The 57675-nt window shown below is 53.7% G+C and overlaps 4 protein-coding genes across 5 annotated transcripts; 2 read left to right on the top strand and 2 right to left on the bottom strand.

Moving 5' to 3' along the window:
- Positions 1–23098: 23098 nt before the first annotated feature.
- On the bottom strand, positions 23099–25282 carry LOC138915535 (ral guanine nucleotide dissociation stimulator-like). Of its 2 annotated transcripts, XM_070222255.1 has the most exons (5): positions 25145–25282; positions 24548–24580; positions 24061–24182; positions 23751–23854; positions 23099–23425 (listed from the first exon to the last, which is right to left on the bottom strand). In XM_070222255.1, the coding sequence occupies exons 1-5, from the start codon at positions 25160–25162 to the stop codon at positions 23268–23270; spliced, it is 435 nt and encodes a 144-aa protein (XP_070078356.1). In that variant the 5' UTR covers positions 25163–25282; the 3' UTR covers positions 23099–23267. The 2 variants fall into 2 exon arrangements, with proteins under 2 accessions (XP_070078356.1, XP_070078355.1); XM_070222254.1 differs by lacking the exon at positions 23099–23425 and having other exon boundaries at positions 23461–23854.
- A 43-nt stretch (positions 25283–25325) lies between these two features.
- On the bottom strand, positions 25326–33091 carry LOC138915529 (ral guanine nucleotide dissociation stimulator-like). Its single transcript, XM_070222239.1, has 9 exons — positions 32894–33091; positions 32345–32455; positions 31285–31475; positions 29720–29832; positions 29240–29586; positions 28247–28462; positions 27784–27887; positions 27221–27287; positions 25326–25691 (listed from the first exon to the last, which is right to left on the bottom strand). The coding sequence occupies exons 1-9, from the start codon at positions 33026–33028 to the stop codon at positions 25326–25328; spliced, it is 1650 nt and encodes a 549-aa protein (XP_070078340.1). The 5' UTR covers positions 33029–33091.
- Positions 33092–47609: 14518 nt separating this feature from the next.
- On the top strand, positions 47610–54946 carry LOC138915500 (ral guanine nucleotide dissociation stimulator-like). Its single transcript, XM_070222029.1, has 9 exons — positions 47610–47616; positions 47671–47927; positions 48797–48987; positions 50440–50552; positions 50686–51032; positions 51810–52025; positions 52385–52488; positions 52985–53051; positions 54581–54946. Exons 1-9 carry the CDS (start codon positions 47610–47612, stop codon positions 54944–54946), a joined length of 1668 nt encoding a protein of 555 aa, XP_070078130.1.
- Positions 54581–57173, top strand: LOC138915536 (ral guanine nucleotide dissociation stimulator-like). The gene is made up of 5 exons (XM_070222256.1): positions 54581–55127; positions 55692–55724; positions 56090–56211; positions 56418–56521; positions 56846–57173. The coding sequence occupies exons 1-5, from the start codon at positions 55110–55112 to the stop codon at positions 57001–57003; spliced, it is 435 nt and encodes a 144-aa protein (XP_070078357.1). The 5' UTR covers positions 54581–55109; the 3' UTR covers positions 57004–57173.
- Positions 57174–57675: the final 502 nt, after the last annotated feature.

Raw genomic sequence — 57675 nt, 5'->3', positions numbered from 1 at the left:
CCCTAATTTGATAACCATGAAAGCATTCATTTGTATAAGGCCTAAAAGTGAAAACACCACTGCAGTATTTCACCACGTATTTCTCTCTTTCATCAAAATGAAACAATTAAAATTTCTTCTTGGCATCCACCAGCCTCTGAATCAGACTTAACATAGCTACAATAATTTCTTCTGATTTTAAATAAAATTGTGTTTACTACTTTGCTGTAGCAAAAGCCATATAAATGCTAATTTTACAGTTTCCTATTTAGTTCTCTATCAAGCCTATTTTGGAGCAATTCCTCATATTAACAAAAATTCCAAGAAACCCACCTACTACAGACTGAATTGTGCACCCCCCCCTACACACACACACACACACACACACACCCAATTTTGATGCCGAAGCCCTAATCACCAATGTGATGGTATTTGGAAATGAGGTCTTTGAGAGGTACTTAGGTTTAGATGAGGTCAGAACGGTAGGGTCTCCAAGACGGGATCAGCGTCTTTAGAAGAAGACGAAGAGAGACCAGAGTTCTCTCTCCATCTCTGCCATGTGAAGACACAGCAAGAAGGTGGCTGTCTGTAAGCAAGGAAGAGCCCTCACCAGGAATCAGCACCTTGATCTTGGACTTAACCTCCAGAACTGGGAGAAGTAAATGACTGTTGTTTCAGCCACCTGGGGTTATGGTGTTTTCCTAGAGCAGCCCACAACGACCAACACACTCACTCAAAATACCCCTCTGCTGTGGGCATAGTTCAGAAGAACTGTGCTCCAACCTCGCATAAAGAATGTGTGTGATCAGACCACTGAAGTACTCAGCAACTATGAAAGAGAAAGAATTTTAAAACGTACAGATCTAGATACTTCCATTACTAAGAAACACAGCTTAATTTCATCTCCTAGTCATGGATTTATAAACCGCGATTCTTCTCACAGCCTGTGGAAACTATGACAAAAACCTCTCAGGGGAGATGTGAGAAAGAGGGAGAGAGGAGAATCAAATAAGAAGAGTCCGTTTTATAAAGGTTAGAGAGTTCTCTTCGAACACAAACCTAGGTAGCATGAATGTGGGCAGAAATGTCCCACCAATCAAGTGAATACCCACTAATCCTTGAGACCTAACTCAAATGCTGTATCCTGCAAGCTCGCGCCACTCCTTCCCAGGCAGTCAGTCATAAATTACTCTGTGCTCCCCTTTCTCCATTTCAGCACTGAGCAAAAGGCACTATACTTGCTTATGGATCTGTCTCTTCCACCAGACCTTGAAATCATCTAGGGCAGCGTGTTACTCTCTCCAGCACCTAGAATGGTGACTGGCATGAAGCAGTTTGCTCAAGTGGAGCCACTCTGCTTTGCTGAATACAAGAGGAACTCTCTGTGCTATCTCACAGCTTTTCTGCAAATCTGAGATTATTCCAAAATAAACAGGTTTTTTAAAAAAGGCACCAGGAGCCACTGTATTATCAGTAATAATCACACCTGCCTTACATGTCACGCAAGAAGACAACAGCTACTAGAGAGCCTTGCCTCGGGGTTTTTCAGACGTGCCAGCAGAAGTCAGTAACCTTACATGTAGCAAACTTGAAAAACAATGAGTAACAAACACTTGAGACGCTAATCCTGACCTTAACTTTGGTCAAACTGTTTAACTTTAGTCTCAGTTTGTTAAAAGGGAATAGTAATTCCGACCCTACACGGCTGCCGTGCTACATGAAGTCTACAGAGTATACATCAAATGAGCTCTCCTAACGATGTTCTAATCAATACGTGTTAGTGACCTTCCCCAGGCAGTGCTGCATCTGGACTAACGCTTCACCGCAAACCAGGTGCGTACTGTAACTAGTTCCACCGGCACGGACTGTAAAGTCCCGACACAATCACCATTCGGGCTATGATTACCTAGAAAATAATCCTACATATGTGTCCACAGATGCCAACCCTGCCAAGATGTCCTAGTCCAGAACCCCCCAACCCAATAAACAGGCTATTCAAAACTCAACGCAACCGCAGGGGTCAGCAGCTCCTGGCACCCACCTCCCCCCGACTAAGCTCCAGAAAGCGGGCACGCACACTCAGGCCGTGCTCGCCCACTAGGAAGAGGTGGGTATCTCCAGGGACGATCCCGCTGCTGCCAACAGCGACGTGCGGCAGCCTGGGGTCTCCCGCTAGTTGCTGAGAGCAGCTGGACCCTGAGTGGCCAGGACCGTCCCCTTCCAGGCGTGGTGCTCTCGGGCACCAGCATCCTCAACCGAAGGAGGCGCGGGTGGCAGCAGCGCATCGGTGCGCTGGGGAAAACAGGGCGTGGGCGGGCAGCCACGGACACCACCGCCCGGACTAGAAACCCCCCCCCCACCGGGCAGCTCCCCGCCTGGGCGCCCGCGTTCCAGTCGGAGAAGCCAGGCGGTCGGAAGCGCCCCGACTGCGTGCAGGGCTGCGTGGGGCGCCCGGGGCGCCGCTTCCGCGCCGAGAGCCCGGGCCCGCGGGGAAACGGAGGCCCGCCGGGTCCCCGGGAGCCCGGCTCGCGGAGCGAGCAGGTGACGGCGGGGGCAGGGCGGCTGCGACGCCGCGCGGGCGGCGGGCGGGTGTCGGGCGAGTCTGGGCGGCGTCGGGAGGGACCGGCGAGCGGGGGAGGGGCTGAGGCGGGGGGAGGAGGGAGGAGGAAGAGCGAAGGGCCCTGGCGGGACTCCCGGCGCCCAGCTGCCCGGCCCGAGCCCTCAAGCCACCGCCCCCAGGCCCCGCGCAGACGCTGGACGGTCCCCGCCTCCAAACCTCCCCCCCCCGGCCCGGTCAGAGAATAACTTACCCGTTTGCCGACGCAATCGCTCCTGCTGGCCCCTCTGACGGACTCCTCCGGCTCGTCGTCTTCCGGTGATGAAACCGGAAGTCCCACCCCTCCCCAAGAGGAAAACGGAAAGCCGAAGGAGTCAATCTAAGGAAGGGGAGACGCGCGTCAGGCTGAGAGCCTGGCGGCGTCTGACCGGGAAGGCCACCTGGCACTTCCAGCGGCTCCCCGAGCGGGTAACCCCCGGGCGATCCCGCCTCCTCCCTCTCCATCCCTCCTCACTCCACCCCTTCGCTCGCCCGCCCGCGGTAAAGAACCCCGAGGGCGGTGCGGGAGAAACGGACGCGCCCGGGCCGGGCGGGAGCCGGAGGCCTGCGGGCCGGGCGGCCGGCCTCCGCCTCCACCGGCCCAAGCGATGCCCGGCGCCTCTGAGGCCTCCTCTAACGGAGCGAGGTTTTCCTGCTGTGCCAGGCGCGTGCGCACCTCCGGGTTAGGAGAACAGCCTCTGGATGCTCCTAGCAGGGGTCCTCAGAGTCGCAGACCCTAGGAAGCCACGAGCCGAATTCGGATTCTAACGGGTTCTAATGAAAAATGCAGGAGGATCGGGGTCCAGTTCTCAGAAGAGGGGGCTGGGCTGCGCTGGGCTGGGCTGGTGTCTGGCTAACACAGAGGCTGAGGGAGGGATGCGCTGGAATGAACATGTGGCGCGAGAAGAAGCCCAGACCAGGTTCTTTGTGTGTCTGTGGCCGACTGCCTTCCTCCAGCTGCAAGTGAAGAGAACGTGTGTCACCACAGGGCTCTTGCACTGTCCAGCACACACTCACGCAAGGTTTATTTTTATGAATACAACTTAAAACCAAGAACATTCCCAGTCCTCGTTATCTTCCATAAGAGCATCTACCAAATCTAACTGACAGTCCAAACCTGGACAGTCCCAAACCTGACATGTTGCCCTCCTTCAATACGATGACGTCCCCTCCTGATCATGTCACTATATACTCCCAATAAGTATACTGGGTGGTCATCTTTATCCATGTGCATATGCTTCTTTGGTAAAATTTTTTAAAGCAAATACTTAAATTTCTCTATCCCCAACCTCTTTGTCTTCTTGTTACTAGTTAATTGGTCTTCTGGCTAATCACTGGGCGGATTTCTGTCATCCCTCTGAATGTAATCTATCCGGAAAATACTTCCTATCTGGCTCCCAAACCACAGCAAGACCCAGGTAGCCACATGGCTTGGGTTTGGGTAGAAAACGTGGACCCATCAATGAGAGCTGGGGAGACCCATCATGACCCGGGGAGGCAGAAAACCACGGCTCTGGACTCAGGCATCCCAGGGTTGGAATCTCCTAGATTCAATGACCTCATTCGTCCTCCTCCTCTCCTCACCTGGTGGCAGCTGAATAATTGACCAAGACACTGCAGGTCTCAGAGATTCAGCAGGAATGCAGATCAGCAAATACATCTTCTTATTTAGTGACTTGGTAAAACTGATGTTCCCTTGCTCAGAAATGGTTATATTTTACAACCAACTTTTGTTAATTGACTACTATGAACACCCTTGTTAAAATATAAATTGGCGTCAGAAACCTCGTGTACAGTTAGTCCTTGGGACCTCTGCCAAATACATCAGGTAGGTCCACGGAATCCGAAAACCTCACAAGATTCAACCAAATCTGGCGAGCATGGACTGTGCTTAAATAGTGACGAGTACCAAACACCTGCGAATATTTAACCAAGAGGACTTGATGTTGTCCAGCACCAGAGAAGAAGTGGCTCCTTATGGATGCCTCAGCGAGGCTGATGCCACAGGTGGGTCCCGTTTCTGTGACAAGAGGCAGGGTAAGCTGGCCCCATGATCCAGCCGTTTTAGACATGACGCAGCAAGCTTTAAAACTGACATTTCAAGCACCCACAAAGAGATGGAATGTGTGGCACTTTGTTTTTATTTGGAATCATAAGAGAAACATTTTTAATAAACCCTTAACTTCTTCTCCATTAATGCTATTTAAATAGTGAATTCATAAAGACTGAAGTGATTTGTTTACTTATACTTAGCTGTAGAAAACTTACGTGCTTTTGTTTATTTGTTTACACCATCAAATCCAATCAAGCCAAACAAGATGGTCGACTGAAATGACTGATGAATGCAACCTGAGCTGACAGCTTTAAATTTGGGATGTGTTACTGATGTCAGGTTGATCAGTTCTCTGTCTAAAATTGATGCTATTTAAAGCTTTGAACAATTTAGATGTAGTCACTGAGTAAAATCCCAACGGGGTGAGAGAATTCCATCAGGGCTGATTCTGCTGTGGTGAATTTCCATGTGCGCAGGTGTCAGAGGGAGAGTGGCCTCTCCCGATGGGGTAGTGAGACAGAACAGGATGCAGGAGGGGCGGTGGGCTGGCGTCACTCACAGCAAAGGTAAAGAGGCTTAGAATAAAGATAGACGCATCTTCTCACAAGGAATCCCAAATGGCATAAGAGTGTGAATATTGGTCATTTCTGTTTCAAAACTTTTCAAGAAAGGAAAAAGTGAAGGGGAGGCAAGAAGTGAATATGTATCACGCTTCAATAACTCATCTGAAAATGAACCCCCAGGGAAATCATGGTAGTCGGTGGGGTAGACCAATGTTTTTATTAACAATATAAAAGGAATGTGTGGTGAAAGCAACGGTGACATAAGTACTGACAGTCAGTGGATGAATGATTATGTGTCCTGAGCACCTCAGGACACAGCAAACTAGAGCAATTCCACCAATCAAATGGCAAGAGAAGTCTAATCGAAGAACCATCCTTGTGCTGGAAGGGCAGAATGAGTCCAGTCCGGGGACTACTGGGGCCAGACTTGGGGAAATCAAGTTGTTGAAGGTAGCTGTGACTTTAGAGAGGTGTGCAACAGAGACATTAAGCCATTTCCAGTGTCTCTACCTTTAAAATAGTTTATTACTGGTCCAAATGTCCAAAGACGTATTAAAGAGGGAAAATATTGTTTACTGGACAGAAATTCTCTGGATATTTAGATTCTATTCCTGTCCAGGGATGTGAGAGAGGGGATATGTCAGCAGCTCAGATGTAAGCTGGAAGGTTCCCGTCGTTGTTAATGCAGCTTAGCCGTCTCTAGGAAAAAGGCAGCAAATAATTGGGATCCTTCTATGTAGTTCCACCTAACAAAAGAAGAAATAAAGAGAAACTGTTATTTCCATTCAAATAATGGAGGAAAAGTAGTCTACAATTTAAACAGGAAGATTTGATGACATAAATTCAATCTAAAATATGCAGCATGTCGGAAGGTTACTGATGTGGACACCCTGTGGTTTGCACACTGAGAGATCAGCCCCCTCAAGAACCTGCTCACTGTTGATTTTCTCCTTCTGCGCGTGCTCTCCATCGTCCACAGTGCCCAGCGGGAGCATCATCACACTCTTTTGGATAACATCCTGGAATATATTGGCAATTGGTGTGGTTGATCCATCCCGGATCATATCTGGTTCTGTTCCAAACACTGAAACACAGGAAAAGAAGGCATTGAATAAATTAATGAGAAGACTACCCCCAGTGATCTCCGCAAATGTCGTGTTCACTTTATCTTTCTTTCTTTTTTTTTTTTTTTCCCACCATGAAATTTGGTGGCTGGGATAAGTAAGCGTCCTGATATCATGCAATTTATATTCTAAAATAGTCAATAGAGTCAAGAAGAAAACTGTGGTTGCCTTATTTACTATTATCTACTTTTAAAAAATATTTTTAAATAATATTTTAAACTAACGTTAGACGTACAGAAAAGTTGCAAAAGTAGTACAGAGAGAGTTCTCATATATTCCTTACTCTGCTTTCCCTAATGTTAACATCTTACATAACTATTGTACAATTATCAAGAATAGGAAATTAACATTGGATAATATTATTAACTAGACTCAGCCTTTATTTGAATTTCACTCTTTCCCTTCTGCTGTACCAGGATCCAATGCAGAATCCCACACGGCATTTTGTCATTGCTCCTTAGTCTCCTCTTGTCTGTGACTGTTTCTCAGTCTTCCCTTGTCTTTCATGACCTTGACCCTGCTGAAGAGTACTGATCAGTTGTTTTGTAAAATGTCCCTCAGTTTGGGTTTATCTGACGTTTTTTCACGATTGGAAGAGGTCATGTGTTTTTGGCCAGAGTACCACAGAAGATGTACCTACCTACTTTTATGGTTGCTTCACGAATTAAGTATTAGAAACACTAATATTAAATATTAGGAACACATTTCTTTGGTGTTTTGTGTTTCTTTTGTAACCAACATATGAATAAATCGCTGTACTCAACTTTCACCTGAATGTTGCAGTGTTTGTACTCAACTTTCAAGGTATCCCAGGAAACAGTTTTAATGGATATCCTGGGGTCTAGAAAGAGATGAGTTGAAACCTTCTAGGCTATAGGGAAAGTTGCCAGAGATGGAGTGGGAATGAAAAATAAATGAAGACACAAAAGAGAACATGCCGTGTCTTCTGGATCCACAGAGCAAGGCGTGAATGTGAATAAAGATGATGTACACTCGTGCATTGCTTAACGACAGGATACATTCTGAGAAATGCATCGTTAGGTGATTTAATTGTTAGATGGTTTAATTGTTGTGTACTCACACAAACCTAGGTGGTATAGCCTACCACACGCCTAGGTGATATGGTGCTAATCTTATGGGACCACTGTCATACATGCAGTCCGTTGTTGACGAAAAACTCATTATGTGGCAGACGACTGTCCTTTGTTGGCAGGACTGGTTTAGCACACAGACAGACAAAAAGGTGCCTTATGCATTCCTGCATTTTCCTGTATTTCATGTCTTTACTGTTGAATTTGACATTTCAATCACACATCTCTCTTCAGCTGGCATTCCATTTAACTTCCTAACTCTTCTTCCTCTTTTCTTCACCCCCAAATTTTACTGGTAAAATACTGCTACAATTGAGGGCAGTGGGGATGATTGTGTAGAGAAGTATGGCTCTCGGTGTTGGACTTGTCCTCTAATTTTTGACGTCTGTGTCCCTTGTACTCATAGATGCAGAGAGTTAGTGCTCCAAGGAGGTCTGGAGGCCATTAAACCCAGAGCTCTGTGACCGGGAAGAGCAAGTCCCCACAGGGCAGCCCGGTGCCAGCTTGCTCGCTCCACTACAGTTTAGCTTCTTCATTTTTAACCCCAGAGGACTTCCTTTACTTTCGTGCAAGTTCAGCTGTGCTTTTAAAAGTTTTTATGTATCGGCCAATATTTCCATGAGTTTTGCAGAAGGAGGGTTGGGAGGTTTCCAAGTCCATCATTTTCCCCCAAATTCAGGTCTCCAGAACGTGAGTTTGAACCCTGGCTTCGCTACTTCTAGCTGAGTGCCCTCCAGCAAATTATTTAATCTCTTCTCGCCTTAATCTGCACCCCGGGGAGGGCTGTTGGGAGGATTCATGAGACAGTGTGTGTAAAGAGCCCTGAACCACACCGTTTACCGTCAGTAATGCAGCCCATATAAAAGGAGAGTCCACAGTGAAGTTTTAAAAGTGTCTGCTTTATCTACAGCCCCACCGGGTACCACCCCTTGTTCCCAGTGTAAACCAGCAATCAAAATAGCATAAGTCTAACCTGTTTTGATGGCTCTTTTTGCTGCAAGATACTGATTATCTTTAATATTTGCGATCCATGGGTGTAGTCCTAGTGCCATAGAAACAACCATCTGGTTGGAACGATTTCTTTGGGAAAATATATATTCAAGATGCTGCTTTACCTAAAGGTAACATTTTCAGTTGTAAGAGAAAATTTTGAGTAGCTCTCATAGCCTTGTATCAAGAAACTGATTGGAATCCCAAGCTGACGCATTCAAGCGTTCTGATTTTCCCTCAGCTCTTCCAGAGGGAGGACGCGGAGTGAGCCGGGTCTCCAGGACGGAGAGCTGCGCCCAGTGTGAGGAATGCTTGCTCTCACTCCCACCCCTCCCGAGACCCCCCAATCCCCCCTCCCGTCCCCACCCCTCCCCGACCACAGTGTCTCACTGTTAATGTCGGCTTATTATGAATTTGGGTAATTATGAAACCTTGAATGATATTGTGGGTAATACAAATATGATGAATGTTTGAGGTAATTATGAAACACAACACAAGTAGAACTTCTCAATTTGAATATCCCTCTTTTTGGACTTATCAGTATCTTAAGGAATATTTTGGGAACATTACACACTTGGAAATTTCCAAAAAGTGGGAGCAATTTCACGCTAAGCTGTGAAGGAGGCTCATTGACAGCATCTTTCTCTCTCCCCTGGGCTCCATTCCGGTTGCCATTATGGAAATCCACCAGAGAAAAACTCCATACTCTGAAATATTCATCCCTTCGACAAACATTTAAGGCACACCTGTCACGTGGCAGGAACTGTTCTAGGTGCTGGGACATAGCTGTGAGCAAGACGAAGACCGTCCTGCGCTCATGTAAAGTGTGTGCTGTGAGGAGGAGGAACAGTCCATCCAGAAAGGGAAGGAGGGAGGAAGATGGAAACAAAAAGACGGAGGGACGCAGAGGGGAAGGAGGATCTTTGAGAATGTAATTAGCGCTAAGACGACGATAAAAGCGGACAGTGGATGGAGAGAGGGCGCCGAGGTATTCCTTGAGCTCCCTTCTTCAGAGTCTACCTTCTGTGCAACTTGAGGTACACTGATGATAGGTCGATACTTCAGGCACGCACCTCCTTCCAGACACAAACATTTTCATTAAGGTGGCTGCTTTCAGGGGGTTCATTTCAGACATCATGGACGAACCAACGCTGGGGGTAAAGATTTTCCGGCTCAGTCCAGCCGTAGACAAGTAGCTTCTCCGTCTGTGTGTAAAACCCATCTTGCCTTTTTACGCACCATTTAGTTTTCAAAAATTTCCCATCACTCCAACTCCAAATGGTTATTTGTCTGATGACTGTAATTGCATATAATTGAGGGAAGAGATTTTTACTGAACAAAAATCCTGTTGGTTTCTTGACATTTGTTCCAGTCCCTTCTGTATTGGAAAAAAGTGATACTTCAATGCTAACAACTGAGTTGCTCACTACTGTGTGGCATGTGGCTCTCAGGAACGGCGCTGCTGGACAGAAGAACAATGCACGTTTGTTACCTGTGTTTCCACCACGGACATGTTCATGTGAGGGACTAGACGGATTGAAAATTTTCCTACAACTCGGCCAGGTATGACTGTTTTAGCTCCAGGCTCCTCAAAGGCGCCCTCAATCCCGTGAATAGAAAGAGATGGGTACCTCCCTAGGTGCATTAGAATTTCCTCCTAAATTGAAATAAAAGTATTTTATTATATGAAAGAATGTTTAATTAAAACTCAGTTGAATTGTATTGCTTGCATCACCAATTTCTGTACATCTGTGACACGGTTAATGGCAAGTTAATTATCGCCTCACTTAGATATGTCTGGACAAACAGTACAAGTGGACTTTCCCCTCAGGACACGAGATCTCTGCTGCCTTCGCCTGCCCAAGCCACTCCCATTGGCGAGGGCCCCTCGTCGCTGAAGTTTGCAGTTACTAGATGGCAAAGGGGCCCTTTCAGAAACTTGGGTTCATTTATAAATTTCTATCCCAGTCATTGCGATGATAATTTGTGTGCTAAATGTATTTTATTTTTCAGAAGGCTTCAAAGAACTCTGCAGATGTTTGAGCCAGTTTTCAATCTTGCTATGGCCGCTGTAGAGCTAGTCTGAGGAAGAGCTACACTTCATGATAAGAAACTCTATCGCTCTCTTCTGCATGCTTCTCCCTCTCTTGGCTGTTCCCCCAGGAACCAGCCATAGCTAGCAAACACCCTAGCAGGCAAGCGTTTTAGAAAGGAGGAGGAGGAGGAGGAGAAGGGAAAAGGAAAAAATCTAAATTTGCCAGTAACGCTTTCGGCTTTGGGTCTACTTATTACACCAAGGCAGCAGTGACGTGGCAGTCTACAGATTAGCCCCTAAGTCTCTTGGTTTTGTCTAGAAAAATGAACAATTAGGGTCATGGAGCTGGAATAACCTCAGACTATCCTCAATCTTTAAACAGTTAGGGAGCCCAGCTCACCGGCTGCAGGCCGGCTTGGGATTGAGTCCAGAAAACTGATTTGGAAAAACGCATCTGTGAAATGAGCAATTGCTCCACGGTTAGGTGCCTGAGTCCGGTGCCAGTGGGACCCCAGATAAAGGTCTGCTTGATCTAGACCACAGGGAAGTGGCCTTGAAAGTGAAAGTCCCCCTTGGAATTAACATCTGCTTTCAGTTCTAAGATGTGCAGATAAACAGGACACAGTAAATTAAGCCTTGGGAAAATATTTGTTACCATCATTCTTTGTTCAGATTATCCATCAACTTGTGATCATACCTTGGTGTCAAACAGAAATTTCTTAACCTGGCTGCTATTCCGGTATTCTTCTAGGTCCAGGTCAATGGCTTCGTACATTTTTTTTTTCCTCTTCAGTAAGAGGAGCCACGTGGTCATAGATTCCAGGGATCAGAATATGACCCGATGAGTCTACAAGGCTACCTACAAGATACACCCAGGAAACAAAGCCACACGGAGTCACCGGTATGCTGATGTTCTGGCCCTGGAGCAGGATCACTGGGGACTCTCCTGGGCTTGCAGCAGACCTTGTGACCGGCCCTGGTCCCCACAGCAGGGCCACTGACAGCAACTCACATCCCAGAGGTGATGGTCAGAAGAAAGAGCTGGTCACCAGGCAAACTCAGCCTGACTTGGACCCGCGTGAATGTCCACCTTGTCAATGGAGGGATGAAAACACACGGCTCTGCAGTAAATTCCATTGGGTATGACTTACCTGCATTATATCCCAGTTCTCAACTCCACCTTTATATCATAAACAAGCTTCTTTTTTTTAAATTTTATCTTATCCTGAGTTAAAAAGTAACACGTTCATTATTAAGAAACTTTTTTTTTTTTGAGGAAGATTAGCCCTGAGCTAACTACTGCCAATCGTCCTCTTTTTGCTGAGGAAGACTGGCTCTGAGCTAACATCCGTGCCTATCGTCCTCTACTTTATACGTGGGATGCCTACCACAGCATGGCTTTTGCCAAGCGGTACCATGTCCGCACCTGGGATCCAAACCAGCAAACCCCAGGCTGCCGAGAAGCAGAACGTGCAAACTTAACCACTGCGCCACTGGGCCGGCCCCCAAAATTTTCAATATATATGTTTATATATATATATATACACATACCTGAGAAACTGAAAACCATCACTCCTTCTCAATTTTTCTCCTCCTACATACACCATAATAATATAATAAATACTCATCTTTAATCAAAAGCATCATATCCCTGAGGTCTAGTCTATGAGATATACATCATGACCACAAAAGCCTCCACAGTGAATAAGAAGATACTCAAATCTGTTCTTTATGAAAGAGTTTTGGACCGATAGGAATGGGAGAAAATCATCAGTGACTATCTATAAAAGAAACAGAAGTCAAGATTTAGCAAACACTGCTCAATATCTTGAGAAAGTACTTATCAAAGATACAATGCAACTAGCAAGTAGACGAACAGAAATGACAGGAAAATGTCTCCAGGGCAGCCAACTTAATCCCCATTCAAGTAAAGACACTTCATAAAGATACGCTTCATATTCTTGATGGGACAGTCTTTCTTGACAATATCAGAAAATTACTGCGAAGCACTGTACTTTCAAATCTTTCTGTTAAAGTCGATAATTACAAAGCACAGAGTTGAAGGCTCTATGAGGATGGATGCCTTCCACCTAGTGATTGGACACCTGCTGTGTTCTAGGCCCCAGAGGAATGAATACACAGGACAGCGCTGTCTCTGACCACAAAAGGCTAAATATCAAGTGTGACCCGACATGAGCAGACCACCAGGTGGCTGGCTCTGTAGAGACGCAATTAAAGCCAAGGTAAACACTCTACCAAAATCTACAGTAGTGGGGACGGCAGTAGTGCGATACATACCGGGCTTCCCAGCACTCTGAGAATGATCATAGACAGCAAAGCCCTGAGGTCTGAGGGTGTCAAGGGAGCAAAATGTGAAGCGATGTCATCACTGTTCTGGTTTTCAACCACATCCTCCTTGGGCCCCCTCTCCTGGTCCTCCGAGGACTTTGCCCAGACTTGTGTAATCCCACTTTGGGGACAGTACTGCAGATTGCTGTGCATGCATCAGCCTCCCTGCAGGTCCTGAGTTATGGAATTCTCCTCATTTAGCCCAATCAAGCATGTTGTATACTGAGTAAATGACACAAACTCATTAGTAAAATTCAAGTCAAAATAATAAGCTGAGCACTGAGCGATTGGGACTGTCACTGATTGGCAGTCCACCCTCTAGCACCCTCACCAAAATCAAAACAAAACATCAAAGTACCGCCAATAATACAATCACTAAGTCTTCCCTTTAGGGTATGTCCCTCAACTTCTGCTGGCATTCTTGTGTGGAAGAACAGAGCTGCAAAGATGAATAAGAGACAGACCCTGCTCACAAACCAGCCAGAAAGATGCAGGGTAAAGAAATAACTCTGGGTCCACGTGCAAAGAGCTCTAAAGAGGGGCAAACCGTCAGGAGCACAGAGAGCACACGGTGAACCAGCCAAGGAGGAAGCGTCAGGGAAGACGACGGCATCACAGTGGGGCCTCAGAGGTTGAGTAGGAGGCGACAGGCACAGTCTCAGTGGTGAGAAGAGAGATGCATGTCTGAAACATCCAGATTGACAACAACGAAGACCCGAAATACTCTAGCAGCCAGGATGCTCAGTGTCCATCTTATGACACTGAGCTGTGACATTTTTCCTGTCAATTTAGCTGGTGTTACCAGACATTACCACAGTGCGTGTTTGTGTATTGGGGGATTCAGATGTCATTAGCAAATTAGGCTGTGATTTGAGCAGCGCGGGCTCTCCACATGTCACTGCACATCTCCCGTAGAACTGCCCGGCCCGGTCCTCGGTGTAGGTTTCCACCTCGGACCCTGTTTTCTCAGGACACAAAGCAGCCATCCCAGCTGCTGGCTCAGGCTGTGCCAGCAGACACGCATCCTGACAGGAGAGAAGCGACATGTCCTCCTTTTCCTTCCCTTTACATCCTACGGCGCCGTGATAGTTGGTGCGTCCTTCCGGGCTTCAGAAACAGTTCAGACCTTCACCGAGCCTTTCCAATCTAAAAACTTCTTGCCTTTCCCCTCACTTTCCACCAAGGGGGTCATCTCCTGCTATGTTGATGAGTTAGATCATTACAAGAAATACTTGAGCTCACTGCCGCAAAGTCTACAAATATCCCACCATTCTTAACCATCAATGACTCCTCTCCTGATTCCATTGAAAATTCATCTTGATCCTTGGTTTAGCCTAATTGTCTCCCTTCTTCCTCCTCTCTAGAGAAGTTTTATTATTGATTCCAAACGTCATGTTCTCTGCTAGCAATCTCCCCTCCCCTCCCCCATCGAATTCCTTTCACTCATTCAATCTCTTCATTGTTGAAACAACAGCCTCTCCTGAACCCATTTCTCTCTAGTTCTCGCCCCACGTCTTCCTTCCCCTTCACAATGAAGCTGAAAGATCAGTGTTCATGGAATTACCAGCTCCTCACTCCCCCACACTTCAGACAATGGTCTGTGTATTAATCAATCTTGATAATATCACAGCTATCTCCCCATAATTAAATCCAAAGAGTGTTTCTGCATCTTTCTATTACTTGGAACAAACGCAGAACCGGGCCACGATTTTCTTTTGGAATGATTCCCTGTCCTCCGTTTCTCGACATCTCAGGCTCCTGACTGCCTGTGAACCAGCTCACACTCCCTGGTGTCCTTCACAGGGTCCTTCTCACACAGCACTATTGCGAAAGCTCAGGACTCAATGTGAGCCCTATTCTCTCCATTGACCCTACGTTGTCTCAGTACTCTTGTGCATTTCTTCTATTGCTTCAATGCCTTCCACTGTTATCTCTATGATGACGATGTCTAAAAACCACGTCCAGATCTTATTTCTGAGCTATAATGCTCCAGGTGTATGTTATAGGCACCTTAAGCAAACATATTTCCAACGGAAGCTGTTAACTCCCCCTCGCCAACTAGACACCCCTTCACCTCTCAGTCTCCGATCTCGTCTGATGACTACAGTTGACATCCAGGGAGTGATGTTTAACGCAAACTCTCAGAACCACCTGACAGAACAAGCACTGCTGCTGCGAGCACACTGAGCAGTCACCCTTCATCTCCGCCCCAGGATCCACACTCGTATTCCTACTCTATACTCCGTTTCAGTTCAAAACGTCAGGTCCTCCGAGATCCCTTTGTTCAAACTGCTGCTGAAGTAAGCCTTCCCTCCCCGCCTGTTGTCTGGTGACTTTCCCTTCAGGCCACTGTGGAACAAATTAGGACATTCTTTTGATTGCATATTGTGTAACCTTTGAAATTGTCTCAAATAATTGTAAAATGATTATAATCACAGTGGATATTTGACAACCGAGATATGAAAGTAGAGAGCAGAATCCTGATTTTATAAAAACAAATGCATGTTGACCTCTGCAGGGAAAGTTCATCCTCTGTCGCACCAAACAGCATCATCCCAGGGGATGAGACAGTGAAGCACGAGGCCTGTGCTCATTAAAGAACAAGGTTCCTGCCAGGAGGCCAGTAAGTTTGTTTTTCCATTGTTTCACCTCACAGTTAGACGCTTTGCGTGCCCTACGTGAGCAATTCATTTGATTTTTTTTGTTTCTTTTCCAGATTGGCGCCTGAACCAACATCTGTTGCCAATCTTTTTCTTCTTCTTCCCCTTCTTCTTCTCCCCAACCTCCCCTCCCCAGTTCATAGTTGTGTATCCTAGTTGTAGGACCTTCTGGTTGTGCCATGTGGGATGCCCTCTCAGCATGGCCTGATGAGCCGTGCCATGTCCCTGCCCAGGATCCGAACCCTGGGCTGCTGAAGCGGGGCACGGGAACTCCACCACGTGGCCGTGGGGCTGGCCCCCCAACTCATTGAATTTAACATGTGCTCTCTCTCTCTCTCTCTCTGGGTTGTCTTGTTTCAGTTTCGATGGGCTGGGGAGTAAGGTGAACATCCCTGAGGACTCCCCTTGCTGAGTGGACATGTGTGGTCCTGGTGAAAGCCCTCACCCAGTGGGGCTCCTAGAGATGTGACTCAGGGCCACTAATTCCCTTTTGGTGCCTGGCAAACTGGGACTCATCTTCCTCTGTCTGCTATTTGCTCTGTATTATGTCTGCTCCTTTGGAAGACAAAAATTTGTGTCCAAAGGGAAAGTTCCAGAAATGCTTCCAGGGATGATGATGGGACTTTGATTTCCAAGTGAGTATTTCTGGCATCTGATTCAATTCCGTTGTCCTTAATCAAAAGCTGGCTCGTTCTGGATTGGTTCCATCCTTTCACAGCGATAGCACCATCTTCTACGGTCATTACCAAAAATGATCATTTCGTTTGAAAGCTCTTCCCTTAGAAGCCACTGCTGTGTTAGTACTTTATCAAGTTAAAACACTTAATTTTACATGCCTGGGTTTCTGTTTTGGTTTTTTGGTTTTTGAAAGCAGCTGAGCATGTTTGAACTGAAAATGAAAAGTATTTATTATGGAAGTACCCATGCTACCTCATTAGGATAGAATAGGACATATCATTTATTTGTTATAAGATGCGAAAATTCAGAAGTTTTCCCTTGATCGGTAAAATTGCCCCTCTCAAGAAAGGTTTTTTTCTTTATGTTCAGTAACTTATTTTGGAGACCCACGGGGTCATGTCCAGTGAGATAGTTCTGTTGGAGTGAGGATAGTGCTGCTACAACCTGTCCTTCGTGCCACCTGCGACATGCCCTACTCTGCACCAAAGACCAAGGACAGTCCTTCTGAAGACAGGGCTATGTTTGCATTATGAGTTGAGAGATGCTGAAAAGACCTCCTATGGTTTCCCTTATACCCTACACTACACAAATAGACACTTATGCTTTTAAGTCTTGACATTTCATCTCGAGTGTCTGTTAAAACGTGAGTATCTAGGATAGAAAGCGGCTGTCCTCCAGAATCTTACCAGGGTTTCCTGCTGGCCACTTTGGAGGACAGAGCAGAGTGACCCACTAGGGGAGGGGCGCATGACTGCCGGGCCTTGGGGAAGAGCTGACCGGAAGCTGACTCACCAAGGACTGTCCATGCTTGTCTTGGTTTGCAGTGACAGCAGCTGAACGCAACTTAAAGGATTTTAATTTGCATGCAGCTTTGCACAACAACTTTCCATCTTACTTCATCCTCCTTGCTTCCTGTGACATTTGGGGATGGGATAGTTTCAGGGATTCACTGAACTCGTTTACAGTGTTCAAATAGTCTTGTATGATGTGTGCGCTTGTTAATTGAGGTATAATTGACATATACTTTATATTAGTTTCATTTGTACAATATAATGATTTGCATGTATCGTGAAATAATCACCACGATAAGTCTAACTAACGTCTGTCCCCAGACGTAGTCAATATTCATTTTCTGGATGAGGACATGTTGTGTTTTAAGGTGCAGAAGAATCGGTAATGATGTCATACTTTTCCGTATGCAACTTGATGAATTTGAACATAAGTGTCCACCCATGAGACCATCACCACCATCGAGGCCATAAACATATCCATCATCTACCAAAGTTTTCTCCCACCCCCTTTACTATTATCATTATTTTGCTTTAAGAACACTTAACAGAATATATACTCTGTTAGAAATTCGAAGTACAAAACACAATACCGTGAGATTGCTACATTATACGCTAGGTTTAATTTTTAGAGGAACCTCCAGACTATTTTCCATCATTACAGTATTAGTTTACGTTCCCATCAACAGTTGCAAGGCTTCCTTTTCCTCCACAACCTCACCAACATTTGTCACCTCTACTTTTTTTGATAATAGCCGCCCTAACCGGTGTCAAGTGATATCTCCTTGTGGTTTTGATTTGCATTTCCCTAAAGATTAGTGATGCTGAGCACCTTTTCATGTGGCTGTTGGCCATTTGTGTGTCTTCTTTGGAAAAATGGCTATTGTACTCCTTTGCCCATTTGTTAACTGAGTGCCTTGGTGTTTTTGCTATTGACCCGAGAGATGAAAAAAGAAAAAAAATGTCCAGGCATTATGGATGCTTCCCAGTTGATGCAGATGATTTTGTCTTTATGGTGATGACAAAATATCGTGTTGTGTGCTTTTTCTTCAGCAGTTATCATAAGACTAGCAGTAGAATGGCAAAGCAGATAATCAGGATCTCCCGGGTTTCCAGTTTTACAACACAAATAAGACGAGTGGTAAGGAATTTTTGATTATTTCAAGGAAATTATTGAGATCACAGTCCGTGGAATGTAGGACTGACAGGTCCACGAGGAAATTAAAGTGAGGACATGGTGATCTGGCATCACTTCCGATCTGAAGGAACAGGTATCTTCTGTATGAATGTTTGAAGACATATTGGAAATCAGGAATTTGTGGTGGATGAATACATTTTCTGAAGGGTTTATTTCTTTATTTAGGAGGAAGATTACCCTGAGCTAACATCTGTGCCAGTCTTCCTCTCCTTTGTCCGTGGGATGCCTCCACAGCGTGGCCGATGAGTGGAGTAGGTCTGCACCTGGGATCTGAACCCGCAAACCTCAGGCCCCTGAAGCAGAACACACGCAACTTTAACCACTCAGCCATGGGGCTGGACTCTAACTTATTTAGTTGTGAACATGATCGTTTGGGTTATGTAAATGTCAGGACCTGGGAGTGAGTCGCTAAGAGTGGGGTAGTTGATAATGTCACAATTGATTTAGACCCTAAAGAGGCTAAGAGCAACAACTGGCCAATGGGTTAACCAAAGGAATAGTCAGAAAACACAGAAAGGATGGGAATTGGGATCTATAGTAAGCTGGGGGATCACGTGTCCTCAGAGAGAGTGCCAGGACTTGCACAGATGAGAATGGCAAGAGCAATAAAAGAGAATAAAATCACACTGAAACAAGGAGGGGGTGTTACGAGACGGGGGAGGAAAACTGATCTGGAGCAGTCCTGAGTTTTGACCTTGAGCTTTCTGTCCTTGACCCAAATCTGCTTGACGATGTCCTGGGACACAGGTCAGAAGAGCTCCAGAGGGAGAGAGGAAGGGTGGAAGTACAGGGAAACTGAGATAATTGTCCTAAGAAGCCATGCTTCATTTCTCATTTGGGTCCAGTTTCATGATTACTTTTACAGGATGAGAGGAAAAGAAGTGATGATGGTCAAGTCTTCGCAGAGGAAGCTGCGTGATCGTGGGAATCAACCCAAACCAAAGCCCGGATTAAGAATTCCCATCTCTTTGAGGATGCGCAGTTACATATTCAGAAGGCCAGTTACTAGAATGCCATCCCACCCAGCAGTGAGGGGTCACTGGGAGAGCACGTGGCACCAGCCCCAACAGGTCTGCTGGCAGGAGAGAAGTGGCAAGCCCTTTGGAACTTGCCGTAGCCTTGCAAAATTGCACCTTGCAGCAGAGGTGAATTCCTGCGGGGTGCGCTCGCAGGGGGTGCCCCGTCCAGTCCCATACACACCCCTGCCCTTCCTCAGATTTGGCAGAGATGATTCTGGGAACTGGTCTGGGCATCCCATAGCTCCACGGCCAACAATTGCTGGTGACTGTGGAAGATCTGAGCAAACAGGAGGGGACGGGGAAGAGGGCGGGAGAGAGCGATTGTGGACAGGCTCAGCAGCCAGGCAGAGAAAGTGAGCGCCCAAGAAGGATGTGCTGACAGCACCAGGAAAGAGAGGAGACGCTGGTGCCCCTGAGATGGAGCCCGGCACTTCACTGACGTCTCCTTGAAGGGTCCCACGTTTTCTTGCTTGAGCTCTTGCAACTTCAAGACATACCAATCCTTTTCTTTTATTAAACTCCTCTGTGGGACGTAGGAAGCATAGACAGGGATTTCTTGTGGAGGAGAGACTGGATTTCAGCTGAGTAGAGCAAGGAGGGCTTTCCGTTTCACGGTGCTCTCGCATTTTCCTTTCCGAAGTATATTATTTATCTGCGCTTGAAAGTCACAGAGAGTTACCGATTCGCGGGATGATTCCGTTGTCGCCCTCACAGCGACACAGTAAAACCTACCTAGTCGGAATGGATCATTCCTTCTGTGCAATACTCCGGTAGACTCCAAAGATCATTTCAAAAGCGCTGGTATATCTCTGTTCTCAAATAAGAGGTCTGCTTCCAGGTCTCCATTTTTCTGCTCTTTATTGCATGTTAATTCAGAGTTGCAAGGAGGAAAGACCACATTTGCCTCAATCTTTAGATCTCTATGTGCTGGAAATGGGATTCACAGAAATGGACAAGGCCTTTGAGGGATCGTGCTGTCAACAGAGACCTTTTCCGGCATCAGCAACGTGACAATAAACCGCTGCTTGTTAGGACTTGATTGTCTATTGGAGGGATGGAGCTTGCAGTATTATGGAAATCCTCTTTAGAATTGCTTACCTTCACGTGACAGATTTATCAGTTTCTGAGAGTGATGTGTTAAAATAACCTAGGGTGGCGCAGGGCTTAAACTGGCCCACTCCACTTTGGAGGCCCGGCATTGGCACGTTCGGGTCACGGTTGTGGACATTCACACCGCTTATCGGGCCATGCTGTGGCAGACATCCCACGTGTTAAATAGAGGAAGATGGGCACAGATCTTAGCCCAAGGCTAGTCTTCCTCAAGGGAAAAAAAAAAAAAAACCGAGGAAGATTGGCAATGGATGTTAGCTCAGGGTGAATCTTAGCCCTTGGGCATCTTCAGCTGTGGTCATTTGCAAAATATGTAGACCATGCATGTACTGGGCAAGCCCAGGCAGGACAGCGCAGCCGGCCTCCCGCCTGGGTGCTTGGGGCTGCTTGTTGTGGAGCCTCTGCTGGAACCGTCTGGGTGGATTCAGTGCAGAGAATGATGACAACGGACTGCCTTGCTTCACCCTCAGAGTTTCCCCTGAGTTTTCTCCATCTTGACATGCAAAGCAGACACTGTCTGGAGCCCTCGTGTTCCTCTGGGACTCGGGCTTCCCTCTGCTCCTCAGCCTGGAGAGGAGGAAGCCCACGTGTGGACTTCAGGAGATTCCTGACCGCGTTTTGTGGGCTAGCACGTCCTGGGCTTGAAGTCCCCAGGGAATGAGCAGAATCCAATCCAGGTAGGACTGCCATGACCCAGACCCTTCAGGAAGGCAGGTTATGGTCCCCTAACCAGGCAGAGCACCATGACCAGCCGCGGGGTTTGTGGAGGGCGAAGGGAAGATGAAATGGGTCCTGGAAGAAGGTGCTTATAAATACCAGCTACCGAGAGGGAACCAGCTGCAAAACCGTGCATTTGAGGAGTATGAGTATTATTTCTTGATTCTGTTTGGAATAAGTTAGAGTGCATGATATATTTGTGTGTGAGTGAACATATATATATAGCTCTCTCTCTAAAATTTATATCAAAGTAACATAAAGACTGATGAGATACAGGTGCTGCACATGTGGGCCTCTTTTTGCTGGCGATCAGTTCATTTTTGGCCATTGGAAGCCCAAAGAGGCAGCGAGTTATTGTCCTCTGCCGTCTGGTAGGCTCATGACAAACAAAGCGCTGCAACCAAAGGGTCGGCTCTCAGGAGCCTCACGGCCCTGTGAGGGAAACCCCTTGGACACGGTGTCTTCCTCCTGGGCCTGGACTAGCCTTGGGACTTGGCACTTCTCTTTCTCTGTGGCGGGAAGGTACAGCCGGCTCCGGCTTCCATTTAGAAAGTCACCTTCCTGGATGGCTGTGCCATACCAAGAAGGGCCTGGGCTGCTGGGAACCAGCATTTCTCCTCAGCTGCTGGCCGTACTGAGGAGGCCTCCCTGGCAGGGTTCACGCTGCTGTGTGTCTGGGTGACACTTGCAGCCATCAGAAAGGAGGGGAGAACTCAGAAGGGCCAAGCACTTCCTGTGGTCCTAGTCTTACAGGGTCTTTCCCGGGGTGGGGTGGGGGGGGGGCGTTCAAAATGCCAGGTGGTAACCCTCTAGCTCCTGGTCACCGGGTGGGTTCTTGGAGTGAGCTCGGAGCAGTGTCTGCTCACCACCAGACTGGAACCATTTAAGTGTTTTAATTTTGTCAGGCTGTGTTTACCCGTCATCCGTTTGCTTGCGTTCCCTGCTGGACCCCTCAACCACCCTCCTCTCACGACTCATCTCTGAAAGCTTCCAACGGGAAAGGTTCACACCCACACCATAAACGGAGCATAAGGCTGGGCAAGAGAACACAGCCCTCCGAGGGGCTGCATGGTTTATAGGCTCAGGTCCTCCTGCCCCGTTAGGATGAGTCAGAAACAACATGCCTGAGTGTGTGAACAGGTGATTGCCTGAGACCACACACCTCAGAACCACAGGGGCCCAGATGTCACCCTGGGCAGCGAGGGAGAGTATAGGTCATTCTTTGGCCAGGATTAGGGTATCTAATGTTTGCAAAGCAGACTCCACCCGTGATCCGTCAGACCCTGCCAGGGAGGAGTGGCCACGAGGTACGGGACAGAGAGGCCGAGGCATTCGAGGGAATTTCTGCCCTTCCAAGAATTGCAGAAGGAAGTGCACGGAGGCAGGAAATCCTGGTGGACAAGGAGCAGTGATGCGTCGGGAAGGATGCCCAGATGTAGCCTTCAAAGCTGCATCACAGATCTGTCCCCCTGGATACCAAACTTGCAGGGAAAGGAATTCAGAGCCGTGGACCAGGATCCCAGAGGATTCCAATCCAGGTGAAGGGTGAACATGGAGCCCCCAGAGGGGCCGGGGGAGGGAGGGTCCTGCCTGCCCTTAGTCCATCTGCACATGACCTTCTCCGGCCTTGACCCTCCACATGCACGTTTTGAGCTTTTACATCGTTCTCTGCACTTAGAGCTGCTGCTGTCCAGAGCCTCATTAGAAAACGACAAGTTCCTAACATCTGGTGAAGAGGAACCTCCACAAGAGAAGCCGAAAACGTGGCCTCTCCTCCAAAGGGGTGGAAAAGCAGCCACTGTCCTGGGGCAGGTCGTGGTGCTGGCCCGTGCCATTTTAAAGACACCCGCATTCCAGTGGTTGTTGCTCTGCCTGTGAAAGTACCTCCACCCTCTAAATGCCAGGAGCTCTGGGTGCTGTCTCTGCTCCTGGCCCACGTGAACCACACTGAAATGAAGCCGTCCTCTGAGTAAGGGGGGGCGCGGAGGTGTCCCTCAGTATCCAGGGAGGGGCCTGGCCCTTCTCCCTTCTCTCACATACAATAAGCCGAGACCCTGCAAGATTTCTTCATTCCAGGAGGAACGCGAGAGTCTGTGTCTCCTTGACACGAGCACAGGAGGGGAAAGAACCAGACCGTGACTCGCAGGCTGGAACAGAAACAGGATTTTAACATCAAATTCAAAACTAGCACTAACTACTAACACGAAAGAAATACGGCCCCTTCCCAAGTGGTAAACAGGCGCTGGGGTGGAGCTGCCAGGCCTGTGGGGTGGGGTCGTCCCCTCCCTCTTGGGCTCCAGGGCTCCCAGGAAAAGGCTTAGAATGTTCTTCTCCCCATCAGCATGGGAGGAGCCGGCCTGGGGCCCCGCGTGTTTCCCAGCCGCGTCCCCGCCGCTGAAGAGCAGGCTGCACTCGAGCTGTTGGAAGGACCGGGATCTGCCACTGTTGCTGGGTTCTGCGTCAGGGGTCTGGTGACTGAAGAGAAGACACTGATGATTGGGGGGGTCACACCAGTATCCCAGCCCAACACCTCAGCCCCACTGCATTCTGCTCCAAACCTTGTCCTGAGTGTTCAGTCAACACTACCCCATTGTCCCTGACATGGGAGCTGGCATTTCGCTTCACCCATTTCACAGAAGAGGAAGCTGAGTCCCACAAAGGTCAAGGGAATTGTCCCTCACAGGCCTGGTCAGCAGTGGAGCTGGGATCCCCGTGCCGGCTGTCCATCTCCCTAGGCCCGTGCTTAGCCCGAAGCTTTCCGGAGCCCCTGGCTTCAGTCCCTGCCTGTCTGGACACTCACCGAGCCCTGAGCTGAGAGACGCGCGGTTCTTCTTGGGCAGGAAAAACCGGCGCATCTTGCCGGCCCTCTCCTGTGGGGGCTCCAGGTGGCAGGACAGGCTGTAGCTAAAGGACAGAGGGGACTTTTCAGCTACCGGGAGCCACACCTCAGGTGACCCTCCCAGAGACGGCCAGCAGTTGGAGTCCCAGGGCCCCACGGGTGACCATGCGACAAGCCCCGGGACTGACCCGGAAGCCACGGGCACGGGCTCCCTGGAGCTGGCCATCAGAGAGAGTCCGCCTTGCCCTCACCAACTCCTGCCCCGCCTCACCTCTCATCCTCGCTGAGGGGCTCCATGGCCTCGAACCAGGCCCCAAATCGCTCCTCAGCCTCAATGTGGTAAAGATGGACTGCCTCCTGGAGCAGGAAGATCTGCTCAGTGACTTTGAATTCCTGGGAGAAAGGACATGATGCAGACGGGGCCTGGGTGGGGGACCGTGCTGGGGACTCAGACAGGTGAGAAGAGGGTCAAGGAGCTGGTCTGGGGTCTTGGCCCACATGGGAACCCTCCTTCCCTCCAATTCCGTGCAGGACTTGCTCGTTCTCACAGTTGGCTTGAAATAGCTCCTCCTGCAGGAAGGTGTCCTTGGTGCCAGCCCCTTCCCCCACGCACCAATGGGACGCCTTTCCCAGCTCTGGGTGCCGAACTCTCCCAAGAAAAGCAAGGCCCAAGGCATCGGGCCAGAGAAGGTCTTCCCCGGAGGAGTCTCTGATTGCCACAGCCCCACCCTCCGCACGGGGAGGCCACAGCTGCTCACCTCACTCCTTTTCTTGTAATTGATCTCATTTCCCTGGAAGGCAGAGAGCCAAAGTCCATGAGCAACAGCCCCCTTAGCCCATAGCTAGCTCCCGTCTCCACCCTGTCTCAGGTTGCACTACCAGCAGGGTTGACCAGGGAGCAGGCGCTACCAGAAACGGGAATGGGTCCCGGGCAAGACTCTGAGCTCCAGAGCAAGGAGGCCACGAGGCTATGGCTCAGGGACATTCTAAGACAGCCCTCTCTGACAGACAGACAGACTGAGGCCTCAGGCAGGAAGGGATGCTCAGCCACTCGTGTGCTTCCTGCCTTGGAGGGGCCTGGCTTCACTCCCTGCAGGGGCGGGGCCTGAGGGAGAGGCTGAGTCCAGCTCAGACACACCCTCCAGCAGCTCCGCAGTCAGGCAGCCTGGACTGGCGGCTCACCTGGATCCTATATTCACTCATCACTGAGATGGGCATGACACCCAGCTCCCGGGGTGGCTGTGAGGCCCTCACGAGAGGACTTTGCCAAGGGTTGCGAGCTCAGGCCTCAGTGCAAGTCTCTCCTCCCAAATCTCCGAATCCTGATCCCCAGCCCCACCTCCAGGCTCACTCACCTCCAGGTAATCCTCCATGTTGGTGTCCAGCAGCAGCAGGTAATTGAGGAATGTGCCAAGGAAGGGGACGAGCCCCTGTGCCAGCGGGGTGGAGATGGTGATGAGATCCCGCTCTCAGGAGCCGTCAAAGACCTCTCCTCCACTCCTCACCCCAGCCTCCTGCCCAGCCCAAGCTACCCACCTAGGCGGCCTCCCCCCAATTTCCTCCTCTTCTCTCCTCCAGGAACCCCAAACTCCTCCAGGCACCTCCCAGCAGCCGGCTCTGGCAAAACCCAGGGTCCGTGGTCCCCGCCCCTCCCTGTCCCAAATCCGTTGTGCGCCCATCCGTTCCAGGCCTCCTCCTGGTCACTTCCAATGCAGGCATTTCAGGTCTGTGGCACCAGGAGCAGGGCTGGAGGAGAAAGGCTCCCTCTCTGCTGGTAGAGACCTCCGGATAGGAAGGGGAGTCCCCTCTCCTGCGACTCCTGGGCCCCTCCTCCACAGGCACCCTTACCTTCTGGGCACCTATGGGGCCCGCCTCCAGGCTGGTCAACAGAGAGGTCGCCTCCTGCCAGGGTGTTGACAGGGCCAGTGAGCCGATGCTGCCCTCCAAGAGTCCTCCCAGACCCCTCCCAGATCGGGGACCCTGGACATGTGGCCCCAGTCACCTGGTGCCCCTGCGGCTCCCACCTCCAGGGTGCTCTGACTCCAGAGCCATCCCAGCTCCAACACTCACTCCTGTGTGACCTTGGGCCCGCCCAGGCCTCCCTGAACCTGTTACCTCGTCCGGAAAGTTTGAGGAACTCTGTCTGCCTCCCACAGTCTCCTGAGGCCCAAGCGTCATCTGACCGTCATCACTGCTCTCCGCTCAAGCCTGCCTTTGGAGCCAGGTCTAAGCTCCCCACATTCCTCCCCACCCTTGAGCCTCGTCACCCACTGTGAGGCCTGCGCCGCGGCTCATCTCCCTCTGGCTCCCAGATGAGGAGACCAAGGCCCACACAGGGGCAGGGACTTGCTCAGGGGGCCCCAGAGGAGAGGCTGCTCCCCCTCCCAGCCACAGGCCCCTGTCTCCTCTGCCTTCACACCACCCTCTGCCCAGCCGCTGACCACAGTGCTGTCCTCGGGACTCTCAGGCTGTGTTCGGGCCCCCAGCTGGGCCGAGCCATGGATGGAGGGAGATGAGGTGTCTCAGGAGGCCTGGTCTAGTGGCTTCTGCCAGCCCCAACCCCCAGGAGTCTCTGATCCCAGGCCGAGGCCAAGGCCTTGCTAAAGCCCTCAGCTCCCTAGGATCCCCTCAGGGAGTTCCCCTGCACAGAATTCTTTCTTCATCCGCTCAGGATGGGGACCCCGAATGCCACGTCTGACTAGCAGGGGAGGGGGCGGCCAGGGCACTGCGGGGTGGCATTTGCTTTCTGTTTTACGAGGAAACTTCTGACGTCTGGGCAGGAAGGATCCCTGAAGAAGCCATCAGTTCCCTGGGCACTTGCCCTTGCCCTCCGGGGCACATGTCATCGCCAACAAGGACCTGGGTGAGCATCCCACTGGGACTGTCTGCAGCGCCCACTTTAGGGGCCAGAGTGGGGAGTCACCGAGGGGACACAGATCTGTCCCGGGTCCAGTGTCCGTCCCAAGGCTGGGAAGCCCCTGAGTGCCCCCGGCCCGTGGGATCCGGCAGTGCCCATCCCTCAGGCAGGCAGGGTGCCCTCTTGCGAGGCACAGTGAAGACAGAAGGAGCAGTGGGCCCTGGCTTCCTGAGCACAGACTGGGCTGCCTTCGGAAGAGAGGAAGCCCGCCCACTCGCTCCAGCCAGTGGCCAGGAGGAAGATGCAGGGCAGCTGATGGAGCAGCATGGAAGCCAGACACCGGCACCTTCTGCCAGGTCCTCAGCCTCCTGGAACAGTCCAGCCCGCACCATTCTATCCCATGCCCCTGGCCTCCTGTCCCAAACTGCCCCCACCCGCCCATGGAGCTAGCACATCCCTCTTCCTGTCCATCTTTTCCTGACCAACTTCACGTGACAGGAGAACCAAAGCTCATCCTGCCGGGTCCCCTCCCCTCTCGCTCCCCCTCCTTCCAGATGCGCAGCCTCCGTCTTACCTTCACCAGCTGCCTCCTGCTCACCCACTGGTCTTTGATGAACCTCTTCAACTTTCGAGAGCTCTTCCTGAGGGGAGAGGAAAGGAGGAAAGAAAACCCGGGGCGGTTGAAGGCGAAATGCCTTTTGCTGAGAACCCGGAAGGTTCAAAGGGCCTGGGGCCTGGACGAGGGTTTTCCCTGGGTTCTTCGGAGCTCTGAGGTCACCGTGGGACTCGGGTGGAGGCTCTCCTGTGGTCACCTGGGGCCTCCATTCCCACTCCGACTGAGCACATTGTTTCTAACAGTGTTGGTTGCCGATGAGGGCTCCGTTGCTGCGAAGTACACCCTTGGAAATCTCCAGTGTGGCTCAGTCCAGGATGTGCCAAGGGGGGAACCTGACTCCTGAAGCAGAACCACTGCCTAGGGTCTCAGAGAGTCTCAGAGACCCGAGAAAGGAGGCCAGTCCCCATCCCTAGGGTCCGCTGCCTCCCAGATGGTCCTAGCTGAATGAGGGGTCCATGGCAGTCGTACGGGGGATGTCTGGTCCGCCCTGGTGGTGCTTGGATGGAGCACGGCCTACCCACCTGGCAACTCGTCCCCATGTCTTTTGCAGACGGCCGATGGAGGGGCTCTGCAGAGCAGACACGATGGCACGCAGGGACGCATAATTTCCAAGGACTCGGCACTCCTGAGGAAGGGAAGGGAATGAGCTGCGACGGCGGGCTGGAGCCCTGCTTCCTCTGGCTTGTGTCCCCTCATGGGCTTCTGCTGTCCTGGATGAGGCAGATGCCCAGGGAAGCGAGGGAGGGCACACCTGGGAGCTGATGAGTAACGCTCGCGGGCAGGAAGATTTTAGCTCAACCCAGGGCGGGAAGGGAGCTTCCCACCACTGGGACCAGCACTCAAGGTCAGCAGGCCCTTGGCAGCAAGGGGCCTAGGACTTTGCCGAGGCCCAGACCACCGACTTCAAGGCTGAAAGCTGCGAGAGGAGAAGGGGCAGTCCCCCTGACTCCAGGGAGGGGCTCCCTGGGCCCTGCCACTGCTTACCTTGGCCACCTGAATCCACAGCTCGACGACTCTGGCCCTGTCCTGGGCCGTCATGCTGAGGTCCCCAAGGCACGTCGTGATGACACACCCGGACACGTGAAGAAACTGGTTGATGGTGGCCCCAACGGTGGGAGCCAGGTACTCCTTGCTCCCATTGGGCCGCTGGCACCACACAAAACCCAGGCAGTGGCGGGGCTCCACCTTCTTGAACAGCTCCTGGGGAGGATGGGGACTGTCACCTGACCCTGCCACACCCGAGCTCAGAGTCTGCAGGCCCCCACAGCCCCAGGCAGGAGGCACTGGTCAGCTGCAGCTCAGGAACCTGAGGAGGTGGCCTGAAGCTTCTGGGAGTCTCTGGGTTTTGTGTGTGTCCACTGAGGCCGCCCAGCGCAGGATGACCGAGGACCCACTAGGGGCGGGGAAGAGAAGTCCCATTGGCTCGCAGCCCAGTCTTGCTTCCCCCAAGCACCAGAACACGGCTCACACCTGCCCATCTCAAGGGGCATCTTCCACCCGTTCCCATCACCCTCTGGTCCCACTCCCCTTTCAGATGCACGTTCCCCCGAGGCAGCAACAACCGTGGGCTTTGTTTGCCTGTCTTCCACGTAGGTAAGGACGCACTAGGTGTCTAACAAGTACGGAGGCTGTTGAGGCCTCCTGGGCCGATGGGTGAGTGACCCAGGACTTGGCAGCACTCCAGTGAGCTTCCCTCCCCCACCAGAGGGCTATTCTCTGCCCCGCTTCCTCTCTGTTCGACCTCCTCCATCTGCACAGCCACTCTGCCCAGCAGGTGCCCTTAGTGTGCTCTCTACTGTCCATGTGGGGACAGCAAGACTTGGGGGCCAGAAGGTGGCCCAGGTCACCCGGTGGGTAAGTGGGGGAGCTGTGACTTGCACCCACATCGTTGGATTGCGGCTGAGGGAACAGGAGGTCTGGGGCAGCTGATGGCCCACCAAGGCGGGCCCCACCTAGCCCAAGAGCCCCGCTGCTCACCGCATCCATCCGCGTCAGCTGCTCGGCCACCAGCTTCGGAGGGAAGTCCAGCAGCTTAGGCCTCTCCTCTCTCAGCTCGGCGCTCACTTCTGCGGTGACTTCGGCAGCTGGAGGCAGAGTTCGTCCAAAAGTCAATGGCGCATCTTGCTCCAGCTCAGAAGCTGGCACTGGGGCTGAAGCTGATGGCGCTCGCTCCGGCCCTGGAGAGGCCGATGGAGGTGAGGCTGCCGGTGGTGAGGCTGCCTCCAGCTCCGGCGCGGACGGTGGAACTACAGCTGGAGCTGCCTCTGGCCCCGGAGCTGGCCCTTGCTCTGGCTCTAGAGCCGGCAGGAGCTCTGGAACTGGCGCTGCAGCAGGAGAAAGAGAAAGTTTCAGCTACGTACCCGACTTTACAAGACAGGAGAGACTCCGCTGTCTTGAAGGGAACCCCAGCCCATGAACCCCACCGCAGACAGTCTTCCCAGACTGCAGTCCCCTCACCTTCCAGCTCTGCCCTCCTGGGCCCCAGATGTTGCAGCTGGACCTGGGGAAGGTAGGCAGGGCCTCCCAGGTGCGACCCAGGCCAGATGACACGCGGAGAGGCCAGCCGCATCCTGAAAGAGGGAAAGGGCGTGGGCTCCCAGAAATCCTGCATTGGGTCCAGCCAGGTTCCCACCATAGAAGACGTGGTACTGGGCGGAAGCAGTTGGGCCACAGAGCCAGAGGCCTGGCCGTCACTTGCACACTGTCCTCCCAAGGCACCCTGCTTTGGGTCTGGGCCCTATGCCTGCCCCTTTCCACCAGGGGGGAATCCCACCCCGGCGCTGACTCCTGTGTGGCCATCCTGGCAGTGGCAGGCCTGCTCATCCAGCAGGTGGAACACGGGGTTTGTGTGAGTCTCTTCTTCCCACTGCCACTCTTCTCGCAAAGAGCCCGGACACAGTCCAGCCCAGCCCTCCACGCCCTTGTGCAAGTGGACTGAGGACTGAGGCCGATGTGTGAGCAGCTCGCTAACACCCCTTCTCTTCTGGGCCTGCTGGTGGTGGTCAAAAGGGGTGGATATGGAGAAGGGGAAGCGGAGGGAGGCGGGACTGTGGTGGGGATGGGTCGCTAGGGAACAGCTCAAGCCAGCCTCCCCTCTGGTTCCCAGGGGCTCTGGGACCCCACCCACAGCTCTCTTTCACTCCTGTCCCCTTGGAGTAGAAGCCATCAGACCTCAGCCCTCCCAGAGGAATCAAAAGATGAGTGAGATCAGAGTTGTGCCGGGCCCGCCCCAGCCACAGTCCTCTGTCCTCTTGTTCTCCCCCAGCCCTGTTCTGTGGAGACAGGAGGCCCTCGTCTGGCACTCAAAGAACACTCAGGTCTTCAGTTGGCGCTGGGGTCCATCATGCATGAGACCGTGGGAAGAGGCCTCCAGTCGTAAAGGAGCATAGGAGGGCATCCCCTGGGACAGGCGGGGGACAGGATCTGTGGATGATATGGTGTGTGACTATCTGAGTCTCAGGCTGCTGGGGGGGTCCAGGGGCTGTGTCTGCTTCATTCACTGCGTTGTGCCAAGTGTCTCTAAAGCTCCTGCATGTCACAGGTGCTTAATATACAGTGTTCTCGAATGAACTCCAACCAGAAGCATCCCCGGTAGCTGAGTGGGCCTGGGGCCCCTCTGCGGCCCCGGAGACCCCTCCTTGGCTACTCCGAGGACCCTCCCCACGACCAGCTGGATGGAATCCCACACTCCCTGCCAGAGTGCTTTCTGTGTGCCTTTGCAAACTCAGAAAGGGCCCATCCCAGCGATGGGGGAGCAGACTGCTCTTCATCGGGGAGAGGGAAAGAATAACCAGGAACAACCACGGCACGTCTCTCAGCCCCTTCTGTAGAGCCAGGCCCCAGAGAAGCACCTGCCGTGGCTCATCCCATTCGTGCCCACCAGAACCCGATGAAGTTTATCCTTTCCCACTCCACTTTGCAGAGGAGCAATCGAAGCTCAGCGAGATGGAGGGCCGTTTCCAAGACACACAGCTGGCAGGGGGCAGAGTCACCACTGTGCTGAGGAGGGGCTGGGCACTCACGTAGCAAGTAGGTGGTCCAGGACCCCGTGGGAGGTGAGGACAGCCGCGCAGTTGAACATGATGGTGGTGACGTTGGCCATGTTTCGAGGCACCAAGGCTGGTCCTATGGACTGCGGCAGCCTCTCCAGCAGGCCTGCCTGGAGTGCCCGCATCCTGCAGGCCTCATTCCGCTGCCCGAGTGACTCTCCACGCTGGGTGAGATGAGGAAGGACACAGAGGCACCAGCACCAGCGTGAACCTCCAGGAAGTCAAGGTCTGGAGGTCCCCCAGGAACTGTGAGCCCCTCAGGGATGTGTGCAGAGGAGGGACAGGATTGCCCACAGCCAACCGGTTTCCAAGCTTGAAAAGTCCAATTTGAGTTTGGGCAGGGGAGGATTATACGATGAGTTCCTCAGGACACTTGGTTGGCTTGGCAAGGACAGACCGCCCCGCACCAAAGCGTGCATTAAGAGCACTAACCAGCGAATCCAACACAAACATCCCCATTCTAGAGATGAGAGGATGGAAGCTTCGGGCTGCCAAGTGGCTGCTCAGGGTGCTGTGGGTCGGAACTGAGAACCGCCCTAAGCCAGGGCTGCAGGACTCCCCCGCTCCCCCACCTGAGGCTTCATGTGCTCCTGACATGAAGGGAAATGTCTGGGGGGAACCTCAGCCCTCCCCAGTCGGGAGACAGTGCACAGGCAGACAGACGCTGTGAGGATCTGGCTGACTACAAGAAAGGACGCTGGTTTTTCTTTCTTTGACACGAAAGGGAGGTTTGAGACCCTCGTTACAGAGGTCTCAGATTCAGAAAATGGCAAATTTCAAAGATGCCCCTGGCCGAGTGTGAAGCGCAAACATCAGTGTTTTGTCTACTCCGCCTAGGGTTAGGAAAGAGCGACTTCCCACCCTCCTAGGTAGCTGGTGAGGAGGCGTGGAAGTCCAGATGCCTTTGGGACTGGGCCCTTGGGACACTCCAGTGGGAAAGCCCTGGGCGGGTCCAGGGGAGGGCTCTAGATTTGAATCTGGATTGTGGACACACCCCGGTGACCTCAGGGCCCCGGGTGTCACTCACTCTCACCTCAGTCCAGCCCCGGGCAAGGTCGGCGGTCTGCTGCACTTGCCCCCTGTCCAGGGAGATGGAGCCGTAGGACCCATGCGCCAGCTCCTGGACCATCTCCTGGGTGGAGCTCTGCAAAGACAGCGTCCGGTGGCCGCGGCGGCAGGTAGCAGGGGCCTGCCTGCACTTGCCCACAGGGGGAAAACTCTCCCGCACACCGAGCACAGACTGAGGGGCATCCGCATAGACCTCCAGAGAGGGAGCGAATGAGATGACACCTCATGGGCTTGGGATTCACCTACGGGTAGGGCAGCTTGGCCCCCAGCACTCACCTTCCATCCTGCCAGCCACCACCTGGGATATGAACACGACATACCGCCAGGCTTCCAAGCCCTAACCGTCTGCTCCCGTCCAGGGTAGCTCCACGCTCATCCCTGCCTTCCGTCACTCCATGCCCGCCAACACACACACACAATAAGGGTCAAGGGGTGTGGGGCTGCCCGCATGGGAGGGTGGGATCACACTTGTGGCCTGACCCGGAGTGGCCCGCCCTGGGCTGCCTTCTGTTACCTGAGGGTTCCTTCTTCCGAACGGCCCGAGGTCTTGGAGGTGCGGTCTCAGCCAATGTCGACAGCGACGGAAAAGATTGTCGTTCTTGGCTTTCCGTGCGCCAGAGCCTCGCAAAGAGGGGATACATGAACACATCCTCCTGTGTCGAGTGTCTCTGGTCAAATGGGCTATGTGTACAAAATGGCTGCCTGGTGACCAGAGTTCTAAGTTCTGTTGGGGTCGGTCGCCAAGGAAGTGAGGTCATGTCTCCAAGGTTCCAGGATGGGGGGCCCTTCCCTCCATCAGACCCACCCAAAGCCCCCTCGGGGCTGTTGACCGCTCACCCTCCTTGCCCGTGTCATCTCCCGAGCTGTACAGAAAGTTCCATCACAGCCCTCCCCACAGCTCCTTGGGATCGGAACCAGCGCCCCAGCTTTGAAGAGAGAGCGCCCAGTTCGGATCTCCTTTTTCCTAGCAGTTCTGTGTCCTGGAAAAGCCACTGTGCCTCTCAGGGCCTCCCCAGTCTCCCAACCTGCACGATGGGATGGCGCTAGAAACACATTCCTAGGGACGTCTTCGGGTGGACATGTGGTAACGCCTCCCGTATCTGGGAGGTGGTGCCACCTGGGTCTGGTCCCCGAACTTAGAGGTGGAAGAATTACAAGAAGGGGTGGATGCAGTCGGGAATACCTCTCCAAACAGGCCTGGATTCCAGCCGTGTGATTTGGGAAAAGTCACTGCCCCTTGGGGGCTCATTGTCAGGTCTGCACCTTCAAGGGTTGGAAGTTCGAGGAAATTCAGATATTGTCATTCACTAGCATTCAACCTTTCCCAGTCTCCTGTTGGCCTTAGAACCAGACCCAAGCGCCTCATTGTCGGCCTATGTGGTGGGCAGCCTCCACCAAGGCTCCCAGCGCTCCCTCCCTCCTGCTGTGCACATCCTTGTGGAACCACTACATCCTGAGTAACTGGTTTCTGAGCGATAGAATACAGCCCAGCTGATGGAATGTCACATCCCAGTTTTAATTACAAAAACTCTGTCACTTCCCTCTTGCTTGCTTTCCTGAGTTCCCTCCCTTTATCTCCCCCTCTGTTTCCATCTCTTGAGCGCTCTCTCTGTCACATTTCTGGAAATGAGATAGCAAGTGGCGATGATTTCAGTTGCCCTATGTAGAGGCCAAGGGAGGAGAGATCTGAGGGAGTGCCCAGCCAACAGTCACGTGGAAACTCAGACTCTCAGTCCCAATGACTCCTGACACCACCCGTGTGAGTGACTTGGGAGCAAATCCTCCCCTAGTCTAGCCTCAGTTGAGACTGAAGGTCCTGCTTCACGGAGACCTGGAGGCAGAGGCTCCCAGCTAAGCCGTGCCCAATGCCTGGACCACGGAAACCGGGAGAAGTTCAATATTCGTACTTCAGAGGTGCAACTTTTGGGAGCAATGTTGTGAGAGAGAAACCCAAATGAACGCAGACTACCGGGTTCCCTGATCTGGCCCTGTTAACCGCCCCCCCTGCCGCAGCTCCTGTTGCTTCTCAGGCTCCCTCCAGCCGCCTGGGCAGCTTTCTGACCTCCTCTGCTCACGCTCACTTCTGCCCCAGAGTCTCTGCACCAACAGCGCCTTCTCCCTGACTCCCTGTTCCCGGACCTACGCAGGCGTGGCTCAGTCTTGTCCTTCTGGTCACAGCCTAGGTCACTTCAGTGAGGCCTTTCAGAGTCTCGCAGGCACAGTCTCTGCCACCACACATCTCACACCTGGAAGCGTCTTCAACTGTTTCCTCCTTCTTGCTCCCATTTGGATAAAGTGAGCCCAGGACGAGGGGCTGTCTGCTTTGGCTGAAGGAGACGTAATTCCTTCTGGTTACCCCCGGCACACGGCTGTCTCCTCCAGGCTGAGTTTTTCCCACCACCAGTCCATCGGGAAGGCACACTAGCCTTCCCTCTCTCCCGTGGGGCTGGTGTCCCAGGAACACGGTGAGCCGTCCTCTCTCCCTGTCATGCAGCACCAGCCCCTCACCCCACGGCCAGAGAACTAGCACCCGGTCTGAGACTCCACCACATCCTGAATTCAGTTACTGCTGAGACCCTCCCATCCATTTGGGGATTCCCTGGTACCTCCTGAGGGCGTCTTTCCCTGAGACCCCACTCCCAGCCTGCCCTTGCTTATTCCAGTAACAATGGCCTTTCCTCAGAGCCCTCCCCGTCTGGAGAAGAAATGTGTTGAAAGGTTCTCTGTGTTAATTTTCAGGGCCAGGGGATATTGGTAGAAGGAATTTGGGTGTTTCTGTGCAATAGTTCCCAGGAAGAAGATTCAGCCCTAAAAAGAAATGAACTTCTGACACATGGTACAACATGGATGAGCCTTGCAAACCTTACGCTCAGTGAAATAAACGCAACCCAGAAAGACACCTGTGATACGGTTCCCCTTACATGACGTGCCGAGCACAGGCAAATTCATCGAGATGGAAGGAAGAATAGAAGTTCACAGGGGCTGGAGCTGAGGGTCGTGGGGAGGCAGTGTTTAATGGGGACCGAGTTTCTGTTTGAGATGATGAAAAGTCTTGGAAATGAACACGGTGATGGTTGCACAATATTGTGAGTGCATTTGATGCCACTGAATTGTCCGCGGAAAAATGGTTCAAATGGCCAAGTCTAGGTTATGCATACTTTGCCACAATCAAAAGGCACTTAAAAATGCAGCGGGGGGTCAAGATGCAGGTTCTGGGGCCCTCAAGTCAGCGTATGGGCCAGGTAGGTGTCCAGGGCCTGAGATCTTGGACCCTGGTGAGGCTCTGGAGCGGTCCTGATTGATGCTAGTTTACAAGTTCAAAGTAACAGGATCGGAGCAATTTCACCGATTGGGGGATAAGAAAGGAAACAACTGCGTTCAGTCCCATCCAACGTGGAAGAGACCTTTTTCTTAATGGGAAGCAAATGTCAGTCCTTCAAGGAAGTCACTTCTCAACGTCTCTACCCCTCCCCAACCCCACCCGCTACTCCCAGAAAGACGCCGCAGTGCAGAGCTCGGGTACCGTGGTTGTGGCCTCATCCGTGAGTCATGTTTGGGGTCAGATCCCCTGTTTTCCTTCCCCAGCCGTGTGACCCTGGGCATGTCACTCAACAAGACTGAACCTCCATTTCTTCAACCATAAAATGGGGAGAATCATCCTTGTAGGGAAATTATGAAGGTCACAAGACTTTCTCAGAGGAGGTAGCACATGGCAGAGGCATTACGCTGAGAGCCGCGCCCCACAGGTCACACGTTTTCTGATTCTGTTGATACGACCTTCTCAAAACAACAGCATTATAAAGATGGAGAACAGATGAGTGAAGGCCAGGGGCTGGCCGGGCAGATGTGACTATGAAAGAGCAGCACGAGGGTGGGCTTGTGGGGATGGGACAGTTCTGTGTGTGGATTGCAGTGGTGGTGGCGCAAATCTGCATGTGTCATAGAATGGCACAGAACCACGCGCGCGCGCATACACACACGCACACGCACACACACACACGCACCCCAGTGAGCTCATGTCAAACTAGCGACCTCAGAAGTCTGCGGTCTGTGGGTTTAACACTGTCAATTCATGTCCTGGTCGTGACACTGTACTAGAGTCCCGCAAGATGTTAACCCCCGGCAGAAGCTGGTGGAAGGGTCCAAGGCACTCTGTCCTATTTTTGTTGCAACTTCATGTGCTTTCATATTTATTCAAAGTGAAAAGTTAACAGTGAAAGACACAACAGGACACAGCCTGGCATGTAGTAAGTGGCAAACAACACGGTTCTCGGTGACAATTCTTTGCGATTGTAATTGCACGTTCATTTCCAGTCTCTCTCGATACACAGTGACCTTGGTGAGGGACGGACACACCTCACTAACGTCGTCTGCCCTCTGCCCAGCACAGAGCATGCGCCCACTCAATATTTGTCCACTAAATCCCCCGTGGTCCCTGCGCCAGGTGTTCTTACGTCCATGTTCACTGACCCTCCATGACAACCTTAGGCAGTGTTATTCTTCGTGCTTGGCAGGTGAGGAAACTGAGGCCCAGAGAGGGAAAGTAAATTGTTCCAGGTCAACACACTGGACCGATGAGGAGGCGCCATGCCCTGCTCTGGAGGAGAGCAGAGGCTGTCCATGGCAGCTCCAGGGTCCCTCACGGTGGCTCCTCTCTGCGACTGCCAGGTCCTAACTTTGAGGCCAAATAGCTTGACTTCCTAGAGGGAGCTGGAGAGAGAAGTCACCTACCTGTGGCGCTGGGGAGGTCGGTGGCACCAGTGGGTTCTGTGGGAGGAGCATGGAGTTCACAGCAGCTGAGGAGAAATGGTCTGGAGTGAGACCGGGGACTCCGAGGGGGGCATGGAGGCCACCGCGTGCATCTTTCCTATCCAGCCTGAGCCACTGATTGTGGGTCCTCTGGCTTCTTCTCCCGTGGGTGCCCTGGGATGAGGAGATCAGTTGCTCTCCCTAAGGGGCCTGCAGCACACGGTCATCAGAGCCCTGAGGACTCACCGCGGGGAGTGAGGGCTGAGGTCTGATGTGTGACCTGCTGTGAGAAAAGGAGACAGAATTGGCATGCAAGAGGGGCACGAATGTCCAAAATACAGCCCGAGGACCACCAGCCCCACCCACAACTGACACTTCCAGTCTACACGGTTCCACATTATGATTTAGGAGCAACTATCTCTTATTCCTAAAAGGCTGACAAATCAAAGATCCCGTCCCTGTTTTCATGAGTTTGCAATTTGTGTGTGAGATCAATGCACTAACCTTGCTCGAACATGGGTTTGCCAATTGTGCTCTTCAGGTTCCAGAGGTATTTAGAGGTGCTGGCAGGGAGAGAGAGGAATAGCCAGACTCTTGAATGCCCATTGGCTTCAGAGGGATACTCTCTTTCATCTGACTGGAGAAAGGCTTCTGTGCCTCAGGCAAGGGGACGAATCACAGCCCCAGAGTGCAGAGCTGCAAAGGGAAGAGGAGGATTCACAAAGTGCAGGGCCTTGGGGTCCCTGAGCCTTGAGGGAGGTTGCTCAGCTGGAAGACTAGACACACAGGATGGCTCCTGAGGAACACTGGAGAGTGCACATCCTCCTGGGGCCCGTCCTTAGCTTCAGTATGGGGTTACCAAATAGATGCTCCCCATCGACGTAGAGGCTGTCGCTGTCCAGGATGAAGGAGCCCAGCTGAGTGCCCCCACAGGTCTCGTGTCTCAGCTTCCATGACAGCCCCTCTTTTTCCAGCTTAAGGCCCACAGTGTCAGGATGGGGAGTGAGGACAGTATCATCTCCGCCGGCTGTTGCATTTTTCTCAGGCCTGGAGCTGGAGGGACACAGGCATGGGGAGGTGGGGACTCCAGGCAGGGGCGCTGAAACCCCTCCCTGAGGGAGGGGACAGAGACGGCAGGAAGACTGATGGGCAGCTTGGAACAGCCTTGGTGCTGGGGGAGGGTTGTAAGTGAATAGGACAGCCAAGGTCCCTGAACACAGAGGAGGTAGCACCTCCAAATGTTGATGTCGGTGCTCAACTCTGAAAGGACGTTCATGATACGGCAACGCACACCCTAACAACAAAGCGTGCGGCAGCGAGCGGAGGCAGGACTCCGGGCACAGGACCAGGTGAAGCAAGGCAACATCAAGTTGCTTAAATTGCAGCTCTGCCACTCGATTTCTGCATGCCTCTGGGTAAGTCTCCTAACCCCTCTGGCTCCTTTTCTTCATCTGTCCAGTGAGGTGAGAGTACAGACCTCACAGCACTTAGCACTAGTAACTGTTCGATAAAAAGCGGCCATTTTCCTTAGGTATTAATAGGGCCCGCATTCTTGGTGTCAATGGACCTGGCAGGGAGAGAGACTGAGCCTTTTGAAGGCAACACTTAGGGCAAGCAGCCGTCCTGGGATGGAGGCGGGGATTGGGCTGTGTGGGATCTCGGAGCCAGAAACATCTCAGGGCCAGTGGAAAGGGAAGACACGCTGCATCACGGCTGCAGGACAATGGCGAGGACCTTTGGAGCTGGGTCATTTCATCCTCAGACAAACGGGTTCATGATTGGGAGGTTCACGCGAGGGCTGAGGCCACCTAAGTGCTCATGCGGGGGTTCCCACGTGCTGGGGTCCTTCTCACAGTTGGGTGTAAGAAAGGGTGCGAGTCCTTTACTGCTTGTTGTCTACATGTCGGGACCTTTGCTAAGCACTTTTCATTTTCATCCTCACACAAATTCCTCTCCCCAGTGAGAAGCAGAGTCTACTTCCCCATCTCTTGAATCTGGGCTCGGCCACATGACAGGCCTTGGCTAATGGACGCTAGTGAATGTGACAGAAGCAGAGGCTTGGGAAGCACGTGTACACTAGGGCTTGCCATTTCTTGCTGCTCCTGGAACTCGGAGCAGCTCAATGAGCCCAAGGTGCCCACTGGGGGATGAGAGAATGTGCGGGAGACCCGAGGTCCGCCAGCCAGCGGCCGACCGCAGGCACATCAGTGAGCCTCAGCTGAGATCAGCTGAGCCAGCCCCGGCAGGAGAACTTCCCAGCAGCATTCAGAACAAATCACCATCCAGCAGAATGTGGGCTAAATTTCTTCTGCAGAAAAGCAAACTGAGCCCTTCCGATTGACCGATGAGGTGGCCGAGGCACAGAGAGGTTTAGCAACTGGTCAGGGACACACAGTCTTGAATCAGGGAACTAGGATCGGAACACAGGCCTGTCAGACCCCCCAAAAACCATGTGACCACTGTGCTCTACTGCTCGGGAATCCTTCTGGGGGCGCGCAGACATAACTTGGTCTGTAGCACATGTCACATATTTAACACTCTGCTGGAACTAGGCATGTTACACAAATGGTTGAGCTGGTCAGGACAGAGCAGTGAGGAAGTGGAGAGTGTGCATCATGTCTACAGCATGTAGAAAATGTGCAGGGTCTTGACTCACGAAACAAAGAATTCCTGAAGGCAGAATTCAAATTTCAGGACTCCAGTTTATATCCCATGACTCCAGACTCACATGGCAGGATTAAGGGATGGGGAGGCCCAGCCTGGGTCAGGACACAAGCATGAAAAAGACTCATAGACTTGACTTTTTTCTTCTTTTTTTTGAGGAAGATTAACCCTGAGCTAACGTCCACTGCCAATCCTCCTTGTGTGCTGAGGAAGATTTGCCCTGAGCTAACATCTGTGCTGATCTTCCTCTATTTTGTACGTGGGATGCCTGCCAAAGCGTGGCTTGAGAAGTGGTACATAGGTCCACGCCTGGGAGCTGAGTGGGCCAGTTCACCGGAACCACAGACCGCTGAAGCAGAGTGTGCACACTTAACTGCTACGCCACCGGGCCAGCCCCCATGGACTCAATTTTAAAAATGAATCTTCAGAGCTGGGGTACGACAGGTTCCACGGCATCAATCAAGCCTCTATATCAGGTTCCTGGAAACTCAGGGGCTCTCAGATCCACATTGGGGCCAGATGAGGAGACAGGGCTAGAATCAAAGTCATGACTAAGATCCAGAAAGATTTTCTGTCTGTTCCAATAGAACCCACAAATGTGGACATGTACAGACATTGCTACATTCATGCATTCATTCCTGCAAGAAGCATAAAGCGAGTGTCAACTAGGTACTCGGCGCCAAGGTGACAAATGCATAAAGACTGACTACAGCAAATGATAGTAAATTCCGTGAAAGAAATACTCAGGGTGATATGGGAAGAGAAAACCTGAGGGCCAGGTGTGTATTCAGAAGTGCTACTTCATAGAAGGTGGTCTGGGTAGGTCTTTCAGAGCAGCTGATGGTTGAGCTGAGATTTGAACGGCAATGAGGTGCCAGGCATAGGTGCTCTGCAGGAAGAGGTAGGATAAAGGCCTGATAGAGGTTAGGACATTAGTAGAACAGACAAGTGTCTGAAGTGGTTAACGACAGAAAGAAACCGAGAGAAAAGAGGAAATGAGACAGCTATGAGGAACAAAGATTGGGAATGTGGAGGTCCTCACACACAGGAGAGACAAGACTGAAATTGTTTTGCTAAACGTTGTTTTCTTTCCTCCTCCTCTTCTTCTCCCCAGTGCCTCCCAGTACATAGCTGTCTATTCTAGTTGCAGATCCTTCTAGTTGCACTATGTGAGACACGGCCTCAGCGTGGCCTGATGAGTGGTGCCAGGTCCGCACCCAGGATCCAAACGGGTGAAACCCTGGGCCACTAAAGCAAACCACATAAACTCAACCACTTGGCCATGGGGCCGGCCCCCTAGACTGAAACTCTAGCCCAACGCTCAGCAGCCCTGCTATCTCTTCCCTCCAGGGCAAGGGCACCTGCTGAAACGACAAGTGTTAAGCAACCCCAAAAGGACTACTAAGGACAGCGGCATCTCATGAGGAAACAGTGCACAGCTACTGACCCTCTCCCCACTCTTCTCAGGGCAAGAGCATGTTGATCAATCTTTTAGAAGCATGATCTATTGTTTCAACGTGGGAACCCCCGCATGAGCACTTGGGTGGCCTCAGCCCTCGCGTGAACCTCCCAATCATGAACCCGTTTGTCTGAGGATGAAATGACCCAGCTCCAAAGGTCCTCGCCATTGTCCTGCAGCCGTGATGCAGCGTGTCTTCCCTTTCCACTGGCCCTGAGATGTTTCTGGCTCCGAGATCCCACACAGCCCAATCCCCGCCTCCATCCCAGGACGGCTGCTTGCCCTAAGTGTTGCCTTCAAAAGGCTCAGTCTCTCTCCCTGCCAGGTCCATTGACACCAAGAATGCGGGCCCTATTAATACCTAAGGAAAATGGCCGCTTTTTATCGAACAGTTACTAGTGCTAAGTGCTGTGAGGTCTGTACTCTCACCTCACTGGACAGATGAAGAAAAGGAGCCAGAGGGGTTAGGAGACTTACCCAGAGGCATGCAGAAATCGAGTGGCAGAGCTGCAATTTAAGCAACTTGATGTTGCCTTGCTTCACCTGGTCCTGTGCCCGGAGTCCTGCCTCCGCTCGCTGCCGCACGCTTTGTTGTTAGGGTGTGCGTTGCCGTATCATGAACGTCCTTTCAGAGTTGAGCACCGACATCAACATTTGGAGGTGCTACCTCCTCTGTGTTCAGGGACCTTGGCTGTCCTATTCACTTACAACCCTCCCCCAGCACCAAGGCTGTTCCAAGCTGCCCATCAGTCTTCCTGCCGTCTCTGTCCCCTCCCTCAGGGAGGGGTTTCAGCGCCCCTGCCTGGAGTCCCCACCTCCCCATGCCTGTGTCCCTCCAGCTCCAGGCCTGAGAAAAATGCAACAGCCGGCGGAGATGATACTGTCCTCACTCCCCATCCTGACACTGTGGGCCTTAAGCTGGAAAAAGAGGGGCTGTCATGGAAGCTGAGACACGAGACCTGTGGGGGCACTCAGCTGGGCTCCTTCATCCTGGACAGCGACAGCCTCTACGTCGTTGGGGAGCATCTATTTGGTAACCCCATACTGAAGCTAAGGACGGGCCCCAGGAGGATGTGCACTCTCCAGTGTTCCTCAGGAGCCATCCTGTGTGTCTAGTCTTCCAGCTGAGCAACCTCCCTCAAGGCTCAGGGACCCCAAGGCCCTGCACTTTGTGAATCCTCCTCTTCCCTTTGCAGCTCTGCACTCTGGGGCTGTGATTCGTCCCCTTGCCTGAGGCACAGAAGCCTTTCTCCAGTCAGATGAAAGAGAGTATCCCTCTGAAGCCAATGGGCATTCAAGAGTCTGGCTATTCCTCTCTCTCCCTGCCAGCACCTCTAAATACCTCTGGAACCTGAAGAGCACAATTGGCAAACCCATGTTCGAGCAAGGTTAGTGCATTGATCTCACACACAAATTGCAAACTCATGAAAACAGGGACGGGATCTTTGATTTGTCAGCCTTTTAGGAATAAGAGATAGTTGCTCCTAAATCATAATGTGGAACCGTGTAGACTGGAAGTGTCAGTTGTGGGTGGGGCTGGTGGTCCTCGGGCTGTATTTTGGACATTCGTGCCCCTCTTGCATGCCAATTCTGTCTCCTTTTCTCACAGCAGGTCACACATCAGACCTCAGCCCTCACTCCCCGCGGTGAGTCCTCAGGGCTCTGATGACCGTGTGCTGCAGGCCCCTTAGGGAGAGCAACTGATCTCCTCATCCCAGGGCACCCACGGGAGAAGAAGCCAGAGGACCCACAATCAGTGGCTCAGGCTGGATAGGAAAGATGCACGCGGTGGCCTCCATGCCCCCCTCGGAGTCCCCGGTCTCACTCCAGACCATTTCTCCTCAGCTGCTGTGACCTCCATGCTCCTCCCACAGAACCCACTGGTGCCACCGACCTCCCCAGCGCCACAGGTAGGTGACTTCTCTCTCCAGCTCCCTCTAGGAAGTCAAGCTATTTGGCCTCAAAGTTAGGACCTGGCAGTCGCAGAGAGGAGCCGCCGTGAGGGACCCTGGAGCTGCCATGGACAGCCTCTGCTCTCCTCCAGAGCAGGGCATGGCGCCTCCTCATCGGTCCAGTGTGTTGACCTGGAACAATTTACTTTCCCTCTCTGGGCCTCAGTTTCCTCACCTGCCAAGCACGAAGAATAACACTGCCTAAGGTTGTCATGGAGGGTCAGTGAACATGGACGTAAGAACACCTGGCGCAGGGACCACGGGGGATTTAGTGGACAAATATTGAGTGGGCGCATGCTCTGTGCTGGGCAGAGGGCAGACGACGTTAGTGAGGTGTGTCCGTCCCTCACCAAGGTCACTGTGTATCGAGAGAGACTGGAAATGAACGTGCAATTACAATCGCAAAGAATTGTCACCGAGAACCGTGTTGTTTGCCACTTACTACATGCCAGGCTGTGTCCTGTTGTGTCTTTCACTGTTAACTTTTCACTTTGAATAAATATGAAAGCACATGAAGTTGCAACAAAAATAGGACAGAGTGCCTTGGACCCTTCCACCAGCTTCTGCCGGGGGTTAACATCTTGCGGGACTCTAGTACAGTGTCACGACCAGGACATGAATTGACAGTGTTAAACCCACAGACCGCAGACTTCTGAGGTCGCTAGTTTGACATGAGCTCACTGGGGTGCGTGTGTGTGTGTGCGTGTGCGTGTGTGTATGCGCGCGCGCGTGGTTCTGTGCCATTCTATGACACATGCAGATTTGCGCCACCACCACTGCAATCCACACACAGAACTGTCCCATCCCCACAAGCCCACCCTCGTGCTGCTCTTTCATAGTCACATCTGCCCGGCCAGCCCCTGGCCTTCACTCATCTGTTCTCCATCTTTATAATGCTGTTGTTTTGAGAAGGTCGTATCAACAGAATCAGAAAACGTGTGACCTGTGGGGCGCGGCTCTCAGCGTAATGCCTCTGCCATGTGCTACCTCCTCTGAGAAAGTCTTGTGACCTTCATAATTTCCCTACAAGGATGATTCTCCCCATTTTATGGTTGAAGAAATGGAGGTTCAGTCTTGTTGAGTGACATGCCCAGGGTCACACGGCTGGGGAAGGAAAACAGGGGATCTGACCCCAAACATGACTCACGGATGAGGCCACAACCACGGTACCCGAGCTCTGCACTGCGGCGTCTTTCTGGGAGTAGCGGGTGGGGTTGGGGAGGGGTAGAGACGTTGAGAAGTGACTTCCTTGAAGGACTGACATTTGCTTCCCATTAAGAAAAAGGTCTCTTCCACGTTGGATGGGACTGAACGCAGTTGTTTCCTTTCTTATCCCCCAATCGGTGAAATTGCTCCGATCCTGTTACTTTGAACTTGTAAACTAGCATCAATCAGGACCGCTCCAGAGCCTCACCAGGGTCCAAGATCTCAGGCCCTGGACACCTACCTGGCCCATACGCTGACTTGAGGGCCCCAGAACCTGCATCTTGACCCCCCGCTGCATTTTTAAGTGCCTTTTGATTGTGGCAAAGTATGCATAACCTAGACTTGGCCATTTGAACCATTTTTCCGCGGACAATTCAGTGGCATCAAATGCACTCACAATATTGTGCAACCATCACCGTGTTCATTTCCAAGACTTTTCATCATCTCAAACAGAAACTCGGTCCCCATTAAACACTGCCTCCCCACGACCCTCAGCTCCAGCCCCTGTGAACTTCTATTCTTCCTTCCATCTCGATGAATTTGCCTGTGCTCGGCACGTCATGTAAGGGGAACCGTATCACAGGTGTCTTTCTGGGTTGCGTTTATTTCACTGAGCGTAAGGTTTGCAAGGCTCATCCATGTTGTACCATGTGTCAGAAGTTCATTTCTTTTTAGGGCTGAATCTTCTTCCTGGGAACTATTGCACAGAAACACCCAAATTCCTTCTACCAATATCCCCTGGCCCTGAAAATTAACACAGAGAACCTTTCAACACATTTCTTCTCCAGACGGGGAGGGCTCTGAGGAAAGGCCATTGTTACTGGAATAAGCAAGGGCAGGCTGGGAGTGGGGTCTCAGGGAAAGACGCCCTCAGGAGGTACCAGGGAATCCCCAAATGGATGGGAGGGTCTCAGCAGTAACTGAATTCAGGATGTGGTGGAGTCTCAGACCGGGTGCTAGTTCTCTGGCCGTGGGGTGAGGGGCTGGTGCTGCATGACAGGGAGAGAGGACGGCTCACCGTGTTCCTGGGACACCAGCCCCACGGGAGAGAGGGAAGGCTAGTGTGCCTTCCCGATGGACTGGTGGTGGGAAAAACTCAGCCTGGAGGAGACAGCCGTGTGCCGGGGGTAACCAGAAGGAATTACGTCTCCTTCAGCCAAAGCAGACAGCCCCTCGTCCTGGGCTCACTTTATCCAAATGGGAGCAAGAAGGAGGAAACAGTTGAAGACGCTTCCAGGTGTGAGATGTGTGGTGGCAGAGACTGTGCCTGCGAGACTCTGAAAGGCCTCACTGAAGTGACCTAGGCTGTGACCAGAAGGACAAGACTGAGCCACGCCTGCGTAGGTCCGGGAACAGGGAGTCAGGGAGAAGGCGCTGTTGGTGCAGAGACTCTGGGGCAGAAGTGAGCGTGAGCAGAGGAGGTCAGAAAGCTGCCCAGGCGGCTGGAGGGAGCCTGAGAAGCAACAGGAGCTGCGGCAGGGGGGGCGGTTAACAGGGCCAGATCAGGGAACCCGGTAGTCTGCGTTCATTTGGGTTTCTCTCTCACAACATTGCTCCCAAAAGTTGCACCTCTGAAGTACGAATATTGAACTTCTCCCGGTTTCCGTGGTCCAGGCATTGGGCACGGCTTAGCTGGGAGCCTCTGCCTCCAGGTCTCCGTGAAGCAGGACCTTCAGTCTCAACTGAGGCTAGACTAGGGGAGGATTTGCTCCCAAGTCACTCACACGGGTGGTGTCAGGAGTCATTGGGACTGAGAGTCTGAGTTTCCACGTGACTGTTGGCTGGGCACTCCCTCAGATCTCTCCTCCCTTGGCCTCTACATAGGGCAACTGAAATCATCGCCACTTGCTATCTCATTTCCAGAAATGTGACAGAGAGAGCGCTCAAGAGATGGAAACAGAGGGGGAGATAAAGGGAGGGAACTCAGGAAAGCAAGCAAGAGGGAAGTGACAGAGTTTTTGTAATTAAAACTGGGATGTGACATTCCATCAGCTGGGCTGTATTCTATCGCTCAGAAACCAGTTACTCAGGATGTAGTGGTTCCACAAGGATGTGCACAGCAGGAGGGAGGGAGCGCTGGGAGCCTTGGTGGAGGCTGCCCACCACATAGGCCGACAATGAGGCGCTTGGGTCTGGTTCTAAGGCCAACAGGAGACTGGGAAAGGTTGAATGCTAGTGAATGACAATATCTGAATTTCCTCGAACTTCCAACCCTTGAAGGTGCAGACCTGACAATGAGCCCCCAAGGGGCAGTGACTTTTCCCAAATCACACGGCTGGAATCCAGGCCTGTTTGGAGAGGTATTCCCGACTGCATCCACCCCTTCTTGTAATTCTTCCACCTCTAAGTTCGGGGACCAGACCCAGGTGGCACCACCTCCCAGATACGGGAGGCGTTACCACATGTCCACCCGAAGACGTCCCTAGGAATGTGTTTCTAGCGCCATCCCATCGTGCAGGTTGGGAGACTGGGGAGGCCCTGAGAGGCACAGTGGCTTTTCCAGGACACAGAACTGCTAGGAAAAAGGAGATCCGAACTGGGCGCTCTCTCTTCAAAGCTGGGGCGCTGGTTCCGATCCCAAGGAGCTGTGGGGAGGGCTGTGATGGAACTTTCTGTACAGCTCGGGAGATGACACGGGCAAGGAGGGTGAGCGGTCAACAGCCCCGAGGGGGCTTTGGGTGGGTCTGATGGAGGGAAGGGCCCCCCATCCTGGAACCTTGGAGACATGACCTCACTTCCTTGGCGACCGACCCCAACAGAACTTAGAACTCTGGTCACCAGGCAGCCATTTTGTACACATAGCCCATTTGACCAGAGACACTCGACACAGGAGGATGTGTTCATGTATCCCCTCTTTGCGAGGCTCTGGCGCACGGAAAGCCAAGAACGACAATCTTTTCCGTCGCTGTCGACATTGGCTGAGACCGCACCTCCAAGACCTCGGGCCGTTCGGAAGAAGGAACCCTCAGGTAACAGAAGGCAGCCCAGGGCGGGCCACTCCGGGTCAGGCCACAAGTGTGATCCCACCCTCCCATGCGGGCAGCCCCACACCCCTTGACCCTTATTGTGTGTGTGTGTTGGCGGGCATGGAGTGACGGAAGGCAGGGATGAGCGTGGAGCTACCCTGGACGGGAGCAGACGGTTAGGGCTTGGAAGCCTGGCGGTATGTCGTGTTCATATCCCAGGTGGTGGCTGGCAGGATGGAAGGTGAGTGCTGGGGGCCAAGCTGCCCTACCCGTAGGTGAATCCCAAGCCCATGAGGTGTCATCTCATTCGCTCCCTCTCTGGAGGTCTATGCGGATGCCCCTCAGTCTGTGCTCGGTGTGCGGGAGAGTTTTCCCCCTGTGGGCAAGTGCAGGCAGGCCCCTGCTACCTGCCGCCGCGGCCACCGGACGCTGTCTTTGCAGAGCTCCACCCAGGAGATGGTCCAGGAGCTGGCGCATGGGTCCTACGGCTCCATCTCCCTGGACAGGGGGCAAGTGCAGCAGACCGCCGACCTTGCCCGGGGCTGGACTGAGGTGAGAGTGAGTGACACCCGGGGCCCTGAGGTCACCGGGGTGTGTCCACAATCCAGATTCAAATCTAGAGCCCTCCCCTGGACCCGCCCAGGGCTTTCCCACTGGAGTGTCCCAAGGGCCCAGTCCCAAAGGCATCTGGACTTCCACGCCTCCTCACCAGCTACCTAGGAGGGTGGGAAGTCGCTCTTTCCTAACCCTAGGCGGAGTAGACAAAACACTGATGTTTGCGCTTCACACTCGGCCAGGGGCATCTTTGAAATTTGCCATTTTCTGAATCTGAGACCTCTGTAACGAGGGTCTCAAACCTCCCTTTCGTGTCAAAGAAAGAAAAACCAGCGTCCTTTCTTGTAGTCAGCCAGATCCTCACAGCGTCTGTCTGCCTGTGCACTGTCTCCCGACTGGGGAGGGCTGAGGTTCCCCCCAGACATTTCCCTTCATGTCAGGAGCACATGAAGCCTCAGGTGGGGGAGCGGGGGAGTCCTGCAGCCCTGGCTTAGGGCGGTTCTCAGTTCCGACCCACAGCACCCTGAGCAGCCACTTGGCAGCCCGAAGCTTCCATCCTCTCATCTCTAGAATGGGGATGTTTGTGTTGGATTCGCTGGTTAGTGCTCTTAATGCACGCTTTGGTGCGGGGCGGTCTGTCCTTGCCAAGCCAACCAAGTGTCCTGAGGAACTCATCGTATAATCCTCCCCTGCCCAAACTCAAATTGGACTTTTCAAGCTTGGAAACCGGTTGGCTGTGGGCAATCCTGTCCCTCCTCTGCACACATCCCTGAGGGGCTCACAGTTCCTGGGGGACCTCCAGACCTTGACTTCCTGGAGGTTCACGCTGGTGCTGGTGCCTCTGTGTCCTTCCTCATCTCACCCAGCGTGGAGAGTCACTCGGGCAGCGGAATGAGGCCTGCAGGATGCGGGCACTCCAGGCAGGCCTGCTGGAGAGGCTGCCGCAGTCCATAGGACCAGCCTTGGTGCCTCGAAACATGGCCAACGTCACCACCATCATGTTCAACTGCGCGGCTGTCCTCACCTCCCACGGGGTCCTGGACCACCTACTTGCTACGTGAGTGCCCAGCCCCTCCTCAGCACAGTGGTGACTCTGCCCCCTGCCAGCTGTGTGTCTTGGAAACGGCCCTCCATCTCGCTGAGCTTCGATTGCTCCTCTGCAAAGTGGAGTGGGAAAGGATAAACTTCATCGGGTTCTGGTGGGCACGAATGGGATGAGCCACGGCAGGTGCTTCTCTGGGGCCTGGCTCTACAGAAGGGGCTGAGAGACGTGCCGTGGTTGTTCCTGGTTATTCTTTCCCTCTCCCCGATGAAGAGCAGTCTGCTCCCCCATCGCTGGGATGGGCCCTTTCTGAGTTTGCAAAGGCACACAGAAAGCACTCTGGCAGGGAGTGTGGGATTCCATCCAGCTGGTCGTGGGGAGGGTCCTCGGAGTAGCCAAGGAGGGGTCTCCGGGGCCGCAGAGGGGCCCCAGGCCCACTCAGCTACCGGGGATGCTTCTGGTTGGAGTTCATTCGAGAACACTGTATATTAAGCACCTGTGACATGCAGGAGCTTTAGAGACACTTGGCACAACGCAGTGAATGAAGCAGACACAGCCCCTGGACCCCCCCAGCAGCCTGAGACTCAGATAGTCACACACCATATCATCCACAGATCCTGTCCCCCGCCTGTCCCAGGGGATGCCCTCCTATGCTCCTTTACGACTGGAGGCCTCTTCCCACGGTCTCATGCATGATGGACCCCAGCGCCAACTGAAGACCTGAGTGTTCTTTGAGTGCCAGACGAGGGCCTCCTGTCTCCACAGAACAGGGCTGGGGGAGAACAAGAGGACAGAGGACTGTGGCTGGGGCGGGCCCGGCACAACTCTGATCTCACTCATCTTTTGATTCCTCTGGGAGGGCTGAGGTCTGATGGCTTCTACTCCAAGGGGACAGGAGTGAAAGAGAGCTGTGGGTGGGGTCCCAGAGCCCCTGGGAACCAGAGGGGAGGCTGGCTTGAGCTGTTCCCTAGCGACCCATCCCCACCACAGTCCCGCCTCCCTCCGCTTCCCCTTCTCCATATCCACCCCTTTTGACCACCACCAGCAGGCCCAGAAGAGAAGGGGTGTTAGCGAGCTGCTCACACATCGGCCTCAGTCCTCAGTCCACTTGCACAAGGGCGTGGAGGGCTGGGCTGGACTGTGTCCGGGCTCTTTGCGAGAAGAGTGGCAGTGGGAAGAAGAGACTCACACAAACCCCGTGTTCCACCTGCTGGATGAGCAGGCCTGCCACTGCCAGGATGGCCACACAGGAGTCAGCGCCGGGGTGGGATTCCCCCCTGGTGGAAAGGGGCAGGCATAGGGCCCAGACCCAAAGCAGGGTGCCTTGGGAGGACAGTGTGCAAGTGACGGCCAGGCCTCTGGCTCTGTGGCCCAACTGCTTCCGCCCAGTACCACGTCTTCTATGGTGGGAACCTGGCTGGACCCAATGCAGGATTTCTGGGAGCCCACGCCCTTTCCCTCTTTCAGGATGCGGCTGGCCTCTCCGCGTGTCATCTGGCCTGGGTCGCACCTGGGAGGCCCTGCCTACCTTCCCCAGGTCCAGCTGCAACATCTGGGGCCCAGGAGGGCAGAGCTGGAAGGTGAGGGGACTGCAGTCTGGGAAGACTGTCTGCGGTGGGGTTCATGGGCTGGGGTTCCCTTCAAGACAGCGGAGTCTCTCCTGTCTTGTAAAGTCGGGTACGTAGCTGAAACTTTCTCTTTCTCCTGCTGCAGCGCCAGTTCCAGAGCTCCTGCCGGCTCTAGAGCCAGAGCAAGGGCCAGCTCCGGGGCCAGAGGCAGCTCCAGCTGTAGTTCCACCGTCCGCGCCGGAGCTGGAGGCAGCCTCACCACCGGCAGCCTCACCTCCATCGGCCTCTCCAGGGCCGGAGCGAGCGCCATCAGCTTCAGCCCCAGTGCCAGCTTCTGAGCTGGAGCAAGATGCGCCATTGACTTTTGGACGAACTCTGCCTCCAGCTGCCGAAGTCACCGCAGAAGTGAGCGCCGAGCTGAGAGAGGAGAGGCCTAAGCTGCTGGACTTCCCTCCGAAGCTGGTGGCCGAGCAGCTGACGCGGATGGATGCGGTGAGCAGCGGGGCTCTTGGGCTAGGTGGGGCCCGCCTTGGTGGGCCATCAGCTGCCCCAGACCTCCTGTTCCCTCAGCCGCAATCCAACGATGTGGGTGCAAGTCACAGCTCCCCCACTTACCCACCGGGTGACCTGGGCCACCTTCTGGCCCCCAAGTCTTGCTGTCCCCACATGGACAGTAGAGAGCACACTAAGGGCACCTGCTGGGCAGAGTGGCTGTGCAGATGGAGGAGGTCGAACAGAGAGGAAGCGGGGCAGAGAATAGCCCTCTGGTGGGGGAGGGAAGCTCACTGGAGTGCTGCCAAGTCCTGGGTCACTCACCCATCGGCCCAGGAGGCCTCAACAGCCTCCGTACTTGTTAGACACCTAGTGCGTCCTTACCTACGTGGAAGACAGGCAAACAAAGCCCACGGTTGTTGCTGCCTCGGGGGAACGTGCATCTGAAAGGGGAGTGGGACCAGAGGGTGATGGGAACGGGTGGAAGATGCCCCTTGAGATGGGCAGGTGTGAGCCGTGTTCTGGTGCTTGGGGGAAGCAAGACTGGGCTGCGAGCCAATGGGACTTCTCTTCCCCGCCCCTAGTGGGTCCTCGGTCATCCTGCGCTGGGCGGCCTCAGTGGACACACACAAAACCCAGAGACTCCCAGAAGCTTCAGGCCACCTCCTCAGGTTCCTGAGCTGCAGCTGACCAGTGCCTCCTGCCTGGGGCTGCGGGGGCCTGCAGACTCTGAGCTCGGGTGTGGCAGGGTCAGGTGACAGTCCCCATCCTCCCCAGGAGCTGTTCAAGAAGGTGGAGCCCCGCCACTGCCTGGGTTTTGTGTGGTGCCAGCGGCCCAATGGGAGCAAGGAGTACCTGGCTCCCACCGTTGGGGCCACCATCAACCAGTTTCTTCACGTGTCCGGGTGTGTCATCACGACGTGCCTTGGGGACCTCAGCATGACGGCCCAGGACAGGGCCAGAGTCGTCGAGCTGTGGATTCAGGTGGCCAAGGTAAGCAGTGGCAGGGCCCAGGGAGCCCCTCCCTGGAGTCAGGGGGACTGCCCCTTCTCCTCTCGCAGCTTTCAGCCTTGAAGTCGGTGGTCTGGGCCTCGGCAAAGTCCTAGGCCCCTTGCTGCCAAGGGCCTGCTGACCTTGAGTGCTGGTCCCAGTGGTGGGAAGCTCCCTTCCCGCCCTGGGTTGAGCTAAAATCTTCCTGCCCGCGAGCGTTACTCATCAGCTCCCAGGTGTGCCCTCCCTCGCTTCCCTGGGCATCTGCCTCATCCAGGACAGCAGAAGCCCATGAGGGGACACAAGCCAGAGGAAGCAGGGCTCCAGCCCGCCGTCGCAGCTCATTCCCTTCCCTTCCTCAGGAGTGCCGAGTCCTTGGAAATTATGCGTCCCTGCGTGCCATCGTGTCTGCTCTGCAGAGCCCCTCCATCGGCCGTCTGCAAAAGACATGGGGACGAGTTGCCAGGTGGGTAGGCCGTGCTCCATCCAAGCACCACCAGGGCGGACCAGACATCCCCCGTACGACTGCCATGGACCCCTCATTCAGCTAGGACCATCTGGGAGGCAGCGGACCCTAGGGATGGGGACTGGCCTCCTTTCTCGGGTCTCTGAGACTCTCTGAGACCCTAGGCAGTGGTTCTGCTTCAGGAGTCAGGTTCCCCCCTTGGCACATCCTGGACTGAGCCACACTGGAGATTTCCAAGGGTGTACTTCGCAGCAACGGAGCCCTCATCGGCAACCAACACTGTTAGAAACAATGTGCTCAGTCGGAGTGGGAATGGAGGCCCCAGGTGACCACAGGAGAGCCTCCACCCGAGTCCCACGGTGACCTCAGAGCTCCGAAGAACCCAGGGAAAACCCTCGTCCAGGCCCCAGGCCCTTTGAACCTTCCGGGTTCTCAGCAAAAGGCATTTCGCCTTCAACCGCCCCGGGTTTTCTTTCCTCCTTTCCTCTCCCCTCAGGAAGAGCTCTCGAAAGTTGAAGAGGTTCATCAAAGACCAGTGGGTGAGCAGGAGGCAGCTGGTGAAGGTAAGACGGAGGCTGCGCATCTGGAAGGAGGGGGAGCGAGAGGGGAGGGGACCCGGCAGGATGAGCTTTGGTTCTCCTGTCACGTGAAGTTGGTCAGGAAAAGATGGACAGGAAGAGGGATGTGCTAGCTCCATGGGCGGGTGGGGGCAGTTTGGGACAGGAGGCCAGGGGCATGGGATAGAATGGTGCGGGCTGGACTGTTCCAGGAGGCTGAGGACCTGGCAGAAGGTGCCGGTGTCTGGCTTCCATGCTGCTCCATCAGCTGCCCTGCATCTTCCTCCTGGCCACTGGCTGGAGCGAGTGGGCGGGCTTCCTCTCTTCCGAAGGCAGCCCAGTCTGTGCTCAGGAAGCCAGGGCCCACTGCTCCTTCTGTCTTCACTGTGCCTCGCAAGAGGGCACCCTGCCTGCCTGAGGGATGGGCACTGCCGGATCCCACGGGCCGGGGGCACTCAGGGGCTTCCCAGCCTTGGGACGGACACTGGACCCGGGACAGATCTGTGTCCCCTCGGTGACTCCCCACTCTGGCCCCTAAAGTGGGCGCTGCAGACAGTCCCAGTGGGATGCTCACCCAGGTCCTTGTTGGCGATGACATGTGCCCCGGAGGGCAAGGGCAAGTGCCCAGGGAACTGATGGCTTCTTCAGGGATCCTTCCTGCCCAGACGTCAGAAGTTTCCTCGTAAAACAGAAAGCAAATGCCACCCCGCAGTGCCCTGGCCGCCCCCTCCCCTGCTAGTCAGACGTGGCATTCGGGGTCCCCATCCTGAGCGGATGAAGAAAGAATTCTGTGCAGGGGAACTCCCTGAGGGGATCCTAGGGAGCTGAGGGCTTTAGCAAGGCCTTGGCCTCGGCCTGGGATCAGACACTCCTGGGGGTTGGGGCTGGCAGAAGCCGCTTGACCAGGCCTCCTGAGACACCTCATCTCCCTCCATCCATGGCTCGGCCCAGCTGGGGGCCCGAACACAGCCTGAGAGTCCCGAGGACAGCACTGTGGTCAGCGGCTGGGCAGAGGGTGGTGTGAAGGCAGAGGAGACAGGGGCCTGTGGCTGGGAGGGGGAGCAGCCTCTCCTCTGGGGCCCCCTGAGCAAGTCCCTGCCCCTGTGTGGGCCTTGGTCTCCTCATCTGGGAGCCAGAGGGAGATGAGCCGCGGCGCAGGCCTCACAGTGGGTGACGAGGCTCAAGGGTGGGGAGGAATGTGGGGAGCTTAGACCTGGCTCCAAAGGCAGGCTTGAGCGGAGAGCAGTGATGACGGTCAGATGACGCTTGGGCCTCAGGAGACTGTGGGAGGCAGACAGAGTTCCTCAAACTTTCCGGACGAGGTAACAGGTTCAGGGAGGCCTGGGCGGGCCCAAGGTCACACAGGAGTGAGTGTTGGAGCTGGGATGGCTCTGGAGTCAGAGCACCCTGGAGGTGGGAGCCGCAGGGGCACCAGGTGACTGGGGCCACATGTCCAGGGTCCCCGATCTGGGAGGGGTCTGGGAGGACTCTTGGAGGGCAGCATCGGCTCACTGGCCCTGTCAACACCCTGGCAGGAGGCGACCTCTCTGTTGACCAGCCTGGAGGCGGGCCCCATAGGTGCCCAGAAGGTAAGGGTGCCTGTGGAGGAGGGGCCCAGGAGTCGCAGGAGAGGGGACTCCCCTTCCTATCCGGAGGTCTCTACCAGCAGAGAGGGAGCCTTTCTCCTCCAGCCCTGCTCCTGGTGCCACAGACCTGAAATGCCTGCATTGGAAGTGACCAGGAGGAGGCCTGGAACGGATGGGCGCACAACGGATTTGGGACAGGGAGGGGCGGGGACCACGGACCCTGGGTTTTGCCAGAGCCGGCTGCTGGGAGGTGCCTGGAGGAGTTTGGGGTTCCTGGAGGAGAGAAGAGGAGGAAATTGGGGGGAGGCCGCCTAGGTGGGTAGCTTGGGCTGGGCAGGAGGCTGGGGTGAGGAGTGGAGGAGAGGTCTTTGACGGCTCCTGAGAGCGGGATCTCATCACCATCTCCACCCCGCTGGCACAGGGGCTCGTCCCCTTCCTTGGCACATTCCTCAATTACCTGCTGCTGCTGGACACCAACATGGAGGATTACCTGGAGGTGAGTGAGCCTGGAGGTGGGGCTGGGGATCAGGATTCGGAGATTTGGGAGGAGAGACTTGCACTGAGGCCTGAGCTCGCAACCCTTGGCAAAGTCCTCTCGTGAGGGCCTCACAGCCACCCCGGGAGCTGGGTGTCATGCCCATCTCAGTGATGAGTGAATATAGGATCCAGGTGAGCCGCCAGTCCAGGCTGCCTGACTGCGGAGCTGCTGGAGGGTGTGTCTGAGCTGGACTCAGCCTCTCCCTCAGGCCCCGCCCCTGCAGGGAGTGAAGCCAGGCCCCTCCAAGGCAGGAAGCACACGAGTGGCTGAGCATCCCTTCCTGCCTGAGGCCTCAGTCTGTCTGTCTGTCAGAGAGGGCTGTCTTAGAATGTCCCTGAGCCATAGCCTCGTGCCCTCCTTGCTCTGGAGCTCAGAGTCTTGCCCGGGACCCATTCCCGTTTCTGGTAGCGCCTGCTCCCTGGTCAACCCTGCTGGTAGTGCAACCTGAGACAGGGTGGAGACGGGAGCTAGCTATGGGCTAAGGGGGCTGTTGCTCATGGACTTTGGCTCTCTGCCTTCCAGGGAAATGAGATCAATTACAAGAAAAGGAGTGAGGTGAGCAGCTGTGGCCTCCCCGTGCGGAGGGTGGGGCTGTGGCAATCAGAGACTCCTCCGGGGAAGACCTTCTCTGGCCCGATGCCTTGGGCCTTGCTTTTCTTGGGAGAGTTCGGCACCCAGAGCTGGGAAAGCCGTCCCATTGGTGCGTGGGGGAAGGGGCTGGCACCAAGGACACCTTCCTGCAGGAGGAGCTATTTCAAGCCAACTGTGAGAACGAGCAAGTCCTGCACGGAATTGGAGGGAAGGAGGGTTCCCATGTGGGCCAAGACCCCAGACCAGCTCCTTGACCCTCTTCTCACCTGTCTGAGTCCCCAGCACGGTCCCCCACCCAGGCCCCGTCTGCATCATGTCCTTTCTCCCAGGAATTCAAAGTCACCGAGCAGATCTTCCTGCTCCAGGAGGCAGTCCATCTTTACCACATTGAGGCTGAGGAGCGATTTGGGGCCTGGTTCGAGGCCATGGAGCCCCTCAGCGAGGATGAGAGGTGAGGCGGGGCAGGAGTTGGTGAGGGCAAGGCGGACTCTCTCTGATGGCCAGCTCCAGGGAGCCCGTGCCCGTGGCTTCCGGGTCAGTCCCGGGGCTTGTCGCATGGTCCCCCGTGGGGCCCTGGGACTCCAACTGCTGGCCGTCTCTGGGAGGGTCACCTGAGGTGTGGCTCCCGGTAGCTGAAAAGTCCACTCTGTCCTTTAGCTACAGCCTGTCCTGCCACCTGGAGCCCCCACAGGAGAGGGCCGGCAAGATGCGCCGGTTTTTCCTGCCCAAGAAGAACCGCGCGTCTCTCAGCTCAGGGCTCGGTGAGTGTCCAGACAGGCAGGGACTGAAGCCAGGGGCTCCGGAAAGCTTCGGGCTAAGCACGGGCCTAGGGAGATGGACAGCCGGCACGGGGATCCCAGCTCCACTGCTGACCAGGCCTGTGAGGGACAATTCCCTTGACCTTTGTGGGACTCAGCTTCCTCTTCTGTGAAATGGGTGAAGCGAAATGCCAGCTCCCATGTCAGGGACAATGGGGTAGTGTTGACTGAACACTCAGGACAAGGTTTGGAGCAGAATGCAGTAGGGCTGAGGTGTTGGGCTGGGATACTGGTGTGACCCCCCAATCATCAGTGTCTTCTCTTCAGTCACCAGACCCCTGACGCAGAACCCAGCAACAGTGGCAGATCCCGGTCCTTCCAACAGCTCGAGTGCAGCCTGCTCTTCAGCGGCGGGGACACAGCTGGGAAACACGCGGGGCCCCAGGCCGGCTCCTCCCATGCTGATGGGGAGAAGAACATTCTAAGCCTTTTCCTGGGACCCCTGGAGCCCAAGAGGGAGGGGACGACCCCACCCCACATGCCTGGCATCTCCACCCCAGCGCCTGTTTACCACATGGGAAGGGGCCGTATTTCTTTGGTGTTAATAGTTAGTGCTAGTTTTGAATTTGATGTTAAAATCCTGTTTCTGTTCCAGCCTGCGAGTCATGGTCTGGTTCTTGCCCCTCCTGTGCTCGTGTCAAGGAGACACAGACTCTCGCGTTCCTCCTGGAATGAAGAAATCTTGCAGGGTCTCGGCTTATTGTATGTGAGAGAAGGGAGAAGGGCCAGGCCCCTCCCTGGATACTGAAGGACACCTCCGCGCCCCCCTTACTCAGAGGACGGGTTCATTTCAGTGTGGTTCACGTGGGCCAGGAGCAGAGACAGCACCCAGAACTCCTGGCATTTAGAGGCTGGAGGTACTTTCACAGGCAGAGCAACAACCACTGGAATGCGGGTGTCTCTAAAATGGCACGGGCCAGCACCACGCCCTGCCCCAGGACAGTGGCTGCTTTTCCACCCCTTTGGAGGAGAGGCCACGTTTTCGGCTTCTCTTGTGGAGGTTCCTCTTCACCAGGTGTTAGGAACTTGTCGTTTTCTAATCAGGCTCTGGACAGCAGCAGCTCTAAGTGCAGAGAACGATGTAAAAGCTCAAAACG

This window comes from Equus caballus, chromosome 9 (assembly GCF_041296265.1).
Source record: "Equus caballus isolate H_3958 breed thoroughbred chromosome 9, TB-T2T, whole genome shotgun sequence".
Classification (NCBI taxonomy): Eukaryota; Metazoa; Chordata; class Mammalia; order Perissodactyla; family Equidae; genus Equus; species Equus caballus.
The sequence above is the reverse complement of the archived record's forward strand: the minus strand, read 5'-3'. Positions and strand labels throughout refer to the sequence as shown.

What these genes read in the sequence shown, in the direction of transcription:
- LOC138915536 (XM_070222256.1), top strand. An exon ending in CCCCTCAGCGAGGATGAGAG is followed by an intron (nt 56,212 to 56,417) that starts GTGAGGCGGGGC and finishes TCTGTCCTTTAG; the next exon opens with CTACAGCCTGTCCTGCCACC. An exon ending in GTCTCTCAGCTCAGGGCTCG is followed by an intron (nt 56,522 to 56,845) that starts GTGAGTGTCCAG and finishes TCTTCTCTTCAG; the next exon opens with TCACCAGACCCCTGACGCAG.
- LOC138915500 (XM_070222029.1), top strand. An exon ending in CTGGACCACCTACTTGCTAC is followed by an intron (nt 48,988 to 50,439) that starts GTGAGTGCCCAG and finishes TCCCTCTTTCAG; the next exon opens with GATGCGGCTGGCCTCTCCGC. An exon ending in GCAGGAGGCAGCTGGTGAAG is followed by an intron (nt 53,052 to 54,580) that starts GTAAGACGGAGG and finishes ACACCCTGGCAG; the next exon opens with GAGGCGACCTCTCTGTTGAC.
- LOC138915529 (XM_070222239.1), bottom strand. Translation starts at nt 33,028, where the DNA reads ATGTGTTCATGTATCCCCTCTTTGCGAGGCTCTGGCGCACGGAAAGCC. An exon ending in TCGGAAGAAGGAACCCTCAG is followed by an intron (nt 32,456 to 32,893) that starts GTAACAGAAGGC and finishes CTGTCTTTGCAG; the next exon opens with AGCTCCACCCAGGAGATGGT. An exon ending in AGCTGACGCGGATGGATGCG is followed by an intron (nt 28,463 to 29,239) that starts GTGAGCAGCGGG and finishes CATCCTCCCCAG; the next exon opens with GAGCTGTTCAAGAAGGTGGA.
- LOC138915535 (XM_070222254.1), bottom strand. An exon ending in ATTACAAGAAAAGGAGTGAG is followed by an intron (nt 24,183 to 24,547) that starts GTGAGCAGCTGT and finishes CCTTTCTCCCAG; the next exon opens with GAATTCAAAGTCACTGAGCA. An exon ending in CCCCTCAGCGAGGATGAGAG is followed by an intron (nt 23,855 to 24,060) that starts GTGAGGCGGGGC and finishes TCTGTCCTTTAG; the next exon opens with CTACAGCCTGTCCTGCCACC.